The sequence below is a fragment of the Lactuca serriola genome, chromosome 1, assembly GCF_051521515.1.
Source record: "Lactuca serriola cultivar US96UC23 chromosome 1, Lser_US96UC23_V15, whole genome shotgun sequence".
Lineage (NCBI taxonomy): Eukaryota > Viridiplantae > Streptophyta > Magnoliopsida > Asterales > Asteraceae > Lactuca > Lactuca serriola.
In genome coordinates this window covers 47,626,577-47,698,665 of record NC_136408.1, presented here as the reverse complement: position 1 = coordinate 47,698,665, position 72,089 = coordinate 47,626,577, and the positions used below count along the sequence as shown (strand labels likewise).

At 37.2% G+C, this 72,089-nt stretch overlaps 5 protein-coding genes across 5 annotated transcripts; 1 reads left to right on the top strand and 4 right to left on the bottom strand.

Moving 5' to 3' along the window:
• Positions 1 to 4,717: 4,717 nt before the first annotated feature.
• LOC145087148 (uncharacterized) lies at positions 4,718 to 7,163 on the bottom strand. The gene is made up of 5 exons (XM_079025056.1): positions 6,891 to 7,163; positions 6,294 to 6,798; positions 5,653 to 6,106; positions 5,471 to 5,552; positions 4,718 to 5,076 (listed from the first exon to the last, which is right to left on the bottom strand). The coding sequence occupies exons 1-5, from the start codon at positions 6,936 to 6,938 to the stop codon at positions 4,840 to 4,842; spliced, it is 1,326 nt and encodes a 441-aa protein (XP_078881182.1). The 5' UTR covers positions 6,939 to 7,163; the 3' UTR covers positions 4,718 to 4,839.
• A 135-nt stretch (positions 7,164 to 7,298) lies between these two features.
• Positions 7,299 to 14,543, bottom strand: LOC145087137 (1-phosphatidylinositol-3-phosphate 5-kinase FAB1B-like). The gene is made up of 11 exons (XM_079025046.1): positions 14,113 to 14,543; positions 12,448 to 13,982; positions 12,224 to 12,377; positions 11,805 to 12,149; positions 11,014 to 11,718; positions 10,571 to 10,902; positions 10,366 to 10,489; positions 10,118 to 10,279; positions 8,672 to 10,027; positions 7,972 to 8,235; positions 7,299 to 7,891 (listed from the first exon to the last, which is right to left on the bottom strand). The coding sequence occupies exons 2-11, from the start codon at positions 13,659 to 13,661 to the stop codon at positions 7,586 to 7,588; spliced, it is 4,962 nt and encodes a 1,653-aa protein (XP_078881172.1). The 5' UTR covers positions 13,662 to 13,982; positions 14,113 to 14,543; the 3' UTR covers positions 7,299 to 7,585.
• Positions 14,544 to 34,162: 19,619 nt separating this feature from the next.
• On the bottom strand, positions 34,163 to 34,642 carry LOC145054598 (uncharacterized). The gene has a single exon (XM_079002832.1). It carries the CDS (start codon positions 34,640 to 34,642, stop codon positions 34,163 to 34,165), a length of 480 nt encoding a protein of 159 aa, XP_078858958.1.
• Positions 34,643 to 39,191: 4,549 nt separating this feature from the next.
• LOC145054580 (uncharacterized) lies at positions 39,192 to 51,988 on the bottom strand. Its single transcript, XM_079002812.1, has 4 exons — positions 51,923 to 51,988; positions 41,742 to 41,809; positions 40,880 to 41,685; positions 39,192 to 40,732 (listed from the first exon to the last, which is right to left on the bottom strand). The coding sequence occupies exons 1-4, from the start codon at positions 51,986 to 51,988 to the stop codon at positions 39,192 to 39,194; spliced, it is 2,481 nt and encodes an 826-aa protein (XP_078858938.1).
• Positions 51,989 to 61,850: 9,862 nt separating this feature from the next.
• LOC145087128 (uncharacterized) lies at positions 61,851 to 63,845 on the top strand. Its single transcript, XM_079025034.1, has 5 exons — positions 61,851 to 62,510; positions 62,736 to 62,888; positions 62,965 to 63,106; positions 63,184 to 63,425; positions 63,504 to 63,845. Exons 1-5 carry the CDS (start codon positions 62,049 to 62,051, stop codon positions 63,708 to 63,710), a joined length of 1,206 nt encoding a protein of 401 aa, XP_078881160.1. The 5' UTR covers positions 61,851 to 62,048; the 3' UTR covers positions 63,711 to 63,845.
• The last annotated feature ends 8,244 nt before the right edge of the window (positions 63,846 to 72,089 follow it).

Sequence of the window (72,089 nt, the reverse complement as noted above, 5' to 3'; positions counted from 1 at the left end):
CAACAAATAACAGCATACTATGGGCCCAATCAACCATCGAGTTGGAATACCCCAGACCCCTCAACCATAAGGTTGGAATGTCAACATACTATAGGTCCAATCAACCATCGGGTTGGAATACCCTCGACCCTCAACCATCGGGTTAGAATGCCAACATACTATGGGTCCAATCAACTATCGCGTTGGAATACCCTTGTCCCTCAACCATCGGACACGTCGTTTTCTCCGATCATCCAGATAATTAGGAAAACCCTAGCCAACACGTCGTGTTAGGCTTTGCAAACACGTCGTGTTTGCCCAAGTTTCAGCAGCTTAATACATTCAGTTGTTTTCTGCGATTCCAGGGACTCCAAGGCTCAAATCTAGACCCAAATGCTATCAAGAAGGATAAACTTTCCAACTTTATCCTTTGGAACCACTCCAAGGGTCTAAAAACCCAACCACAAGGCTTGAAGATCCAAGGGCTTAACCCAATAAGCACTAAATCCTTGAAGTCTAAAACTCATCCTTTCCAAAATAGGTTCTAGCACCAAAACCATCCCAAAGGTCGGTGCTTTATAGACATGCATGTCTTGAACCCAAAATAGGTCAAAAATAGGGATTTATGACTAACTCTCCATGCATGGCATCAAAACTCGACTATAGGCCAGATCCAAGACTCTACAAGGTCACTTAGACCTGGAGATTCATAAAGTTGCTAACTTCATGAGATCCAACCATTCCCCACTTAAGAACAACAAGAAAAAGGGACAAAAATCAAGATCTAGCAACATAGAGGAATAAAAATCGGATCTTGGACACTTACAAAGGTCCAGAGGAGTGCCAAACTGAAAGATAAGGGCTTGTTTGATGGATCCTACTTCCTTCTTCCAACTTCTTTCTTCTTTGGCTCCAAAAACACCAAACTAGCTCACAAATGAGAGGGAAAGATGATTAGGGTTTCTCTTAGGGTTTTAGGGACTGATGAGGGCTAAGGGTAAACAAACCTTAGCCTCCACTTTCCTTTAAATAGGGGGAAAACCTCGAAAAATTAGGATTTCATTCCCAGCCATCAACACGACGTGTTCCAAGAGGAACACGTCGTGTTGCATAAATGAAACACACACCTTTTTCATATCTAGAAACGTCGTGTTGGTGCCTCCAACACGCCGTGTCAAATTCTCTAAAGGGAATTATACTCAAAGTTGCTTCTCAAATTTTCGGGTGTTACAGAAACTATTATAATGGCTTAGGAATAATATTATTCAAGAGATTTGGCTAGAGTAGCTACCAGGCATATATTACCCTAAAATTTTGTGTAGTATGACAACTAGGCATAATATTATAGCAATTGGGCAAAGTAACTACCTGGTTTATTATTATCCTAATAATTCAAGGCATAATATTATTTAAAAGATTTGGACAGAGTATCTACCACGCATATATTATCCTATAATTTTGTGTAGTATGACAACTAGGCATAATATTATAGCAATTTGGTAGAGTACTATCGGGTATAATATTATCCTAACACTTCAAGTATATCAACGTTGTATAAATTTTGATATAATAGATAACTATAAAATCAATAATTTATTAACTAGCATGTATCCCCCCCCCCCCCCTTTCCCGGGAAAACTTTTAAAAACGTAAAAGTAAAGTCGTGAACTCACCCTTTAAGCGTGCTTTATACACATGATACCTTCCCTCTAAATGCCCAGGAATTTCTTGGCTAAAAATGGGGAAAATTTTCACAAAATCAAGAGGAAAGTGAGGGGTTTTGGTGTGAAAATGGCTAAAGGTGCGCAGCTTGTTTACAGGTTAAAAAAGTGAAAGGCGCTTCGCGTCTTTGTGAGGTCGCTCCTGTCTTGGCCTGCCACGTGTTCATAATGTGGCGGTCTGCGCCCCCCCCCCCTCTAGAAGTCGTGCACGCTGCAAAATGATGATTGTGTAAAATTCGTAACTTCCTCATACGAGCTTCGTTTTTTATGTTTTTTATATCCACGAGTAACTATCGACGAGTAAAGTTACATTGGCTAACTTTGAGTTTATTTTTACCCCATATTTTTATACCTAAATGATTTTGCAAAAAACATGTACAGACTCTGTTTTTGACATTCATTATCTCATCGGTTTTACAATGAGGAGTACTTTGATTCTCTTTTATATAGTTTTTTTTTAAATCAACCGATTTTTCTTTAACTTTTTACGACACACATCCCTGGTGTGTGGTTGATTTTAAAAATTTAGAAAAATCATAATTTCTCCATACGAAGTCAGATTCTTACGAAATTTATAATTCTGAGATCGGGGTGACGTGTACTTTCGGGATAAGTTATTTGTATACAAAATTACACAATTTTTCGTATTTTTATATTTTTCGGACGTTTTGACTAATTATTCTTATTTTTTGGAATGTGAAATCTTGTATTTTTATCATAGATTGATAAATATTTCATATTAAGTCTTTTATATTAGAGGTTCTTTATGTTTAGTGGTTAGCGATTGGCGATAATTTTCGAAATTATTACAATTTGGGCCCTATAATCCTATATTAATGCACTAACTTCTAGGTGTGCAGATTCTCTCAGCCTCTATCTCCAAGACTGAAACCCTAGCCTCCACTTGTTCATCCTTCTTGTTTTTGGTGTTCTTGAGTGATTTTGGAAGAAGAAGAAGAAGAAGAAGGTTTGTGGGCCAAGGTGCAAGATCCATTCAAGTGTCTTCCTTCTTTCCTTTCTTTGAACTTTTGTAAGTTTCCAAGTCCCAAGCTTTATGCTTATTACCTTCTAGATCTAGGTATGTATGCTGACTTGGTCCCTTTTGTGGAGTTATGTTGGAGTTTGGGTAATTCCTAGTTCATAAGTAATGTTTTGGGATCTTCTGGACCCATTGTAGTTGTAAAGTTGGAACTTTACCTTCTTATTAACATGCATGGTGTTGGTTGCTTATTTGATCCCTTAGAGAAGTTAGGGTTTGAGATCTTCATTGTTTATACATAGGAAATAGATAAAGTTGGAATCATTACTTGAATCTGGTCTAAGCTTTGGAGCTATATGCTTAAGGATTAAGAGCTTAATATATTAAGATGTCTTGGACGTTCTTCGCGATGTTGGCCGCGTTAAGCAACCACGACTGTTTTGGTTTTAAGTAAGCGCAGTGCGACCAAGGAGCTAGTTGTGACGTGGTGATGGTTGACTGTTGACTTTTACCCTTGACTATTGACTTTTGACCAATTTGACTTTTGGGCAATTTGGAGCTTTTGAGTTATAGACCGAGTTTTAGCTTAGCTGACTTGTTGGACTTTGAGTAGTTGGTTTCAGAGTTCTTTTATTCAGGTGAGTGTACTCATTATATTATGTAGGACATTGGTTTCAACGTATGGTTGTTGCTTGTATACTTACATGCTTTGTTGGGTGAGACCCATTAGGTTAGACCTGTTGGGCAAGGCTTGCATGGTTGAAACAGACCCATTAAGCAAGGCTCGCATGGTTGAAACAGACATGTTGGGCGAGGTCTGTTATTTTGTTTGGTATGTGGTATGTTTGGGAACCTACTAAGCTTCATGCTTACGGTATTAAGTTTAAATGATTCAGGTTGTTCTGGTAGCAGGGGAAAAAGCCCAACGTGATTGCATGGCATACTTTGATATGTTTTGAAACTTCCGCACTTTTTATTTACGGCGTTGATACTCTGATTATTGTTTTGAAACAAATGACTTTTATTAAATCCTTAAGAATGGAACCAAAACAAATGTTTTTGTTATTAAATGAAAATTTTATTGTGAAATTTGAGATGTTATAATATCTTGACAAACAAATATATTTAGTTATCTTCCAAATGAAAAAAAGAATGTATATTAAATTATCCCAATATATTAGGTGTATGAAATGTCATAGAATGTTTATTATTTTTCAAGTTGTAAGTCAAAGATAAGATAAAGTGTAGTACTTATAACCTTCTAAGACTCTTCTAGTGTCCGGTTTTATCTAATATGCTTCAAATTTATACTTCCAACCACCCATTGTTTTATCATTTTTTTTTGTTAGATGTGACTTGAGAATTAACGAATTGAATGTATAACACCCTGTCTGAGCAAATTAAAAACATTGACACCCGATATCAACATTATAAGTGTTTGGAGTAGGTTGAGGGCCATTACGTGCGACATTGTTCTAGTTAGGGTTACATTTTATATTTCCTTATAGAATACGGCTGATAGCTATGATTTTATTTGTACTATTGATTTTCGACCTCCTGAATAAGAATATTCTTTTATTCCTTATGGATTATTTCTGAAAATTGATAATGGAGAATATGATTTTGGGCATTAGAGTGGATCCTAAAATGGTTTTGATTAGTTAGTTTTCTCATTTACCAATGAGTTTGTTGGCTATATCACATCCAAGATTCGGCTTTGGGCAAATTTATTATTGCCAATGCGAATTTACTATCACATCAAAAGTAAATCAGTGACCATATAGGATCCGGGTTTGGTCATTAACTAGATTCTAAATTAGTTTTATGATTTTCCAACAGGATCCTGGTTTGGGCAATCCATATGTTAATACTCACCGGCCAATTATCATTCAAAGCTTAATTGGCAATCCATTAAACTACAAAAATTCAATGCATTGTGATTTGTCAAGTCCTTCTTCGTAATTACAAAGGTGCCCTATTCAGGTCACCTACAGTTAAAGCTAAAAATGTTGCAACTTGCAAGTATTAATTGTTACCATTTGTTCATCAGAGTCACTGGGCAATTGCATTAATTCAGTCATCTTTTACTATCTGTGAAAGATTTAAAAAAAAAAATACATGTATAATGTCGCAAACAAAAAACATCAATGGTTCATCTAATTAAGGATGAAGATTATTACAAGGGAAGCAACCACAAGAGCCGCTGTGCCCAGAAAAATGCATGTTTTGATGCTGGTTTATCGTCTTCTTCTTGGCTTGCTCTGTTGTTGCTTTTTCAATTTGCTCAGTGTGCTCAATCTGAGCTGCTGCTCTTAGCTCCTCAGCTTTTCTATGAACCAATGCCATTTTTCTCATCATCTTCTCCTCAAATTTTGATCTCATCTTTTGAATCTTTACCTACAAATACAATATATTAATATGATTATCCCAAGCCCTTAATTATCACATTACAGATTTACAGTCAAAAGCTAAAGATATGAAATCAAAATATATATCCTTTCCATGTAACTTTTGTTTGCATGCCAACTTTTTTAAATGATATTCAAACTCCAAGCTCAAATCCCAAGTAACACCACTGTGAATACTGAATAGTAGCTTCACATGGCTTGGTGAGTAGCATTGAATATTTGAATAAGAGATTTTGGACCTTTCTGATGCTGTATTTTTTACTATATATTTTAAACTTTTGCTTTGGAACAAAGCAACAACAAGTTGAACAGCAAAATAGAATAGTTTAAAACATAAATACGTAACAAATTTTGAAAAAAGAAAAACAAGATTTTTTTTTTACCTCAAGCTTTCTTGATTGAGCTTCTGCTTTAGCATTTTGGAGATCCACCCAAGCTTGAATTTTTGCTTCTTCTCTTTGGTACCTACATTACATAAAATCACAAAAGTCAAGTTAGTCAACATCGATCTTTAATTACACCCAAAACCATTTATGCACATAAACACAAACGATGATTTATTCACCTTAAACAGCACTTAGTCTTCTCTTCTTCTTCCCAAACAGAAGGTCGAGGCTCTGAAATGCTTGTTCGACATTCATAGTTCATCTCAAAGTGTCTCAAGCTCTTGGAAATTTCCTCTTCTTCCTCCTCCCTGGAGCTCCAGTTTGAAACAACCAAATCAAAAGGTGTTCCTAGCTTGAATTTAGCTAAATTCAAATCTTGTAATCCTCCAATATTGTCAAAGGAGCTTTTGATGTTTGGATCCAATGGGCCTGACCTACTTGCAGGTGTGTTGTGTCGCGGTGGTGACAAGCTTTTGAACGGCGTCGGGCATCGTGAAGTGGTGGAGCTCCCAAGAGGAGTCATCTCCGTTCCGATGTCTCTGCTAGAAGGATCTTTGAATAGGAAGCTTTCGTTCAATGGCTCCGAACATTCCAGTTTCGGGAAATTGCGTACTACTTCGTTTGTGAATTTATCTGTGTGTAATAAATAATAAAAACTTAAAAAGGTAAACATGCAACATTTCCAACATAAAAAGATGGGAATTCCATGCATGTACAAAAGAAGTAAAGCAAGGATTATGCATGTGATGATAATAATTAATGTTTAGCTAATAAAGACAAAAATAGATGAAAAGGTATAGAAGAGAAATTAATGGTTTACCTTTTAGAACATCAAAAGATTCTGAAGGTGAGGTCCCATTCCCATTATGATGGCGGTGTTCTTGACAGATTGAAGCCTTTTCCGCTGGTTTCTCCGATACAACTTTTATCTGTTGTTTGGTTACATGACTTCCATTACTGCTACTACTAGATTTTCTGGATACAAAATCTGCAGACTTTACAAAACCATTTAGATGGTGATGATGAGTGGTGGATTCATGGTCCGAAACAAGCCATTTTTCAGCGTCATTCCATTTTGAGGGGACGAAGTTCTTTCTGGACGTATTATTCCCAACACTGAAGCTGAATACGGGTCGACCCGGTGTCGATGGAGCTTCGACCACATTTCTCTTGTTGTTACCTGCAGCTCCTCCACCGCCGCCGCCGCCTTTGTTAGCCGGAAATGACTTAACGAAGTCGGAGGTTTCCTTGAGATTGAGCTTAGAAAGAGGATCAAGAGATGTGCCATCCACAAATGGGTTCCCTTTCCTGACTCCTACTACTCCCTGTAGAATAAAAGAATCCATTTAGTAACTTTTTATTCATTAATTTAACAAAACCCAGGAAAAGATTTTTCAAGATAAAGTTAACAAAGTACCCCATGAGAAGGTTGAAGGTAGTTGGAGTTGGAGGTTTTGAGATCCATAAGCTAGCAATGTGGATCGAGAGAGAATTGGGTTGAACTGGAGATTGATTACTGTTAAGCTTTATTGGTTATGTCATATGTGGATGGATGACAGTAACGCCATGAAAAGGAGAGTTTTCTTGGGAGCTTTGGGAGGTGAGAAAAGCAATGTATTATGTATGGAAACCGATAAACGTGACTGATGGGGCTTGTCAAACTTTTTGTTTGTTTCTTTACACAATTTCTATAAAATTTCAAATCAAATCTTGCTGTTTCAAAACCGACAACATTTTCCCTGTTTGGGTATAAGTTTTAACCTCATGCATTTTAAAGATTCTCTTCTCCTGCTTTTGGAATATATATGTTTAACATGATCAAAACTTCAATACAAAGAAACAATTAAAGCTTTGAATATAAGAAAAACATTTAGCAAAGTGACCATCAATGTACACATACAACAACGACAAAACACTCATGTACAAAAACTGTTTGGGCTTTCTAACATCCTTTTTTTTTCTCTTTCACCTTGCAACAAATAACAAACCAATTCTCTAAAATCTTTTTCCCCAGAATATTCATGGATGATGATGATGCTCAAAAATGAATATTAAAAACATTATATATATATATGTAAAAAGTAAATCATGAAAATATACATCATTCATATATCATTCCACCACATCTTCAGTTTGTGTGTGTGACTTGCTTGGTACAACAGCTGGAGGAGACCATTGATCTGGTACCATAAGGAAGTAGGTTGTCATTGCTTTCCTAAATCTCTTTTTGTACTGTTTGGGTGAGATAACAGTGGGAGACGCGTTTTTGGGTCCACCAAGGAACCCAGAAGCCTTCACCCATGTCTCCAAATGTTTGTCCCATGTATACTGTCTCATGAAGTCGATAATCCCTAATACCAGTTCGTGTTTCTCTTCATCTACCCCAACTAGCAACGAATAATCCATCACATCAATCGACTGCATAAAACAAAAACAATTTAATTCAACCAACTTAATAACAAAATAAAATTATTTAATAATTAATACAACCAACTTACAGCAAGAAAAGCAGTATCATTCCAGACAGCTCTTTCCAACAAGCGTTTGGCTCTGTTTCCGACGAATATCGGAGAAGTTGGCATCGCTTCAATCAGATTCTGATCAAGTAATACTTTGTTACTCCCACTGGAATCAGGATTATACCGTGATCTTGAAGATCCTTTTAGATCATAAAGCCGTGTTAGATTCCTTCCGAATAAGAGATTCTCCATAACCAGCACATCCATCTTCGATTCTTTCCCGCCTTTCATTTGCTTAGTCACCTTGACATCATCAAACAAACAATCTTCACATTAATCAAAAGGTGTTGACCATTTTTCCAAAAACCCGTCTTTCTTTCTCTTTTGTCAAAAAAAAAATCAAAGATGCATAAAGAAACCTTTTTAAATTAGAGGTTTTTTGTCGGTTTCAGGAGCTTTTTTGAAAGCAAAATATGAATGCTTTTTCTAAAAGTGATTGTTTTATAAAACTTTTATTTATTATTTATTATTTTTCTTACAGAACATTTTTGAAAAATAATCTTACTATAAGATTATTTTGCTAAGCAACTAATAATCCATATTATAACACAGATTATTTTGCTTTGCTCGACAACCAATGTCACATATCCCTCTCTGGATCAGAAAGAATACAGGAAAAAATAATATCACAAAAGTTACAAAAATACCACAAGAAAACTAACCAAAATAATAAAGATACCTGATAAATGCCCAAAATCTTTGCAAGGCAAGTAGGGCTTCCAGTACCAATAGACTCGGATAGATACTTGAAGTACGCAGGAGCAAATTTGATAAACGACTCAAGCTCAGTTTTTGTAACTTGTTTGATTATGAACCTTTCATCCAAAGTTTTCGCAAAGAAAACATTACTTTTACCACCTTGAGCACCCCATTTTTTACATCGACTAAGAGACCGTATATAATCAAGTTCACAAGGGCAACATATTCTCCTTAACGCTTCGAATCGTTTCGCATAGTAACAAGTCACTGTGTACTTCACTTTCCCAAGTGGTCCATCATCTGTAAACTCAACTCTCGCGTGTAAAGCTGTTGTATATGACACAGGGTCAAGTATCAGGGAGCTTCGAGATGCTGACATGGACATAAGACTTTCATCTCCCATACTTCTAAGAGATTCAAGTGTTGTTTCATCAAAATTGGAAAACGACTGAAACATGACTGGATCAGCAGATTGTGATGTAAAGATAGAAGATGATGATGATGATGCTTCACCATCTCTTAGTCTCTCAAAATCACCGGACATTTGGGAGATGTAATCAGCTGAGAGCAGCGTGTATGATATGATACTTGTGGGTTCGTCATCATATACAGGGACAACAGTGTCATTTACACCCACTGCCATGAGCAACCTAGCGCCACCCTGGAGTTCTGATTCGCGATATGATGAGATGTAAACAGGTTTGTAATCATTGAGTGTGTCCAGCTTTTGAGAACTTGGTAAAAAGTTTTTATTCAACGCGCGGTAGAAGTTTAAAAATGGCATGCTGAACCAGCTTGTTGCTTCATCTATACTTTCAGAATTTCGTGTGGACAATGAAGGAGATGAAAGTGATGACTTGGATTCTTCCACGCGATCCGCCACTGAAGAATCTGCCACGTCAGCATCAGAAATGACGGATAGAGTATTATCCTTTTGTACCCCTGTGTGATTATTACCTGTCCAGGCAGCATCTAGGGTGTCTGACAAACTTGCCATAACAGAAAGCTGCCCTTCGGAGAATGACCTATTTACCCCTACATCGTGTGATGTTGATGGATCAGAATTTTCATGGTCAGAATCTTCGGTATCTTTACTCATCACTTGAGGCTGAGTCTCAGTAACATCTGAATCTTTGTATGAATCATTATTTTCGGATCTTGATTCGTTCAGATCGTCACGTGGACTGTTGCTATGAACACTGGCTGCATACACGAGTCGGTGGTCCCACACGTACGATTGGAATAACAGCTGTCTTCGCAATCGGTTGATCTCAAGTATATCAATCATGTTTTGGCCTTTTCTTCCCTCCTGGTTTAAAATCTTCTCAAGTGACTCCTGCAAATATATGTATATTGTATCACCAGATATGTAAAAGTCCATAAGATATGTAGAACATTTTCATATACTTATAAAAATAGGTCACACCTCAAATTCTGCTTTCTCCTTTTGTAACATATCTTCCAAATCTGCTATCTGACGTCTTGATGGTGAGCTACTATTAACTGAACTTTTCCCAAAATTCTTCTCTGCTATCTGGCTCAGGGCATTAAGGATTTCAGAAAATAACAGCTCGGCCCGGCTAACAACCTGTTCATGCAATCATGCATAAAACTAAATACATATTCCACTTGATCCAATAAAAAAATTAACATATTTGTAATAAATAGTCAAACCTCATTCAATTCATTTTGTATCCACTCCTGATTCTCAAATTTGAAAACAAGTTTCGCAGGTGGAAGGTAAACAGAGTGGACATCAATTCGTGCATAGCGGAAGCAAGCAACCATTTTGCCAAACCTGCATATATGAAATATGAATCAAGCACATTCTTCTTAAGCCTTATAATAACTAATATCCCATTAAAAAATTAATTAATACCCATAAAAGCGAAGACAGTCCCGATGTAGTGAATGGCCACAGTTTGCAACCCTGCTAGCAGCAGCATGGTTAGAAAAACTGAGTTCTAGAAACTTCCCAAATGATAAACCCCAGGCAGCATCTGACATCACAATTCTTCGAGTTGCAGGTGGGAAACCACTAACCCGTGGACACTTCAAGCACCTGTGCCACATCCAAATCTTACCTTCTTTTTCTCCTGGCAACAGAATTTCAGGCAACTTCTTCACGGATATGGTTAGTGTTCCTTGCCTATGTGTGTAACACTGTACATGTGCCTCTGAAGGCATCTCACATGAAGGACATCTATAACCCTGACAAATATGAGCAACACATAAAAAGTGATTGAGAGAGAGAGAGAGAGAGAGAGAGAGAGAGAAAGAAAGAGATCTAGAGAGAGAGAGAGAGAGAGAGATTTGACTTACTTGATCAAAGAGATTATCTCGAAGAAAACGACCCAATGGTTTATCAAAGTTTCCATAATATTTTATGCGAAAAAGATGAGACCTTTCACAGACAGTCCCTTTCCAGACACATCGTGATGACAAAGATACCAAAATGCTCTGATGATCTGATGGTGTAGGAGGGAACTCTTCCTTTGATGAAACAGATTCCTCTTTCCCATTTTTTCCATCCATTTGCAGATACAATCCATCATCAATATTATGTGAACTCTTAACCAAACTATGTTGGGGGTGAGGATGCCCGAACCCATTGGCAGTGACATCAGCAGAATCCTTTGTTTCAATTGGTAAATCTAAAGAAACTTGATGGTTATGAGTATTGGACCCAAGTGGCATCAGCATTACTTGTGCCTTCTGGCTCATTATAGAAGAAAATACATCTGCCATAGGAGCATTGTTTGACCTTTCTGTTTCAGTGTATTTATCGGATCTCTCGTTTGGTGGGAGAGTAAAACCAGGTATTGTTGAAATTGACCGATCAATACTTGATGCCTTATCAGGAAGTGCCACAGTTAGTGGAGAATTCAAGGGCAGTTCGGGCAGTGAAGCTCCTTCATCAGCAAGAAAAGATGTCTCCAATGCCAAATGATAAGCAGCAAAAACTCCATACTGAACCACATGCTTCACTTTCTTCAATTCATCACCACTTGCACCTCTGAGTAATATCTACATAAATCAACAAGCAGACATTACAGATTGAAAATTTGAAACACGTAGATAAAGAAATTTTTAACTTTTCATTTCTAACTTACAGTGCAACCAAAGGGTTTTGGACACCCTTCAAAGTACATCAATGTCTTCAAAGATTTCTTGCCAGCCTGGCCTGCAGTTCCATGTTCTTCAACAAACTTTTCCACATGGAACAAATCACAGTATCCCAATTTTTGAGAGGAAAGATGGTCAATTGAAGGAACTATCTGAGCACCAGTGCATCGGGCTATTCTTTCCAAAAGTGGCCTTTTGATATTCAAAACAAGTGATATGTCTTTCGCCAGAAGATATTCTTGTGCATATCTTGAAACTGATTTCTCTACCAAAAGTACATCAGGCTGGTGGGCATCTATCTTTGCTACAGCCATCTTTAGATGATCCATTTCCTAGACAGAGGGGTAAAATGGTAAATTTGAATGAACCAACATTAGCATAAAAAACAAAAGGGAAAAATAGAAACCTGTTGTAGTAAAGTATCAAAACTTGATAGGAGGTTAGAAACTCGTTGATACTCAAGAGCACCTCCAAGAATCATGAATCTTGGTTTCTCTATTCTTGATGTCATCCGCCTATGTGCCACATTTTTCTTACAAACAACTCCTTTGACCACCATACTGAAAAACCAAGAAAATTATATTTAGATATCTGAAAATAATTATTTACATAAGATACTCAAATTCTTACCTGTCAGAACGACGTCCAGTAGCTAAACATTTTATCTTCACATAACCTCCTGGATCCATCCCACCACCTTTACTTGTGTCTGGTTTTAGCAATGATGCAGCCTCCCATGACAATGATGTGATTATCTCTAACCAATCATCTTTATCATCTTCTTCACCTACAGAAAGGTTCTCAACCTGCAACAACTGAGATACTAAAGCCCTAAAGTGTCCATCGACTACAGTCTTCATTGCCTGCTTGTGCTCTTCATTTGATTTATCCCTATTGCGAAACTCTCCACTCCCAACAGTGTCTGAACTACGGGTATATCCCCACTCTCCTGCACCATCCCCATCATCATCATCATCAAATAGAAGTGGTTCTCTTTCGTCTTCTTCGTCTTCAGGTTCAGGAGGTAGCCATAGGACACCATTGTTCTCAAAATCAACAGGCTCGGATTCAATCTCTTGTGCAGCATATAAAGATGAAGAAGAAGCTTCACATTCATCATTAACATCAGGTTCATCTTCTTTTTTCTCGAAATACCTGGAATCAAAACTGTTTTGTAATGAAGAACTGCTTTCACTTTTTGCAACAGTGGCTTCTTCTCCATCTGGATGCACTTTACGAGATCCGTAATCATTGCTAACATCATCTAATTGTAGTTCATCATAATAGGAGTTATCAACAGTGAATTCATCGTTTAAATTTGATTCCATCACTGAAGATTGACGAGGACTAATTCCAGAATGATTTGGATTCTGTTGGTAAGAGTCGACTGAATGTGGGAAAGATGTACAAGTTACAAAACTACTGTCGGCAGTGCCACTAGATTTGGTACTGACGAGACTGGCAGTGGAAGGAGAGGTGATGAGATCCAGGCTGGTGACCTGGATCCCATGATTAACAGAGGTGTCTAAGCCACCCTGCTGCCATTGTTTGAAACAGTAATTACAAACCCTAATCTTCCCTGAATCTTCCCTGATGGTATCTGAATCAGTAGACTGTGGAGTCACCCAATTGTCAGTGCACTTGGCACAGAATACGCGGCCACAAAATCTACAGTGATGTTTGCGATTGTAAAAGGTAAACTGGGAATCACACTCGTAGCAAACCCTGCAACTCTGATCGGGCATCCAAAAGTCCCTCGACACATTAGCTGGCTCGGACCGCCGAGGGACCCATGATTTCAATGCGCCTACCAGATCAGATAATCGGTTGTCCGATGCTTCCATGGACAAGCAATCCCCTTATCGCACTCATTGCAAAATACTCATCTGTCTACAACCACATCTGATTTTCAATACAAGGTTAGCGATTCACAAAACCTAATCGACTTACTAGATCCTCGCCACAAACTCCAACTCGAAACCACAGATCAGATTGATGGAGTTAAACCCCAAGGATCGTCGAAGAATCCAAAACTTGGAATCAAACGTTTTAAAACCAGAAACAAGAAGTCTTACTCGAAACGCCAACGCGAATCTGGCTGTCGTCAACTTTAAACGCGGAATTAGTAGTTGCAAACCGATATTCCAGTCAATTCAATCAGAAGCCTACATCAGATAGATTTATGTCAAATAGACATGAAATAGCGAAGTATAGTTGAATCTATTAAAAACAAATTAAATATACAGGTAATCAAATTAGGAAAGTAGGCATCATCTGTGATGCAAGCTGTGTTACCTTTTGGATAACAATCAAGAATCCCAATCAGGTAGATCCCCAAGGGTTTAGATTATAAAACAACAGAAAAGAAAAGACAGAGATTAGAAAGGGAAAATGGACAGTCGCCCAACAGGTTTTGGACACGAAGTCATGGAAACCGTGAACCGCATACCGGAAAGGTAAAATTAGGTTTTCGTGAAGAGAAAGATGTTTGAAAGTTTGACACGGCGGTGTTGTTTTTAATCGCTTTGATAAAATGAAATGGATTTTCTTCTGGTTGTGATTCGTCGGTTGAATGAGAATCTACAATGGAGATCGAGAGTGTGAGGAGGGGCCGTAAAAGAAGACTTTTATTTCACCGCTTTTTCCATTTGCTTTGCTCGGAAGTACATACATACATCAAATTATCAATCACGGACACACCGGAAGCGGACGCCACGGGACCATCGCTTACTCTTTGGGTTTTTCTTCTTTACTTTTGACATCGCTTAACCGTTTTATTTTCGGATAACACTGTAATTATCGGCTGTTAGAACTCTTACGCAACAAGTTTTTGATGTATATTGTTAATTAAATATTCTCTTATGTTTATTACTCCTACCCAATTAAATGATAACATGCGTCATATTAGAGTATTAAAATATTATTAAATAAGCATTAAATGTTATACATACATGTTACTATTTTTTCTCTTATTTTTATTACTAAAAATCTTCCTACTCAATTAAATGATAACATGCGTCATATTAGAGTATTAAAATATTATTAAATAAGCATGAGAATATTTCATTTCTCATATTGTTATTCAAACACATTAATTTTTGACTAAACTGCACAATAATCCCTGTGGTTTGCTCAAAATTGTCACTTTGGTCCAAAAAAGTTTGGACTAGCACCAGAGGTCCAAAACTTTCACTTTGTTGCGTTTTTTGTCCAATCTATTATGTCTTTTTTCAAAATGACGGATTTACCCCTATTAATATGATTTTCTTTTTTTCTTATTTGCTTTTCTGATATTCAGATTATAAATAAATAAATAAATATACAACTAATAACCCTCCAAACCCCACCCCACCTCTCTCTCTCTCTCTCTCTCTCTCTCTCTCTCTCTCTCTCTCTCTCTCGTCAAACCCGTCGGAACAGGAAAGCAAAAGCAGCAAGGGTGTCATTGCCACCCTCTGTCGCCACTGTTGTGGAATCCCATCGGACACCACCAACCTCTTGACACCACATGAAGATCCCACCTCGATGCATGTTCACAACTCAGCTCGTCGGAACCCTAGTTGTAGGGATGATGAATCTCGCAGGGCTTCATCCTGAAATTCCATGGACATCCCCCAAATTCAAAGTTACATGTGATACTTTTGTGATTTGGGGAGTCATCGGACCTGAGCGAATCTTTGGTTCTGGAGGTTTGTTTAGAAATTTGATATGGATTTTTCTAATCGGTGGTGTTGGATGCAGGGACGACATTCATGGGTGTGCTGTTGTTCTTCGCCTTGCAAAACGAATGGGTTAATTTGAAGTCCCCTACGCCCTTTGGTATTTGGTTGGAATCGGCGATGAGCAGCAAGGTGGCGGCGGCGATCTATTGTGGTGGTCAGAGTCCGTTCCAGCGACTCCGGTTACTATGTATCGGGTCGAAATCGGCGGAGAAAGTGAATGGGTTTGGAAAGGGCTCGGTGGCGGCCGAAATTTGTGGCTGCAGGTTGTCTTCCTTGCTGGAAAGTCTCCACCTTCATTGGTGGTTTTATTAATTCAAAAAAAAAAAAAAAAAAAAAAAAAAAAAAAAAAAAAAAACCGAAGAATGAGGAGGAAATAGATTAGAGGTCAGGGGATATTAGATGGTGGTGGGTCACGGTGGCAGTGGGTGGTCAAGGGTGGTAGCCCTTGACTGCCCTTGATTCTCTCTTCGATCCTTAACAATAATTCAGTGAGAGGGAGGGAAAAGGAGGCAAGATGGTGAGTGTTTTTTTTTTCAACAATGGTAAGAGAGAGAGAGAGAGAGAGAGAGAGAGATTTATTTTCTTATTTTAGAAAGAGATTTATTTTTATTTTTGTTTTTTGTTTTTTTTTTAAATTAGTAAATCAGAAAACCAAATAAGAAAAAAGAGAAAATCATATTGAAAGGGGTAGATCCGTCATTTTGAAAATAATCTGAACAGATTGGACCAAAGATGCAACAAAATGAAAGTTTTGGACCACTTACGCTAGTCCAAACCTTTTTGGACCAAAGTGGCATTTTTCGACATACCACAGGGACCATTTGTGCAGTTTTGACTTAATTTTTAATAACATAGCAAATATCAACTTCCCTTTGTATGTAGAATTGGTCACCGACTTAATTTCCCTTAAGTTGTTGTTAACCCTCTTATATGCCTCCCACATGGGGGTATATTTGTCTTTTTACTTCTAAGGGACCATTTTTGCACATAAAAAAATATATCATCTTTTTTTTAAAGAAAATTAATACCTATTTATTTATTATAATAATTAAAAAATAAAAGATCTCTCTCTCTCTCTCTCTCTCTCTCTCGTTTTGTGGTAAACCTGAAGAATTACACACCATTTCCCTGCCACAAACCTTCAAGTCCATTTTCATCATCTTCAACGTCTTCATCTTTCAAGCATATCATACAAGCCACCGCCATACACCACCTTTCAACCACCATCTCCAACCCTGGTATTCATCTCGTCATCACAGACCCGCCATCATGGAATTTGTCTTGTTCAGGTTCGTGTGGTTTCTTGTTAAGTTTAAATCTTGGACCCAGTCAAACTCTCTATGAAACCGTTACGATGAACACAGTCACGGGGATAGATGTTTGTTGGAATCCTTCCATTAGAAAATCAATTGAGATTTGGCTGATCCTTCATTTGAAAAATCAGTCGGTATACATGTGCATGTGTCGCAATGGTCGTGTCATCATATTGTTCTTGGTTTTGGGGTATGTCTACCACTAAAGACCCTACACTAGTGAAGTTTACTCGTATTACCAAAGGGAATCCCATAACTAAAACTCGCGTTCCCTAGGTAGTTGAGGTTTATATTAAGTGCAACTTGTTGGAGAATACCATCTAGCAAACTGTCAAATGGAACGCTTACGAGAAGTTAGAATGATCAGTCATTTCATGGTCCAAACACATATCTAGTTGCAAAACAATTAATTGTCGAACACAAATTGGGTATTGTTATTTGATACTAATTAAGTTGGAGGAAGATACAAAAAAGTTGAACTTATTAAGGATAGTTCGGTAGTCTATATATATGTTGTTTAGATTATTCAAGAAGATTAATAAACCTATATAACTAGCTAGCTGTACCAGATCGGATTGAAGTTTATCCAAAGAGAGCAATAAGTAGTTCTAAATATATACTTGGTCGTATGATCAGATAGTGATCATGAACTTACAGAAAAAATATTGATGCAGTGATTTAAGTTGTACAGTACTACTTGTTCATATCCATCCAATTACATCATGCGGAGAGAAAGAGAGAGAGAGAGAGAGAGAGAGAGAGAGAGAGAGAGCTCTTTTATTTTTTAATTATTAAAATAAATAGGTATTAATTTTTTAAAAAAAAAAGGATATATTTTTTAGGTGCATAAATGGTCCCTTTGAAGTGAAAAGATAAATATACCCTCATGTGGGAGGCACATGAGAGGGTTAACAGGAACAACTTAATGAAAGTTAAGTCGGGGGACCAATTCTACATACAAACTAGGCCAAAATGACCATGAATCCAAAAAAAAGTCAATGTTTTGACTGAAACCCCGAAAAAATGCATACCATAGGGACCATTTTTGCAATTTTGTCTTTATTTAATACTATAAGCGAAAATTACAATATCATCATATCATAAAAATAGCAAAAAAAAAAGTAACTATAACTACAAAATTGCACCACACCATCTGAAACTCCTTGTAATGGTGGCACAAGCAGCATTCAACTCTAAGATGTTCCTTGTTTTTTAGAAGCAAAAATCCATCAAATCTGTGAACCACCTCTGCCACCTTTTACAGCAGAAGAGATTAACCAAACGGTTGCAGACTATAATAAGAAGCATGTTTGTTTTTTAACCTCTGCATACTGTTGCAATAAACTGAAATTTAAATAAATTGGTTTTATAAACCGAAAATAGTTTTTCAACATCAAAGTTTTAATAATTCTAGTCTTAAAACATTGAAATAAATTATACAATCAAATTAGTCTTACAAAAACAATTTGAAATAAAATTCAATCATTCATACAACCAAACTTTAATAATTTTCATTCCATATTTTGTATCAACTGTTCGGCAATTTCACCTCGTAATTGGGTCATATATTCACGGTCTGTTGCGGTACCATGTGTTGGAATCTTATCTTCATCATCATAAACGGGAGCATTGTTATTTCGACGATCAAGATAAACAAGTTGTTAAACATACGCCTCAACTTATAAACTTGTGGCTTGCGAATATATCTCAACAATCAATAGAAACATGTTGACCAACTCCTCACAATAACATAAACAAACAACAAAATTCTCAACATATCAAAAGGTAATAACAACAAACAAAGAAAAAATATCAAGATAAACAAGTATCATTTCTTCCATGAATATGGTTTTTTCACATACGGACACTCTACAAATTTTAGTTCCTAATGCACTAAAATATAATCTACTAACCTAATTGTACAAAAATTTCATTCATATGGATGATTGATTAGCAGCTTGTTTTGATCCTGTTATGGTGGCAGCAACAACAGTTGTGAATGCAATCGCATCTCCACCAAACTTTACATCACCTACAACTTTACCATCCTATTTTGATCTTTGCATGCTCATCTTTGTCAGCCTTAATTTCTTCATGTTTCAACATACAATCCATATCATCCCACCAAGATAAATCAGCATAACAACAACATTTGGAGAGCAATCCAGATAGGTTGAAGGCCTATGAGGCGGTCCAATCATGCTAAAGGCTCTATATGCATGCTGTTTGTTACTGTTATATGTTAGTGTGTGTTGGTATTTTGGGGGAAAGCTTACTAAGCAATTGGCTTACAATTTTGGGTTATGTTTCAGGTAACTCAAATGATCGCAAGAAATACGAAAGAGTGATCGTGCACCTCCTCGTGTTTTAATTCATGATTTTGGGAAAAATCCAATATTAAATATGTTTTGAAAACTAAATTGTAAACAATGATGTTTTGTGGGTTGTGTTTAAAAGTTTAAACTTTTTATGAATTTTATGGATGTTACAATAAGGTGGGTTGCACCAGATCCCACATCAGCTTGGAAGGAGAACGAAACATTTCCTTATAAGGGGTGTGGATACCTTCCTTGTCACAACGCGTTTTAAAGTCGTGAGGACAACAGATCCCATAAGAACTCTTTAGTTAAGCGTGCCCGGGCGATAGCAATCTAGGGATGGGTGACTCCCTAAGAATTTTTTATGCCAGGAGCCCAAAGCGGACAATATTTAGATACGTGCCAGAGGGGGATGCTACAAATGGTATCAGAGTTAGGGCATGGTTCATGTGTTCAACGGGGACGTCGAACCCTATAATGGGAAGTGAAGGTGGGTTGCACCGGATCCCACATCGGCTTGAAATGAGAACGAAACATTTCTTTATAAGGGGTGTGGATACCTTCCTTTTCACAACGCATTTTAAAGTCATGAAGGTATCAGATCCCATAAGAACTCTGGAGTTATGTAACGCTCACAGATTCAGGTTAGTCAATTTAGAGACAATAAGTATGAAAATATGACTTTTTTATGGAAGATTATTTAGAATGAATAATCTTAACTAAGTTTTTGTATATGTCACAAGGTTTCCGTACATATAAAGAACGCCAAAATTCAAATTATAACGAAGAAGTTATGACCTGTCGAAGTTTCGTGACAAAACCGGCACGACACCGGGAATCATAAAAAGTGAGTTTACGATAAATGACTTTTTAGCCTTAGGGGTCTAAATGAAAGTTGTAGAGTATGTCTCCACCTACGTGCGGATATAAAGAACGTCAAAAACGGAGCTTGTATGCAAAAGTTATGACTTTCCGAAGATGCAACTGTCTAAGAGCATGACACATGTCAACCCTAATCTGACTGAACTCACAAAGTGAGCATGATTTCTCACGACGTGAGGAGTCAAAACGCCACTTTTCAAGGCTAGAATGCATATTGTAACGCCCGTAGATCAAGGCTAGTCAATTTAGAGACGTTAAGCGTCAAAAATGACTTTTTGATAGAAGATTATTTAGAAGGAGTAATCTTAACTAAGTTGTAGTATATGTTACAAGGATTTCGTACATATAAAGAATGCCGAAATCCGAGTTATAACGAAGAAGTTATGACCTGTCGAAGTTTCGCGACAGAACCGGCACGACACAGAGCGACGTAAATAGTGAATTTATGTTAGAGCGATATTTGGCCTTAGTGATCTAAATGAAAGTCGTAGAATACGTTAAACTGAGAGCATGCATAAAAAGAACGCCCAAATCTGACTTCGTATGAGGAAGTTATAATTTTTCGAAGTTTCGACTTAGCAGTAGACAGCCCGAATACTCAATTTGAGATCGAGCGGTTTTTAGCAAAAACAATCTAAATGAGAATCGAAGATCTCGTCAATGGTAATGCAACGATAAAAAGACAGACGAAAACGGAGTTCAGATGAAGGAGTTATGAATTTTGAACGGAGTTCCTGTCCCGGCCTACTATTAATAATATATTAAAATGAAAGTCAAAATTAGCCGACGGAATCTAAATGAAAGTTGTAGATCTTGTTTTTACCTACGTGTGGATATAAAGAACGTCGAAAACGGAGTTCGTATGCGAAAGTTATGAATTTCTGAAGTTCAGGGCACGAACTTCCACCCCTGTCAGAGCTCACGAGGTGAGCATTAAGTGGCTCACGAGGTGAGCAGATGATGGACGTCTTCCAGGGCAAGTGGCTATGACGAACGCAATGACGTATCGAGCTCACGAGGTGAATATTAGAAACTCACGAGGTGAGTTTAGCATTTTTTTCCCAATAAATAAAATTCAAGGGGCAGCCGAGTTTGGTTGCTCGTCTCTTACTCTCCCACTCCCGATACTCTCTCTAAGCCTTATTTTAACCCCCCGAAGCCCCGATATCATCCCGAGACCCGAAGCGATTCCCGAAGCCCAAAGATCCCGATAAGTGAAATTCTTGAGCCGAAGCTCTGCCCGCGAGAAGCCAATTTTTGTGAAGATCTTCCAGATCTACCGAAGAATACTACTTCTACAAGCTATAGTGTTGTCCGATCATCTTCTGATCAAGTGAGTGTATAGTCCCTTTCACAAACACGATTTTAATACAGGTATTGTTTGAATGTATTAAGTATATGTTTTGTGTGAGTGTGTAGTTACTTTCTTCTAACACACACACACATACACACACACACACACACATATATATATATATATATATATATATATATATATATATGAAGTGTTTGCCATGAAATACGTGCTATGTGTTATATATTGTTTGTCTATTGGAGATGGGCGTGGAATTGATGTTTTATACAGGTGTTAAATGATTTAAATTGTGTAAGTATTTATCTCTACGAAAATGTTGGGTAGAACATGGGTAGATGGGATAGTTGGTGATTATGGAGTTAACGCCTATTGTATAAACCTTGGTGACTATGGAGTTAGCGCCTATTGTATAAACCTTGGTGACTATGGAGTTAGCGCCTATTGTATAAACCTTGGTGACTATGGAGTTAGCGCCTATTGTATAAACATTGGTGACTATGGAGTTTGCGCCTATTGTATAAACCTTGGTGACTATGGAGTTAGCGCCTATTGTATAAACCTTGGTGATTATGGAGCTAGCACCTATTGTATAAACCTTGGTGACTATGGAGTTAGCGCCTATTGAGTAAACCCTGGCGACGATGTGACTTCGTGCCTATACCTCAGGTAAATCCTTAAGAATGAGGGATAGATGATTCTTAGGGTAGATCCTTAAGATAAATGGAGATAATGGGGGATGGGTAATTGGGTTGATTGTTTGATGATTAAATATAATAATTATATTATTGTGGGTTGAAAACCCTATATGCTCACCAGGCTCTCAAGCCTGACCCACTCAGTTTTCTTTGCATTACAGGTAATGGCACAAGAGTATAAGTTGGTGGACTTGACGAGAGATTTTGGATTATAAGATTGGTAGTTATAAATGACTATTGTAAGATCTATTTTATATTGTTTATGCTTTTGGTATGTATCGGAACATGAAATCTCGAGATTTTGTTATATAATGAAAATACATTCTCTCTGAGAAACGTTTTGATAAATTCTTATCATATTTTGTTTTGGGAACAAATTCCGCAACTCTTTTAATCAAAAGATTACTCTGATTATATAAAACAAAGCATAAACAAATCGGTCTTTTCTGACCGTGAAATCGGGGATGTCACACATATGGCAAGTGTACGTTTAAGGCTCACAACATGAGTATGATTTCTCACGACGTGAGGAGTCAAACGGACACTAATCGAGGCTAGAAAACACCTGGGAAGGCTACGGGATGACTCATGGAAGCTCACGACGTGAGCATGTGAGGCTCACGACGTGAGAGGCCAAAAATGAGCCAATAAATATCCATTTCGATCCTAAAGCTTTCTTACACCTAGATTCTTCTTTCTCTTTCTCTCTCTCTCTCTCTCTCTCTCGTTTGCTAAAGGCATTCCGTGTCCTGAGCCCAACGATCACGAACCGCTGACCGTTTCTAGTTAGATTCTATCAAATCACGTTACTAAGGTGAGTTCATAGTCTCTTTCATGAACATGATTTTAATACAAGTATTGATTGAAGTATTAAATATAGGTTTATGTGCGAATTGTTTGATGTTACCTGAAAATACGTGTTAAAGAACATACCTGATAATATATGATGATTTAGGATAAAGAGTAAACCTAAATTAATTATGAGGAATATTGGGTAGTATCTTCTTATGAGTACGAGTGAGATATAAACAGAGAATAGAACTTTAAAAATATGTCATTGATCAGGGAGCATGGATTAGACATGGTTATTTGTCCTTAGTCTGAGAGTATGGATAGAACATAGTTATTTGTCACTAATCCAGGAGTATAGATTTAGACATAGACAAATGTCCCCAGTCCGAGAGTATGGAATGAGCACAATTATTGATCTGAGAGCATGTATTAGATCCGGGAGTATGGATTAAGTAAAGAGCAATGTTGTAAAACTCGCAGAGTTGGCCGATTACTCCTCCGAGTACTCACTACTCGGCCCCTTACCGGGACGAGTTACAGAATCCCGAGTACTCCCCGATCGGTCTCTTGCTGACTCAGCAGTGTTGTAAAACCCGGTCAACTCGGTGATTAATATATATATATCTTAAATTTTCAGTAATTATTCACAAAATGAACCATTATGTGTTTTTTTAGTTTCTGTGTATTCATATGTATCTAATTTTGTTATATATTTCAATCAAATTATGATTTTAACTTATGATTGTGACATATATAATTCCCCTAAAAATATTTCTACATGAATTACCAAATTACGAGTACTCCCCAAGTACTCACTACTCGGTAGTCGGTCGAACAGTACCGAGTAATGAGCTCTACAACCTTGGTAAAGAGGTAAATTTTAAGGTCCGAGTATGGATAGTGTCGTTGTGAGGATTGACGGGGTAGGGTAAGAGTTGATTATATATGGTGAAATTGTATATTTCGTGAGATCAAAATTATGTATATGATATAACATTGTGGGATTGAAATCCCTATGTACTCACCAGGTTTCCCAACCTGACCCACTCAGTTTATTTGTATCACAGGTGTTGATACGAAGCTACATTACACTGAGAGACTAAGGAGATGTAGATCACTAGTGTAAATGAATGTAAGGTCTGTTTATGTTTATGTTTGTGTATTGACGATGACATCCCAAATGTTTTAAAAATGAATAAAATACATTTATTCGGAAATGCTTTGATAATATATTTATCATGTTTTTGTGGGAAAAAATTCTGCAACCTATTTCTTTAAGAGATACTCTGATTTTTAAAATAAAGCATAAACAAATCGGTCTTTTCTGGTCGTGAATTTGGGGATGTCACACTCACAGTTGGTATCAGAGCATTAGTTTAAGCGAACTATGAATAAGGATTTATTTATAGACTTAAACTTAGAATGCTAAGTGATGATTGTGATGAGTGTGTCTAATATATTTTAGGAAGTACACTTGAATAGACACGAGCACTAGCTCATTTAGGGAAGATGCATGAATTGCTTTTATGTGCTAAATGATATGCGATGCTTTATGATGCTATCGTTTGATCGGATCTATGGTCTATTGTTGACCGGATCTGGAAGTTTTATGTGTTCAGATTTCTAAACATTAATTACATTATTAGAACTGGCATGTAACTTTTCGGAGTGATTGGGAGATTTACACGTCCATGTAAATAAAACCTTTCATATCTTAATTCTCAACATTACACACCGAATGTCTGATTGGTGTATAGATCAAAAGGGAAAGGACCCGAAGCGGAGTTGGAAACGCAAATGGAAACAGGAATCAACAACCTCAACCCCAAGTGATTAAGCAAATACCTGTAGTAGCAGCTACACCAGAGCCAATCACGATGGTCGGAGTGCTAACGGTGATCCAAATGATGTTGGATCGTCAAGTGGAAGAAACAAGGCGTTTGCTTCAACAGAATTGGGATGAACCTACGTTGCCTGTTGAACTGTGACATCCCCTAATTTCTCGGCCAGAAAAGACCAATTTAATTTATGCTTTTTAAAATAAAATTAGAGAAATCTTTTCAAAAGATGTTGCGGAATTGGTCCCTAAACAAAATATGATAAAAGTTTATCAAAACCCTTCATTAAGAAGGTATAATATATATATATATATATATATATATATATATATATATCCAAACCTCGGGATGTCATGTTCCGATACAGATCAAAAGCATAAACAGGACATTATAAGCCTTTCAACAGTTATTTACAACTACTGACCTATAATCCAAAAAATCTCTCGTCGTCCTCCGACTATGCTCGGGGTCCACTACCTGTAACATAAAAAGCTGAGTGGGTCAGGCTTGGGAGCCTGGTGAGCATATAGGGTTTTCAACCCACAATAATAATAAACTTATTAAGTTCACTAATCAATAATAACCCTGATTACCCGTTCCCGTTATCTTCACTTTACGTCCCTAAACACTTTTCACAAGGGACCTAGCCTAAAGAATATCATCGGGATGGACACTACTGCTAAGGGGTTTCCTCAGCCATACATGTCCTAAAGGCAACTATGAGGGGGATGGAGTACAACGACTGAACACTCCTAGTTCATTAACACCTACAGGTTGCGGACCTGCTAATGTTTCCCACCGGACTGTCTAGAAAGTCCGTGGTCGTCATCCAAACTCCGCTAGATGACTTGATCTCAAAACACATCGAGGCCTCTCATCAATTTTATTTTATCACACATCACTATCTACCCATGTTCCACCCAACATATTTGTAGATAAAAATACTTATACAGTTTAAAACTTGTATAAAACATCAACACAATAATCACCTCAAATAAACAATTAATATATTTACACATAGCACGTATTATAAGGTAAATACTTCATATCTATGTGTAAAATGAAAGTGACTATACACTCACATAATTTGATGATAATCGGCCAGCAATTCGTTTCTTAAAACGATCATTTCTAATAAACCCAGGAGTTTTATTGAGAAACCAGGATTTGCAAAAGTCGGGCTTCGAAACCGAAAAAATAAATTTTCCGGGCTTCTCGGGCACTTCGTGGAGTATTTTGGGCTTTACAATCGATATCGGGGCTTTGCGGGATGTTAAGATGAAGAAAATATAGGTTTAGGGGTTAAAATTGACAAATTTTCAAAGTTACCCGGGAGGTCTCGCACCCTTGTATTTATAGGGGAGAGCTTCTGATCGGACGGCTGAGAAAGAGCCACGCTTCGCAGATCCGAGGGTTCGCAGGGAAGGCTCGCACGAGGGCTGCGCATGTGAAGGGCTCGGTGGCAGCTTCTGATTGGACCGCGGTCTACTGGTGCACATGCGAGGTTCGGAGCTAGGCTATGCGAGGCTCGGAGCTAGGCTATGCGAGGCTCGGAACACGCGGCAGCAGGGCGAAGCTTCGGCTGGAGAGCTGGCTGCTTCGGATTGGGCCTCCCTTCGATCGAATCAGAAGAGGACACGGGGCGACACGAGGCAGTCTCGCATGCGAGGGAAGGCAACACGTCTTGCCAGGTGGCTTCGGTGACTCAGCTGGTTCCGGATACGTGGCACATGCGAAGCGAGGACACGTGGCACTTCCGGGTGAAGCTTATCTATGCGAAATTTCTCGAATTTTGTGCCAAAATCTTCTAAAATTCATAACTTTCGCATACGAGCTCTGTTTTTGACGTTCTTTATATGCACGCGTAGCTAAAATTACGCTCTACAACTTCCGTTTAGACTTTGTCGGCTAATTTTGAGTTTAAATTTTATATTATTATTTTTAACAAACTGGGACAGGAAATCCGTTAAAAATTCATAACTTCTTCATCCGATGTCCGTTTTCGTCAGACTTTTTACCGTTGTGCTCCTAATGACGAGAACTTCGATTCCCATTTAGGTTGTGTCAGCTAAAAATCGCTCGATCTAAAATTCGAGTTTTTAGCTGTCTAATGCTAAGCTGAAATTTCGAAAAATCATAACTTCCTCATACGAAGTCAGATTTGGGCGTTCTTTTTATCGAACTTCTCGGTTTAACGAATACTACGACTTTCGTTTAGATCACTAAGGCTAAAAAGTAGTTTATCGAAAACTCACTTTTTACGACATTCAGCACCGTGTCGGTTTTGTCGCGAAACTTCGACAGGTCAAAACCTCTTCGTTATAACTCGGATTTTGGTATTCTTTATATCCCCGAAATCCTTGTTTCGACCACTATAACTTTATGTAAAGATATCGGGCTTATATTACACTTTAATTTTGACGCTTATTTTTATTCTTAATTAATTAAGCCCTAATAATTAAGCATAAAACACATAATTCATATAATATTCACATAATTCCTTTTCATTTCTTCAAAATGAGTTACAAAGGTTAACCTAGACTATCAACTTAATATAAATGACTAGGCTAGAAACACGAGTGTTACATGAACAACCCGAACTGAATGAAGAATTGACATATAAGGGAAATTACAGCCATACGGTGAGTCAAGTTGGACCCTGAGTGGTCAAGAGAAACGACTCGGACAAAAGGATTGACAAGGATGGGCGCATGTATAAGATTTTCTTGGGTGCCAAGCCACCGAGTCTTTCTGGAAGCCCGAAACCTGTAGAGATAATGGACTGGATCTCCGAGATGGAGATGGTGTTTGAAAGTTGCAATTGCAGCAACAAGCAGAAAACCGTCTTTGCAGTCAGACAACTAAAGACTGAGTTTTAAGCTGGTGGAAGTTGTTGGCAGATACAATGCCACGGGGAGAAGCCCTGAGGATGTCTTGGGAAGCATTCATGGAGCAGTTGAAAATGCAAAACTGCTCAGAAATAGATCTGATAGACCTAAACAATGAGTTTTAGAACCTGAGGAAAGGGAATATGAGTGTAGATGAGTATGTCACATCATTCACTGAGAAGATGAAACTATTTCCCTACTTGGTGCCGACTGAACTCTCCAAGATAGATAGGTTTGCTAACGGATTGCTAGCAGACTTTCGTGCAACAGTGAAAATGGCAACTACCTTGAAGACAGTCGTCAGAGCAGCCAAGAATATGGAGATCCAACTTAAGGAAAAGTGTTTGGGAAGAGCTGAGGTAGGCGAGAAAAGGAAGTTTGAGGGATCCTCAAGATCCGAAAATAAAAATAGGTTCCTGAAGTCTGACCCCAACAACAAGAGGTATGGGTATAGTAATGAAGAAAGGTGGTGTTAGGTGTGTCAAACCCAACAAATAAAGGGGTACAAAATAACTCCAACAACACTGTTACTTTGCACTAAAAATGTAATACAATGTAAGCAGGGTCGATCCACAGAGACACGGGACGAATGATTATACCTTTTTTTGCGTAAGGTACAAATGTGATCACGAAAGAGGGGGATTTAAATGCAATGATTCAAACAAAAGAACTGAAATAATAATAATAAAGCAATTGATTAAGTGAAGTGAATTCAAGGTTTGTAAATACTCCAACTCTATGCAAAACTAAATATAAATGTGATTCAAAATATGAAATGATATTTGTTTAATTCCATCTAAGTTGGCACTTGGAAATGCTAACAAGCTCTAGCAATTCTCATTCACCATTTTAATCAATCAAAATAAGCTCTTTGATTAATTTTAATCTAACCAATCTAATCTAAATAAGCTCTTAGAGTTAGGTGGAAAGATTGCATTATGCTTTGTGTGAACTTTACCAACAACATTCAATACTCCTCACAAGCTCGGGAGTGTAAGAATGTGTAAATTTGATTTACACTAGAATCTCTGCAAATAGTTCGATTTAGTGCTTGTTACTTGTTCCATTTTACAAAACAATTATGGATTTTGCATAATAGATAACTTGAATGATTCAATCCTAACTCCGTTGGCCAAAAAGAACTAGAATTTAAATCAAAATTTCAATTAAAACAAAATCAAATCCACTAAATAGCATTTAAAAACAAACATCAAGTCACATGCTTGAAGTCACATTGTCAATACATGAAGTTGGAGAGTCTAGGGTTCTAGCCACACATGACTAGAACAGTACACACATCTAGAAATTAAAGTTAAAGTCTTACAAATTGAAATCCAAATGAAACCCAAGTGTTTCTAAGTGTTAATTGTCCTCCCAATCCTCCAGAAAATCGCCTTCAGAACTCCTAAAATCAACTTAACTTCTAATGGAACCGGTTACACCTTTTTAGAAAGAAGAAAATTGCTTTAAACCCGTGACTACGTTTACACGACCCGTGTAAATTAACACTATCATTTACACGGCCCGTGTAAATACAAAAGTACAATACGCAATTTGGTCAGGCATTCAAAGTACAATGCTCAGAAATCTACGTTTACACGGCTCGTGTAGATACAAGGCTTCCATTTACACAGCCGTGTAAATCTCTGAAAAAGCCAAAATCTTCATTTCTTTGATATTTTTCTCCTCGGTGCTCTGCAAGTCCCGAAACTTCATCTACATCTCTTATTCATCTCCTCAAGTAAGATCCTACCTCCAAAAGTCCTTGAAATATCAAAAAATGTGTGAATGAAATTGCTTCATGAAAAATCCCGAAAAACATGCAAAATGCATGAGTTTAAGCCTATATGCAATGCATTTTTATGAAATAAAACTACAAAATAGGTGCATGAAATGCACCTAACAAATCTCCCCAAGCTTGAACCTTTCTTGTCCCCAAGAAAGAACAAGAAAAATTTAGACCGGGGAAAATAAAATAAAAGAAAAGAAAATTTTGGTCAGGCCTTCAAAGTACAATGCTCAAAAATCCACGTTTACACAACTTGTGTAAACACAAGGCTTCCATTTACACGGCCGTGTAAATCTCTAAAAAAGCCAAAATCTTCATTTATTTGATATTTTTCTCCTCAGTCCTCCGCAAGTCCCGAAACTTCATCTACATCTCTTATTCATCTTCTCAAGTAAGATCCTACCACTAAAAGTCCCTGAAATATCAAAAAATGTGTGAATGAAATTGCTTCATGAAAAATCCCGAAAAACATGCAAAATGCATGAGTTTAAGCCTATATGCAATGCACTTTTATGAAATAAAACTACAAAATGGGTGCATGAAATGCACCTAACAAATCTTCCCAAGCTTGAAACTTTCTTGTCCCCAATAAAGAACAAGAAAAATTTAGACCGGAGAAAATAAAATAAAATAAAAGAAACAACAAAAAAAATCAAAATCAAAACTTTTGAAACTTAATGCAAAAAAATCAAAACAAACATGAAAAAGATCCAATCCCATTAACCTCGTTTTTGTAGCATAGTTGATAATGTACCTGTCGTGCCTTGAATCAACTTGGAATTTGTCTTAAAATACTATATAACAATAGAAATAAGACTTTGGTCACTCCTAACGCAACTCAACAGAATCAAAGATCACAACACTTGTTCCCTTTCAATAGTATCAAATCAATTCATGGAAAAAATTATGGTCTCACTCTCATGAAAATGTATGTGACAAAAATATGCTCAATCATCTTTGTTTTACAAAATGTAACAATGACCGACTCCAACTATTTGTTGATTAACAACAATATTTTTTTTAAAAAAAATATTTTCTAAGAATTCCCTAAAATTTACCCAGATTGGTTACAAATTTCAAACCACTTACAATAGTCAAAGTAATTAACAGTCAGTCTCAATGTCATAAGTTCAAGTCCAAGTCTAAAGGAATCTTTTGGCAGCCAAGCTTTTTTTCTAAATATATTATTCAATTAAACTATAAACATTAATATATACAAACTATCTAATTATATCTTCTTATAAATAAAGTTCATGGTTTTCTTGAAATCCATGTAACGGGCTTCCAACCAAACACATCCAGACCAAATGATCTTAGTGTGCTAGATTTAAAAAGATCCATCGAGTTTACTTGCCCGAACCTCAAAGGCCACATATTAGCTTATATATATATATATATATATATATATATATATATATATATATATATATATATATATATATACATTGTTATTATTAAGTTCATGACTTTCTATGGAACCCGTGTAGCAAACTTTCAACCCAACCAATCCCAAGCAATTAAGCTTTAGGAGATTAGGTGTAGAACACCCCTTGGAGTTTACTCGTTCGAATCCCAAAGGTCACAGATTAACTTAATAATTTCTTTTTCAAAAAAACAAGATAACACATAATACATTTATCAATTTATTTGCTAGGCTTATTCTTTATATTTTTGTCCTTGACTTTTCTATTGTGGGACATCTCACGGTCTATTACCGTGAGAGGCTTCTAGACATTTTTCGGGGGACTGAAATCAACATGCAAAGAACTGTAAGTATAGTTGGAAACTATGTCCCCAAGCAAGGTATATAAAAAATAATGAGTATAACGGACTTTTTAGAGCGCTGGAAGGCTCGGACACTGAAATTTTATATTCTTTTTATGCTTTCTTGAATTTGGAATTTTAGGACCAATTGAGCATTTACTACTCATAAGACCAGTCATGTATCCCAAAGATTGACTCATACCTGTCGTTATGCTCTGGTGTTGACAACCTTTTCATTTTCTGTTTTGCACAAGTAGTTTCAGGAGGTGTATCTATGTGTGATTAGCTTGCTTTGAGATTTTCAATAAAAAGAGCAAGTTTAATCTCAAGACATACGAGTCACTTACCAACTCAATTGTTTTGAGAAGATTCGGCTGCTTGGGATTGGATCAAAATAAACATAGAATAAAATATTTTTGAATTTTTTTAATGCAATGAAAAAATTGTGCAAAATGCAAAAAATATTAAAAATAGAATAGAAAAAAAAATCTTTTTGGTTTTAAAAAAAATTATATGCAGATAACGAGTGCAAAATAAAAATAAAAAGAAAACAGAATTATGCAAAAATAAAAATAAAAATTTTACATGCAACGGGATCTATGCATGGATGGATGCCCCTCCCCAAGCTTATGATATAGCATTGTCCTCGATGCTTGGAGAGAGGCATAGCCGGCCTATTGAGATCCGAGTGGTAGGGGATGTGGTGGGAACTGTGGAGGGTATGAGGGATGATAATCAGTAGGATAATATAGAGGCCATTGGGGGTGGGATGATGATGGTTGTTGTTGCGGTGGAAGGACGAGTATACGTTGGAGATCACTCATCAAGAAATGCATGTTGCAGTTGTGTTGCTCTTGAGCGGCCCATCGCCGATCAAATTTAGCCCACCACAACTCTTGTTGGCCTAACGCTCCTCCTGAAGATTACAGTAGTCCTGAAACTCGGAGGTGTATTCAACAACACCTGTATAAATCTCGCCTACTTCCTGCTGAAGACTCGTGTAATGGTGGTTTAATCGTGCAAAATCGCTCATGTAAAGGTTGTGTTCGGGAAAAGGAATGGGGCGAGACGAGCTGGCGGCACCTGCAGTTGGAGCAGGGGGAGCAGGGGTGGTGGTTGGAGGTCTACGGGCTGCAATAACACCCAAGTTGGATTGGAGGCGCCAATTTGTAGATGAGATGTCATTGGCCAAAGTGGGTATCTTCTTATTTCGGCTGTCAATACGTAGATACTCTTTACCATCTACGGTCCAATGAACATTTCCGTTGGGATGGAGGTGAAAGAGGTGCATAGTCTCTATAACATCAATAGATAAACAAGTGTGGCCCAAAATTATATCAATGGGGTTGTTAGGTAGGTAGAGACCAAGATGTTCAGCTATAAATAAGACCATTCCTCCACAGTGAAGCTGGCCACCATTGCTCATGGAGTTTTATGAGCATTTTTTGGATTACCCAACACCCGAAATGAGGAACTTCCTCGGGCTTATGGATCATGCACCATAGGACTTCCAATTCCTTCTTGTTTGATTTTCTAATCTCTTCTTGAGGGAACAAGAGAGAAGCAATGATCCGGTGGGTGACCTTAAGGACCGGATGTATGATACTAGAAGCCTTTGTCGTGCCCGATTGAAACTTGCCTTCACAAGAGATGCTTGTCCAAAATCTTTCACAACTTTGCTCAAATATGACATTTTTCTACCCTTTTTTGTATACACATCCCTTATTGCTTTTAGAGCACCAAAATATCACAAAGGATGTCAGCATGAATCTGGTGTAATTGGTTGAGAAGACGAAAGGTGATGATGTGTGTTTGGTAATCAAAGGTGATGGAGGACAAGAGTTCCAACATGGGCGTTTGGTAGCTTACTGCGTGGAGATTTAAGAGACCTTCCCAACCTATGTTCTTCAAGAGTGTGTGGACTCTTGTGTAAATGTGAAGGTCCTTAAGGGATTAGATATACACAAACTTTTGGGCCCCTTTTACCTTTCAAATAAGGCTTGAGTACAAAATTTCTTGTGGATTGGTCTAAAAAATAAAGCCAAATTCACAGGGGTTTTCCATTAGACATCGGTCTTGTTCATCATGAGTCTCTTGACCACCCATATTTGAGGTCCCATCTCTAGCCCTTTTGCTATGGGAAGCCATTGTCCAATGAATTCAACAAAGTTTTCCACACAATATAGGACAATTTCGGACTCTAGAGTATGCACAAAAACTAGCAATCCCACAAAAAATCACCCAAAAAACGTGGTTCTAACTATATGCATAAAGAAAATAGTTTGGAACAATTATACCAAATTTGTGCTTGCAAATGGTGTTAGGGTGATGTCTAATGCTTCCCCAAGCTTATCCTACAAGAAATTACAAAGATTAGCATGAAATTTGGAGATCCAAAAATTCTAGGGTTTGCTCAAAACCCCCAAATTTTGCCATTAGATGGTGAAATTGAGATGTAAGACAAAGAAGATGAAGAAAAGAGAAAATTTTCATACCTTAGAGCTTGATTTTTGGAGTAAAATTAAGGAAGATGGAGTATTTTGTGATTTTTTTCGAAGGGGGTAGTAGGGAAAAGAAGAATTGCAGGTTGTGTGAAGATAATGAACAAAAAATCGAGTTTTAAGCTTAAAAATGTCCAACTCTGTTTTTACGTTTATACGGGCCGTGTAAACGATAGGTATAGATTTACACGGCCGTGTACATGACACCTCTGAAATATACTGGTCTGAACGATTACACGAGCCATGTAAATGATAGGTCAAAATTTACACGCCCGTGTATATTTCTGAGAAGGCAAAAGAATTTGATTTTTTTTTCATTTTTTCAAATTGCAACCCGCTAATTCGCTACTGCTTGTAAATTAATTTTTTAACCACTTTTAACATGAAAAACAACTTGAAATCTTAAAAACAAAGAAAATATGATGAGAACATGAGAAATAAAGGAAATGACAAAATACCCCCGGGTTGCCTCCCGGTTAGCCGCCCATTTTTTTATGCCGTCGGCTCGACTTGGCCCCTGAATATGTTTCATTCTTGATATGTGGGGCTCTTAACCACTTCCATCTCTTCGTTCTTCACTTGGAACCCTTCATAATACAATTTCAATCTATGGCCATTTACTTTGAAAATCTTCCCGGTTTGTTGGCTTGTGATTTCCACTGCACCATGGTCAAAGACATTTGTGACCACAAAGGGACCAACCCATCTTGATCTTAGTTTCCCCGGTATCAAATTGAGTCTTGAGTGGTAAAACAACACTTTTTGACCTTTTGTGAAGGTTTTTGGGGAGATCATCTTGTCATGATATGCTTTGGTCTTCTCTTTGTAGATCATTGCACTTTCATAAGCATCATTTATGATCTCTTCCAATTCTTGAATGTCCAACTTCCTTTTGTTGCCCACTTCATCTTCATTCAAATTGAACTTCTTCACATCCCAAAAGGCTTTGTGTTCAAGTTCAACTGGAAGGTGAGATGGTTTCCCAAACACTAGCCGGTATGGGGACATACCAATGAGGGTTTTAAAAGCAGTGTGATATGCCCATAAGGCATCATCCAACCCTATACTCCAATCCTTATGGTTTGGATTGACTGTTTTATCCAAAATTCCTTTGATTTGCCTATTGGAAACCTCTGATTTCCCATTGGTTTGGGGATGATATGTTGTTGAGAATTTATGAGTCACCCCATACTTTTTCAAAACGACTTAAGACATTCGGTTGCAAAAATGAGTCCCACGATCAATTATCAAAGCTTTTGGAGTGCCAAACCGAGAGAAAATCTGTGGTTTTAGAAAATCCACAACTTTGGAATCATTAGTACGGGTGGTTTTGGCCTCCACCCATTTGGACACATAGTCCACCTCAAACAGAATATATGTACAGCCAAAAGAGGGCGGAAATGGTCTCATAAAGTCAATACCCCACACATAAAATATCTCACAAACCAAGATGGGGGTGAGGGGCATTTGATTCCTATAACTTAAGGACCCGAATTTTTGGTACCTATCATAATGTGCACATAGTACATAAAAATCATGAAAAATGGTGGGCCAATAAAATCCGCTTTCTAGATATTTTCTAGCAGTCCTTTAGGGTCTAAAATGACCTCCACAAGCATAAGTATGACAAAAGTTAAGGATGGATTGTACCTCTTTTTTCTCAACATATCTTCAGATCATTTGGTATGCGTAATATTTCCAAATATATGGCTTGTCCCATACATACCTTTTGGCCCCCTTCTTGATTTTTTTTTCTTTTGCCAACGTGTAGATTTCGGGGGAAACTGATTTATGACCAAACAATTGACAATGTTCGCATACCATGAAGCTTCCTTAATAACGACAAATGCTCATCTAGGAATTTGTCATAGATTGGTGTGGTGTCTTCGGGTGGCACAATATTATTTAGATGATCCGCGACCAAATTCTCATTCCCACTTTTATCTTTGATTTCTATATCGAACTCTTGCAGAAGCAACATCCACCGTATTAACCTCGGCTTCGAATCTTTCTTGAGTAGTAAATGCTTTATAGCTGCATGGTCCGAATAGATAATCACATTGGTCTCGAGGAGGTACTGTCGGAATTTCTCCAGTGCAAAGACAATTGCTAACAACTCCTTCTCTGTTCTGGTGTAATTGGTTTGAGCACTATCCAAAGTCTTGGATGCATAGTAAATGACATGGTGAGCTCGGTCCACCTTTTGTCCAAACATCGCCCCAACCGTGGTGTTGCTCGCGTCGCACATGATCTCGAATGGGAGATCCCAATTGGGTGGTTGGATGATTGGTGCGAAAGTGAGTAAAACCTTCAAACGATCAAAAACATATTTGCATGGTTGAGTAAACTCAAATTCAACATCTTTTTGGAGTAGTTGACACATCGACACTGTAATCTTTGAGAAATCTTTTATGAACCGCCGATAGAAACCTGCATGACCAAGAAACGAACGGACTTCCCGAATATATGTCGGGTAAGGGAGGCTTTTGATAATGTCAATCTTGGTACACTATATGACCTAAAATCAATCCCTTGTCTACCATGAAATGACATTTTTCATAGTTAAGCACAAGATCTGTGTCAATGCACCTTTGCAGAATTTTTGTTAAATTGCTCAAACATTCATCAAAAGAGTTTCCATAAACTGTGAAATCATCCATGAAAACTTCGATGATGTTTTCAACATATTCAGAAAAAATGCTCACCATGCATCTCTGAAATGTCGCGGGTGCATTGTATAGACCAAAAGGCATACGCCTATAAGCAAATGTGCCAAAGGGACAAGTGAAGGTGGTTTTCTCTTGATCTTCCGGGGCTACCAGAATTTGATGAAAGCCTGAGAAACCATCTAAACATCAATAGTAGGATTTACCCGATAATCCCTCTAACATTTGGTTAATAAATGGTAAGGGAAATGATTATTTCTTGTTGAAGCATTCAACTTCCTATAGTCAATACAAACTCGCCACCTGTTTTGCACACGGGTTAGCACCAATTCTCCCTCAACATTTTTGACAACTGTGACCCCAGCCTTTTTCGGGACTACCTGAATGGGGGATATCCATTTGCTATCATAGATATGGTAGATCATACCTGCATCCAAGAGCTTCATGATTTCTTTCTTTACTACTTCCATCATTAGGGGATTCAATCTTCTTTGTGCCTGTATGGTTGGTTTGAAGTCTTCCTCCATAAGAATCTTATGCATACATAAGGAAGGACTCAACCCCTTTATGTCAGCAATCGTCCACCCAATAGCTCTCTTATATTCTTTCAACAAATTCACTAACTTATTTTCTTCTTTTTTGGACAACTTATTGGAGATAATTACAGGCAATGTATCTTCTTCTCCAAGATATGCATACTTCAAATGCTCGGGAAGAGCCTTTAATTCTAACTTTGGTGCCTGCACAATATAAGGAAGAAGTTTTGTGTTAGAAATGGGCAATTTCAACTTGGTATTATCATACCTCATTTTCTTCCTCTCTTCCATGAACTCCATAATCTCTAGTAATTCCTCATCAAGCTTGAAATTTGTTGCAATTTCTTTGACTAAATTGTTATCAAAATTTTTGCTCAAAACTAACTCCAAAGAATCATAGTTAGTCTGTAGCACCCGGTTCCTGGTACGTAAATGTTATTTGAGTATTCCTTTCTTTTAGCCTTGGACTCGGCGAGTCATAGGTCCGACTCGCCGAGTGGATGCGGGACCCGGGACACGTTTAAGTTGGTGACTCGGCGAGTCCATATCCCGGACTCGGCGAGTCACAACTGTTGGAGGAAACCCTAAGTTTCAGGGGTTTGCACCCTATTTAAAGGACTTATCAGCCCCAAGCCGGCCCCCATTGACCCTTAAAGCCCTGTATCTCTCGTTCTAAGCTATTCTTTGAGAGTTTGAGGTTAGTGTGTGTGTTTTTGAAGGCTTTGAAAGAGGAAGGAAGTAGATCCAGAAGAAGGGAAGCCATCCAAGCATTATTTGTGTTCTTCCAGCAGTTCCTTTGAGGTATAACCCGTTTTCCCCTTGATTCTATGCTTAAAACTTCATTTGGGTCCCTCTTGGTCAAATCCCCAAGCTTGTATGTGCATTGTATGTTGTAATAAGGCGTTTGGCCTTTGGATCTAGGCAAGATTGAGCTCCAGGGGCTCAGATCTGTTAGTTTTTTGGCCCCATGTTGCTTGTTAGTCCTAGATCTACCCTTTTGAGACATTTTGAGCCCTAAAATCCATATTGGTGAATATCCACACGTAAAGTTGGAAACTTTACGTGTGATTCGTGTCCTAGAGGTCCAGATCTCTGAATGGCATGGACTGGAATCGAGCAAATCCGTGTATTCAGTAGGTGCATGGCAACGACTCGGCGAGTCGTTCATATGACTCGGCGAGTCTATTCGCGAGTCTCCGAGTTTGTCCCCTTTTCGTAGTGTCGAGTGACCAGTGAGTCACGGGGTGTGGCTCAGTGATTCGGAAGCTTAACTCATCTATGGAGGTACTCGGCGAGTCAATGCCATGACTCAGCGAGTTCAAGGCAATCTCCTTAGATCAAGATCAGACTCGACGAGTTGTTCATACAACTCGGCGGGTCGCTGCATGAGTGTTCTTCGGATGAAGATGGACTCGACGAGTTGTTCATACAACTCGGCGAGTCTTCGCATAAGTGTTCATCGGATGAAGATGAACTCGGCGAGTTGTTCATACAACTCGGCGAGTAGGATGAAGGACTTAAATATTGGTTAAGAAGGTGAACCCGTCGAGTCGTCGCCTAACTCGATGAGTAGGACCAGGATTCAGGGCAGTCGTTTGCGTAGGGACTCGGTGAGTTGGAAAGCCAACTCGGCGAGTCGAGGTCAACTGAAAGTTGACTCTGACTTTGACTTAGGGCAAGGTCAGGGGTAAAATGGTCATTTTACCCAAAGGTCAGTGAGCAGTGTTTGATTGAGTATATTGTGGGAATTGCAGCCGGAGGGTTTCCGGAGCAGCAGCAGCAGTAGTAGGTGATCAATTCCCACACAGACCAGCAGCTATTTCGAGGTGAGTTTCCTTTTCAGTAGGAACGGGTCCAAGGCACCAAGGCCGACCCGTGTAGATGAGATGCTAGTACTAGAGTGTGGGCCGAGCCCGTATCTCTGGGTTTAGTCAAGTATGATATATGTGTTAATATGATAGAATTGCTTATACTTGTTGTCAGCGTGATACTTGTATGTTATGGGTTAGCGGTTGAGTGTGGGCAGGGCCCGTATCTCTCCGAGGTTGGAGTGTGGGCTAGGCCCGTATCTCCCAGATAGCGAAGTGTGGGCAGGGCCCGTATCTTCACAAGTGTGGGCGAGGCCCGTATCTCCCGGCTAGCGAAGTGTGGGCAGGGCCCGTATCTTCCCGAGTGTGGGCAAGGCCCGTAACTCCTAGCTGAACAATGGTTATTATCAGGGCCGGTCCATTGATTTTTAATGTCCGGGGCGAGATTCTAAACTAATGCCTTTATTTATTTAAAAAATAGTAAAAATGAAATAATTTTTACAATCAAACCAAAACAAGGTTATACAAACAAAAGTATACATAAAATTCATCTAAAACGATGCATCCTTGCATTTTTTGAAGCAAAAACATCTATTATTTTATCATAATCAACACTTCGTAGGAATTGACTTTCAATACTCAAAATTGCTAATCCATTTAATCTTTCTTGAGTCATGGTACTTCGAAGATATGACTTCAATAACTTCAATTTCGAAAAACTTCTTTCCGCGGAAGCAACTGTGACTGGTACCGTCAACAAAAATTTATATGCCACCAACACATTGGGAAACATGTCCATCTCCTTTGCAAACTCCATAATTTGAATAGCTGTCCAAGGAAATTCACCTTTATATGCTTCATCCGGCAACATTTCCTGCAAAACTTGTAACTCAATAAATAAATCTTTTCCATCAATATCAAGTTCCTCACCATTTGTCAAACTAGTTTCAAGTTTCTTACAACATTTTTTTAATTCATCATCAAGTAAAGATTTTAACTTTGAATCATCAAACAAAAATCCAAAAATAGATTCAAAATGTTGCATTTGCTCAAATCTACTTCTCAATTGAGTTAGAGCCATATCTACTATAACAATAAAATAATCAGTTCTAAATTTTTCTTGAGATGATTGTTGTTCTCTTTCGGTATTTGGAACTTCATCAAATTGTTTTTTTCTACTATAAACACGTTTGATAGGAAATTTTGGTTCAACTCCAATATTTTCTGCTATGTTTTTAGCCTCATTAATAGCAGTGTCAAACCCATTTTCCCTATATTTTTCAAAATAATTAACTAATCCTTCTAAATTTTTTATTGCAACATCAAGAATCATATCTTTGGATTGTAATTTTTTACTTACCAAATTAATTCTAAATAAAATTTCATGCCATATCACTAAACTTAAAATAAATTCAAAATTAGAAAATTCACCATCTACTAATGATTCCGCATCTCTACAAACCTTACCATCATCACTCACTTGAGCTAATTTTGTTAATGCTTCTTTTATTTGAAAAGGTTGAGTTTTTATTGCTTTAACACTTTCAATGTGACTTTCCCAACGAGTAGTAGACAATGATTTTAGGGTTAACTCATCTACATGGTCAAGTAAAACACTCCATCTATGTGTGGAGCTAGAAAAAACATTATATATTGTTTGACAAGTACCAAAAAATGTTTTAGCTTTATGACAAGAGTTTGCCATATCACACAAAACTAAATTTAAACTATGACATCCACAAGGCATATAAAAAGCTCTTGAGTTTATATCAAGCAATCTTTTTTGTACACCTTGATGTTTGCCTTTCATATTTGCTCCATTATCATATCCTTGTCCTCGAATACAATTAATATTCAAGTCAAGAGATTTTAAAGCATTTTGTAAAACATTAAAAAGTCCTAAACCGGATGTATCTTCTACCATTAAAAACTCTAAAAAAAACGCTTCTACTTTTATTGGAACATTTGCAACATCAACACATCTAATAATCAAAGTCATTTGCTCTTTACGACTTGCATCCGGAGTGCAATCAAGAATTACCGAAAAATATTTTGCTTTTTTTATTTTTCTAATAATTGCACTTTTAACTTCGGATGCCAACAATTCAATTAATTCATTTTGAATTTTATGACTAAGGTAATGAAAGTGACTTTTTTTATCTTGAATAAGTTGAAAATGGTGTTTCATTATTGGATCAAACTCAGCAATCATTTGAAGTACACCTAAAAAGTTACCATTAGATTTCTCATATATTTTTTCATTAGTTCCACGAAAAGCCAAATTATATTCAGCTAAACATTTTACAACAGCAATAATTCTTACCAAAACTTCTTTCCAATGTTGAGTATCTTTTTTTATTCTTTCTTGTAACTCTTTATCAATTGTTTCATTTTTCCTTAACCTAAGTCGTGTTTGTGTCCAAGTTTTTAAATTAATCATGTGTTCAGAACTATGTTCATGTTCATTTAATTTTTCACTAAGATGTTTCCAATCATTAATTCCTTCGGTTGCTAAATTACTTCTAGATCTAGCTGTTTTAAATAACTTACAACAAAAACAAAACACTTTATCAAGTTCTTTTGAATACACCAACCACTTTCTATCATAAGAATCACCATTCTTTAATTTACGAATATAAAATTCACAAGAAAAATGTCTACCTAGTGCATCTTTTGGAAAAATTATGTTATTTTCAATTTCCCTAATAGGCCATTTTTCTACAAGCAAATCTTTCATTTTAAAATCTAACTTATCCCATACCCTTGGATCAAAAATATTAATATCACTAGATTTATCAACAAAATCATTATTTTCATGATCATTAGAATTTTCAATAGGTTCATTAGAAGTTTCAATTGGACCTTTAGAATTATCAACAAAATCATTAGTTTCAACATCATTAGTATTTTCATCATTATTTTCATTTCTAACAAAATACTTATTTAAAGATCCTTGTAATTTATTAGTAAGATCCTGTTCTTTTCGTTTTCGTTTCCTATTTTGAGCACCAGATGGTTGTTTTCTAGGAAACATATTTAAACTTCACAACAAAAATTGTAATAAAAAAGATGTATTAATAACAAAGAAGGATACAACCTGAGATTAGTAATCCGTGAGATTAGCAATCCGTATCCACAACCTGAAGTTAACAATGTATCCACAACCTAAACAAAAAAATAGTATCTTTTAGATTTTCAGAAATTAAATTAACATACTATTCATAAATCAAAAACACAATCAGATTATTCAAAAATCAGAATTTTAAAAAATCAACAGATTATATTCATCCAATTATTCAGAATTCTGAATTAACATCTTAGCAAAATCAAAATCAGAATTCATATCGCATCTCAGAAAAATCAAAAACAGAATTCATATACAGATAACAGATTCAACAATAGACATACTATATCAGATTCAACAATAGACATATACATAACTTATCAGCTTTACAGATTATATAAAAACAATCAAAATCAAAAACATAACTTGATTATAATTTCATAAAGCAAGGGCAGTAGACGAAAAAGAAAGAAAAAAATTACCTGTAAAATTAATGAGGCTTAGTGTAATCCAGTTTCCTTAACACTGTAAGTCTGCAATCTTGGATCGGATGAGTTGAATGGAAAGTTTACTTCTCACTATATAAAAAAACTGAAATTTCAAAAACTTACTGGATTAGGAGTTATGCAAGAAACTTTCAATTAGGTTATGTAAGAAATTTGAAAGATTAGAAAAAACTTACAGTATTGATTAGGCGTTAGGACCTTAGAGCTTATGAGGACGAATTCATCAATCATCACAGTGTCGGTTCATCAATACTGTATACACCTTTGAATAGAGGTCCTTAGAGGACGATTCAGGAAATTAGAAAGAAAGAATCAAAGAAAGAACTCAAAGAAGTAGACGATCGTCGGATGGCCCGGATTGCGATTGGCGAGAGAGAGAGACAGGGCACGAAGGCAATGGCCGATAGACTAAAAGGCATGTCCATCTCCATTCTCAAGAAAAGACGCCTCGTGTTCTTCATCTTCAGAGGTTTAGATCGAAGAGTCGGATGTACAGTGCACTAGGTCTCCAATAATCTGCTCCAAGAATCCGCTGCCCTCTTTACCCTTGAACCGGTTGGATTTTGCTGGACTAAACTTCATGGCCCAAATATACCTATAAGACACTTTGAAAAATTGTTGCCCCATTATCAATTGATGCCCTGGGCCATGGCCCAGCTTGCCCTGGGCTTGGGCCGGCTCTGGTTATTATATGTTGCATGGTATGTGGTATTATGGGGGAACTCACTAAGCTTTGTGCTTACAGTTTTCAGTTTTGGTTTCAGGTACCTCCTCAGCTAGGGGAAAGGAGCCGGCGCGGTAGCAACACGTCACACACACACTCTCCGGTTTCCGCATTTACGAGCTTCACTGGGATTTGTACTCTGATATTTTGATCGATGTATGAATTGGCTTTTAGACATGGTTCACTTGTGTGATAACTTGATCAGACAATGTTTTAGCTTTTAATATTTTCTAAAAGTAATGTTTTTAAAACGAAATTTTTGGTCATGAAAATTGGGTCGTTACAAGTTGGTATCAGAGCCCTGGTTTGAGGGATTCGGACACACCTTTGGGAGTGTCTGAACTCAAATCGAGGGATTAAAAGATTTTCTAAAAGAAAATGTTTTCAAAAATTTAGAAAAGAGTTTTGAGAAAGAACGAAGTGTGTGATGTGCGCGACCGGCCGAGCTCAAGTAAGTATCCCCAAAGTACCCATACAAGTTTATGTTATGTTTATAAGCTTTTGTAGAACAGCATGCTAGAATAGGACTAAGGATCGAGGAGTGATGCCTTATGTGCCTGCTTTATGTGTTCCAGTTGTATGAGAACTTGCATGCTAATTGTTGAATAAACAGTAAGTAGGATAGCCCGCTTAGGTTATGCCTGGTAGTATGAGTTAGTACTTTATGCTAGCTCAGTTCCTGAAAGTAGATAGAGTTAATTGAGATTGTTACCCTTATCTGAATGCTGCTTGCTTCGTGCTTTGTGGGACTCTGAATAATGGGAGTTAGCCATTAGGCGAATGCGTCACGTCACGTGTGACTAGGGTTGAATAATCTTAGAGTGCCGGATTTGATCCTACTGCGCAGCTCTTGTTTGAGTCCAACCGTTGTAGGGACGAGTCGGGTACTCGAAGGATTATTTGAGCCTCGTCACATGTGATGGTATTCGGGTAATGGCTAACTGACATTACAAGGAGGCCTGTAGCAGCTGAGGACTGGTTAGAGTAAAACTAGAGATTTCCCTAGGGCAAGCCTAGGATGAGTATAGCAGTGATCAGCAGTAGTGAAAGGGATCTGGTGGAGTCGAGGCAATCCTTGAAGAAGTTACGGATAGATGTGGAAGGTAGTATGGGCCCGTACTACTGAAAGCAGAGGATCCGTACCCGAACCAAGGATGGCCAAGATAAGACCAGGGGACTTGTAAGTAGATGTGATCCCTGAGGGAGTATCAGTATCACTAATGATTGTTGTGATGTATTGCAGAATGGTGGTGCTTCGATCGAGGCCGGTAGATGGCGGTTCAGGAGAGGGGTCAGGTTCGGGATCAGGTTCCGAGCCAATTGATGAGGGGCTACGCGAGTTCATCGCGTCAGAGATCACCAGGGGTATCCTTGAGTCGACTCCCATTATCTTTGGGTCGATCAAGGAAGGGATCATGGAGTTGATGGAGGATCGCCTTCGGGCATTCAGGAGTGATATGGCATCTAGCCAGTCAGGATCTCGCACGCTGTCCTTCAAGGACTTCAGGGGCAGCGGTGCACCGGATTTCCATGGGGTGAAAGACCCCATTGTTACCAGGCGATGGATTGCAGACATCGAGTCTGCCCAGTTGACTAGCTTCTGCCCCGAGGGGTCGAAGGTGAGGTATGCAACAGGATGTTTACGGGACCGAGCCCGAGATTGGTGGGAGTCAGTGGGTGACTCGTTGGGAGCCTCAGCTATCGAGGCTATGACCTGGTCGGACTTTGTGACCAGGTTCAGGGCAGAGTTCGCGCCGACGGTCGAGCTTCAGCAGCTGGCCAGGGAGTTTCTTGACATGAGGCAGACGACGGAGACTGTGGCGGAGATCACCGCCAAGTTCCGGGAGAGGGCTTTGTTGGTGCCCCAGTCTGCCGGTGACGAGGACATAAGGAGGACTCGTTACCATGATATGCTACGAGCTGACATCCGGAAGCATGTTAGCTTTTCGGCTTGCCCTACCCTGGACTCCATGATTGCCAGGGCGAGGGAGAGAGAGATAGATTTGGAGCACATCCAGAAACGGAAGCTAGAGGAGGGTCAGGCAGGAGGGGCTTCGGGGAAGAAGCCCAAGGGATCAGATGGTAGGCCGAAAGGCCAGTCAGGACCGAGCCGCTGCGGGAAATGCGGCAGGACGCATGTGGGGGCATGTAGGATGGGTTCAGTAGGCTGCTACAAGTGCGGCAAGGCAGGGCACTTTAGCAGGGATTGTACTGCTCCAGTTTCAGCTATTCAGACATCGGAGTTGCTGTGTTTTCACTGCAACCAGAGGGGCCACAAGAAGGCCAATTGCCCCCAGTTGACAGTTTCAGCGCCAGTGAAGGCGCCAGCTCCAGCGACCCTGCGGATCACGGATGGTCGGCAGGGCAAGGCAGAGGCTCCAGTGGTAAGGAGCCGGGCATTTCAGCTGACTACCGAGGAGGCACGCGCCGCACCCGATGTGGTGACGGGTATGATTCTTTCCCTCTATCTTATTTTTATGATGTTATGTTATTGATATGTGCTCTGTATGTATTAGGATCGTTCCATGTGAACGACCTCCCAGTCCAGGTGTTATTCGATTCGGGTGCATCCCGATCATTCGTTTCCCTTGCGCTTAGCAGGAAGTTTCATGAGTCATCGGGCGAGTTAGATTGCCCTTTGGAGGTGGAGATTGTTGACGATCGATTGGTGCGAGCATCGATGGTATTTCAAGATTGCGTGCTGCGTTTGTTTGAGGAGCGCTATTTGGTAGATTTGGTTCCCATTCCGTTGCGTGGGAACAAGGTGATTATAGGCATGGATTAGTTGAGCCCTAATGGGGCGGTGATAGATTGCGCGCAGCAGCTAGTGCGGGTTAGGACCCCAAGCGGGGGAGAGTTAGTAATTCATGGTGAGAGACCCCAGTATGGACCCGCTGTATGTTCAGCAGCGAGGGCTAGGCGCTACCTTCAGCAGGGATGCGCAGGTTACGTCGCGTATGTGATGGATACCTGGGAGACGGGTAAGGCGACAGTGAGCGAGGTTCCGGTGGTCCGAGACTTTGCAGACGTCTTCCCAGAGGAGCTTCCTGGGATACCTCCGGAGCGACAGGTGGAGTTCAGGATCGACCTTGTTCCTGGTGCGGCTCCGATAGCCAAGGCACCGTATCGGTTGGCTCCTCCCGAGATGCAGGAGTTGTCTACGCAGCTGCAGGAGCTGCTAGACAAGGGGTTCATTCGTCCGAGTAGTTCCCCATGGGGAGCCTCGATTCTGTTTGTGAAGAAGAAGGACGGGTCGCATCGGATGTGTATAGATTATCGGGAGCTGAACAAGGTAACGGTGAAGAACCGTTACCCGCTTCCGAGGATTGATGACCTCTTTGACCAGCTTCAGGGCGCATCTTGGTTCTCCAAGATTGATTTGCGTTCGGGTTATCATCAGATGAGGGCCAGGGAGGAGGATATGCAGAAGACCGCGTTTCGGACGCGCTATGGCCATTATGAGTCCGTGGTGATGCCGTTTGGGCTCACCAATGCTCCTGCCGCGTTCATGGATCTCATGAACCGCGTATGCAGACCGATGCTGGACCGGTCTGTGATAGTCTTTATCGATGATATCTTGGTTTATTCCAAGACCCGGGAGGAAAATGAGGAGCATCTGAGAGAGGTGTTAGAGACCCTGAGGAGGGAGAGCTTGTATGCCAAGTTCTCCAAGTGTGTTTTGGTTGCGCGAGGTGCAATTTCTGGGACACCTCGTCAACCAGAACGGGATTCTGGTCGATCCGGCCAAGGTCGAGGCCATGATGAGATGGGAGGTTCCGAAGTCTCCATCTGAGATTCGGAGTTTCCTGGGATTGGCAGGCTACTATCGGAGATTTATCCAGGATTTCTCCAAGATAGCCGTGCCCCTGACGCGGCTGACGAAGAAAGTCGTGGTCTTTCGGTGGGGACCCGAGCAGCAGGCTGCATTTGAGGCGCTGAGACAGAGATTGTGTGAGGCGCCGATCTTAGCCCTGCCAGAGGGCATAGAGGATTTTGTGGTTTATTGTGATGCGTCCATTTCTGGGTTGGGCGCGGTGCTGATGCAAAGGGGGCATGTCATTGCCTATGCTTCGAGGCAGCTCAAGCCTCACGAGGCGAACTACCCGACGCACGATTTGGAGTTGGGGGCGGTGGTCTTTGCCCTCAAGATTTGGCGGCATTACCTCTACGGGGTTCGATATACCATCTACACGGACCACAAGAGTTTGAGGTACCTCATGGATCAGCCGAATCTGAACATGAGGCAGCGTCGGTGGTTGGATGTGGTAAAGGATTATGATTGCGAGATCCTTTACCACCCGGGGAAGGCCAATGTGGTGGCCGATGCGCTTAGTCGCAAGGCGGCGCCGATCAGGGACGTTTGCATGAGGATGACCGTGGTGACTCCCCTGTTGGAGCAGATTCGGGAGGCTCAACAGGAGGCTATCAAGGAGGAGCATCGGAAGAGCGAGCGTGTGGTGGGTCAGGTTTCCTCCTTTGATTATGATAGCCGAGGACTTTTGACACTACACCGTAGGGTGTGGGTGCCGTATCATGGAGGCGTGCGCCAGATTTTGATGGAGGAGGCACACAAATCCCGATTCTCTATTCATCCCGGGGCGACGAAGATGTATAGGGATCTTCGTCTAGACTATTGGTGGCCATGCATGAAGCGGGATGTGGCATGGTATGTCGAGCGATGTTTGACCTGCAGGAAGGTCAAGGCCGAACATCAGAGACCGCATGGCAAGATGCAGCCGTTGGATGTCCCACTGTGGAAATGGGAAGATATCACGATGGATTTTATCACGAAGCTTCCCAGGACCGCATGTGGAGTGGATTCGATTTGGGTCATCGTGGATAGATTGACCAAGAGTGCTCACTTTATCCCGATTTAGGAGAGCATATCGGCCAAGAAATTGGCCGACATCTACATCAGGGAGATTGTGGCACGGCATGGGGTGCCAGTATCGGTGATCTCGGACAGGGATGTGCGTTTTACTTCCAGGTTTTGGAAGAGATTCCATGACGAGTTGGGCACTCGTCTGCATTTTAGCACTGCCTTTCACCCGCAGACGGATGGGCAGAGCGAGCGGACCATCCAGACTCTGGAGGATATGCTGCGGGCGTGCGTGCTAGATTTCGGTGGTAGCTGGGATACCTATCTTCCCCTGGCCGAGTTCTCCTACAACAACAACTATCACGCGAGTATCGACCGCCCTCCCTTCGAGATGTTGTACGGACGGAGGTGTAGGACCCCGATATGCTGGGGTGAGGTTGTCCAGAGAGTCATGGGGAGCACCGAAGTGGTTCTCAAGACGACTGAGAGGATCCAGCAGGTCTGGAGCAGGCTTCAGACTGCTCAGAGTCGGCAGAAAAGTTATGCCGACAAGCGTCGATCCGACTTGGAGTTTCAAGTCGGGGATATGGTTCTCCTGAAGGTGTCGCCTTGGAAAGGCGTCATCCGATTCAGGAAGCGGGGCAAGTTGGGCCCGCGATTCATTGGACCGTTCAGGGTCGTAGCCCGGGTGGGCAGGGTAGCGTATAGGTTGGATCTGCCAACCGAGCTCAGCCAGATCCACAGCACTTTCCATGTCTCTCAGTTGTGAAAGTGCCTAGTGGACGATTCTGCGGTAATACCCTTGGAGGATATTCAGGTTGATGACAGCCTGAATTACATTGAGCGTCCAGTCGCAATCCTCGACAGGAAGTCGAAGGATTTGAGGAACAAGAAGGTGGAGCTAGTGAAGGTGCAATGGCAGCACCGCAAGGGTTCGGAATGGACTTGGGAGCCGGTGGACGAGATGATGGAGCATTATCCCGAGCTGTTTCAGGATCGAGCAGAAGACTTCGAGGACGAAGTCTAAAATAAGTGGGGGAGATTTGTAGCACCTGGTTCCTGGTACGTAAATGTTATTTGAGTATTCCTTTCTTTTAGCCTTGGACTCGGCGAGTCATAGGTCCGACTCGCCGAGTGGATGCGGGACCCGGGACACGTTTAAGTTGGTGACTCGGCGAGTCCATATCCCGGACTCGGCGAGTCACAGCTGTTGGAGGAAACCCTAAGTTTCAGGGGTTTGCACCCTATTTAAAGGACTTATCAGCCCCAAGCCGGCCCCCATTGACCCTTAAAGCCCTGTATCTCTCGTTCTAAGCTATTCTTTGAGAGTTTGAGGTTAGTGTGTGTGTTTTTGAATGCTTTGAAAGAGGAAGGAAGTAGATCCAGAAGAAGGGAAGCCATCCAAGCATTATTTGTGTTCTTCCAGCAGTTCCTTTGAGGTATAACCCGTTTTCCCCTTGATTCTATGCTTAAAACTTCATTTGGGTCCCTCTTGGTCAAATCCCCAAGCTTGTATGTGCATTGTATGTTGTAATAAGGCGTTTGGCCTTTGGATCTAGGCAAGATTGAGCTCCAGGGGCTCATATCTGTTAGTTTTTTGGCCCCATGTTGCTTGTTAGTCCTAGATCTACCCTTTTGAGACATTTTGAGCCCTAAAATCCATATTGGTGAATATCCACACGTAAAGTTGGAAACTTTACGTGTGATTCGTGTCCTAGAGGTCCAGATCTCTGAATGGCATGGACTGGAATCGAGCAAATCCGTGTATTCAGTAGGTTCATGGCAACGACTCGGCGAGTCGTTCATATGACTCGGCGAGTCTATTCGCGAGTCTCCGAGTTTGTCCCCTTTTCGTAGTGTCGAGTGACCAGCGAGTCACGGGGTGTGGCTCAGTGATTCGGAAGCTTAACTCATCTATGGAGGTACTCGGCGAGTCAATGCCCTGACTCGGCGAGTTCAAGGCAATCTCCTTAGATCAAGATCAGACTCGACGAGTTGTTCATACAACTCGGCGGGTCGCTGCATGAGTGTTCTTCGGATGAAGATAGACTCGACGAGTTGTTCATACAACTCGGCGAGTCTTCGCATAAGTGTTCATCGGATGAAGATGAACTCGGCGAGTTGTTCATACAACTCGGCGAGTAGGATGAAGGACTTAAATATTGGTTAAGAAGGTGAACCCGTCGAGTCGTCGCCTAACTCGACGAGTAGGACCAGGATTCAGGGCAGTCGTTTGCGTAGGGACTCGGCGAGTTGGAAAGCCAACTCGGCGAGTCGAGGTCAACTGAAAGTTGACTCTGACTTTGACTTAGGGCAAGGTCAGGGGTAAAATGGTCATTTTACCCAAAGGTCAGTGAGCAGTGTTTGATTGAGTATATTGTGGGAATTGCAGCCGGAGGGTTTCCGGAGCAGCAGCAGTAGTAGTAGGTGATCAATTCCCACACAGACCAGCAGCTATTTCGAGGTGAGTTTCCTTTTCAGTAGGAACGGGTCCAAGGCACCAAGGCCGACCCGTGTAGATGAGATGCTAGTACTAGAGTGTGGGCCGAGCCCGTATCTCTGGGTTTAGTCAAGTATGATATATGTGTTAATATGATAGAATTGCTTATACTTGTTGTCAGCGTGATACTTGTATGTTATGGGTTAGCGGTTGAGTGTGGGCAGGGCCCGTATCTCTCCGAGGTTGGAGTGTGGGCTAGGCCCGTATCTCCCAGATAGCGAAGTGTGGGCAGGGCCCGTATCTTCACAAGTGTGGGCGAGGCCCGTATCTCCCGACTAGCGAAGTGTGGGCAGGGCCCGTATCTTCCCGAGTGTGGGCAAGGCCCGTAACTCCTAGCTGAACAATGGTTATTATATGTTGCATGGTATGTGGTATTATGGGGGAACTCACTAAGCTTTGTGCTTACAGTTTTTAGTTTTGGTTTCAGGTACCTCCTCAGCTAGGGGAAAGGAGCCAGCGCGGTAGCGACACGTCACACACACACTCTCCAGTTTCCGCATTTACGAGCTTCACTGGGATTTGTACTCTGATATTTTGATCGATGTATGAATTGGCTTTTAGACATGGTTCACTTGTGTGATAACTTGATCAGACAATGTTTTAGCTTTTAATATTTTCTAAAAGTAATGTTTTTAAAACGAAATTTTTGGTCATGAAAATTGGGTCGTTACATAGTCAACTCAAAACACTTTTCAATCAAAGGTTGGATCGCATCAACAAAATTTATACAATGAACATCACTTGGATACCTCATTGCTTCATAGATATTGAAGTTAATGACTTCCATCAGATTCCATAGACAATGTACCATTGTAGACATCAATTTTTGTTCTTGCTGTTTTTAAAAATGGTCTACCTAAAAGTATGGAACTTGAGGTTTGGTCATCATCTCCCATATCAAGCACATAAAAATCTACAAGAAACACAAGTTCATTGACATGCACTAATACGCCCTCCAATACACCTTTTGGGTGTACCAAAGATCGATCGACAAGTTGAATTATGACTCCGGTTTCGGTTATAGGTCAAATTCCCATTGTTTTATAGCTTGAATAAGGTAAAACATTAATTGATGCTCCAAGATCAAGCATGACACGTGGCATAAAAGGTTACCCATTTTACAAGGAACCGTGAATACACATGGATCCTTACATTTTTTGTAGCCGTTTTTGTAACACGGCTGAAACATTTTCCCCAAATTTCACAGTTTGATTTTCTTTAAGCATTTTCTTAGATGTGCAAAGTTCTTTAAGGAACTTAGCATATCTAGAATATGTGTAATACCATCTAAAAGGGATTGTTGATTTCAACCTTCCGGAATAAGGCCATGATCTCATCATCTTCGCGTTCTCTCTTTGTGCTTGTTAATCTTGAAGGAAATGGTGTTGGAGTTACTTTCACTTCGGTATCTATTGGCTTCTTTGATGTTGAAGTATTTTTTCTTTCCTCTTCCTTGACAGTTTCTTCTACCTTAATCTCATTCTCTTCCTCTTCTTCATCCAGAATCCTTGGGCCTTTATAGCTTTTTCCCCCTCTCAAAGTAATGGCACATGCATTATGTTTACGGTTCTTCTCGGTTTAGGAAGGTAGTTTGCCTTGTGATTCCATTCTACTCACGGATTGAGCAAGTTGTGATACCTGTTGCTGCAAGCTTTTTATGCTAACCTTGGTTTCTTGTTGGAAATTTTGAGTGCTAGTGGCAAGGCTTTTTACAATATCTTCCAATGACATACTTGATGAACCCGCTTATGGAGGTTGTGGTGGTGGTGGCCTAGGCTAGAAATTTTGAGGTTGAAATGGTGGCCTTTGTTGATTTTGAGGAAATGGTGGTTTTTGTGGGTATTGATGTGGTTGACTTGGTTGATAACTTCCATGTTGATTTCCTCCTCAACCTTGATTGCTTCCATCTTTGGTCAACCCGTGGTTGCTCAAATCCCCTTTGTTTTGACCCGGAATACCCTCCTAAAGCATTTGCTTCTGCATAATCCTCATCTTGAAGTTGAGGGTACATGTCAGTTGGATGACCTACTTGAGTGCAAATACCACAGGGGCGTGGGTGTGGGTTGCACACATTTATCTTTAGCTAGCATCATAACCACTTTTGTAAGCTCAGACAATTGGGCTTCAATCTTTGGAGTTTGGACTTCCTTAACACCTCAGGGTACATCCGTGTACCACTCTTCATCATGGCTTGAATGCTTAGAATCATAACCACTTTTGTAAGCTCAGACAATTGGGCTTCAATCTTTGGAGTTTGGACTTCCTTAACACCTCGGGGTACATCCGTGTACCACTCTTCATCATGGCTTGAATGCTTAGAATCTTCAGCCATGTTCTTGATTAGATTGCGGATTTCGGTTGGAGTCTTGTTGGGTAAAGATCCGCCATTGTAGGCATTAAGAAGTCTTCTATCCATTGTAGTCATGCCTTCAATGAAGTATTGGAGAAGCTGATACTCAGTAATTCCATGTTTAGGACAACAGGCACAAAGTGTCTTTAATTTTTCCCAATATGTATGGAAAGCTTCTCTCTTATGCTGCATGATTCCAATTATTTCCCTCCATAGGGCTGAAGCTTTCATCTCTGGGAAATATTTGTCAAAAAAGAGGCGTGCAAGATCTACCCAAGTAGTAACCATCCTCGGTGGGAGGTCATAGAGCCAGTCTTTTACTGCATCTTGCACCGCGAAGGGGAATACCCTAAGCTTGATTTGATCCTCCATGATATTGTGTGGCTTCATGCCCACACACACAACATGAAATTATGTCAAAAACTTGTGGGGATCTTCATTCTCCAAGCCTCTAAAGGTAGGGAGTATTTGGATGAGTCCGGATTTAAGTTCAAGATGTGTGGTTGTCGGATATGTGATACAAAGAGGTCGATGTGTAACTTCTTGTCTCGACCATTAAAGAAGGGTTTGCTCGGGTGGTGGATTTGGAGGTGGATTCCTTTCATGATTGTCTCTCATGGTATGAGTAGTGGTTGAAGTCTCAGTGGATGTAGTGTTTGGGATATTATAAGTAGGTGAAGATGGTGGAGTGGTATTTTTGGGCGAGGATGGTTGTAGTGAGAGTGATAGACTTTCTGTTTTGGTTGTGGATACACTTGAGAAGGGTATGTCCTCCCAAATGTTGATGACAGGAGGGTTAGATGATGAAGAAGTCCCGGAGCCCGGTTGCTTCTTACGAAGCTTGGCTTGCTTCCTTAACTTCTTTGCAGTTTTTTCTATCTCTAAATCAATTGGCAGTGGTGTAACTATATGGAAAGATCTAGGCATAAACAATTAGTAACACCGTGTCCCCGACAACGGCGCCAATTTGTTAGGTGTGTCAAACCTAACAAATAAAGGGGTACAAAATGACTCCAAGAACACTGTTACTTTGCACTAAAAATGTAATACCTTGTAAGCAGGGTCGATCCACAGAGACACGGGATGAATGATTATACCTTTTTTGCATAAGGTACAAATGTGATCACGAAAGAGGGGGATTTAAATGCAATAAATCAAACAAAGAACTGAAATAATAATAAAGCAATTGATTAAGTGAAGTGAATTCAAGGTTTGTAAATACTCCAACTCTATGTAAAACTAATTAGCAATGTGATTCAAAATATGAAAATGATATTTGTTTATTTCCATCTAAGTTGGCACTTGGAAATGCTAACAAGCTCTTGCAATTCTCATTCACCAATTTAATCAATCAAAATAAGCTCTTTGATTAATTTTAATCTAACCAATCTAATCTAAATAAGCTCTTAGAGTTAGGTGGAAAGATTGCATTATGCTTTGTGTGAACTTTACCAACAACATTCGATACTCCTCACAAGCTCGGGAGTGTAAGAATGTATAAATTTGATTTACACTAGAATCCAGACCATATGACCTTAGTGTGCTAGATTTAAAAAGATTCATCGCATTTACTTGCCCGAACCTCAAAGGCCACATATTAGCTTTATTTGAATATATATATATATATATATATATATATATATATATATATATATATATATATATTGTTATTATTAAGTTCATGACTTTCTATGGAACCCGTGTAGCGAACTTTCAACCCAACAAATCTCAAACAATTCAGCTTTAGGTGATTATGTGTAGAACACCCTCAGAGTTTACTCGTTCGAATCTCAAAGGTCACAGATTAACTTAATATATTTTTTTAAACAAGATAACACATAATACATTTATCAATTTATTTGCTAGGCTTATTCTTTATATTTTTGTCATTGACTTTTCTATTGTGGGACATCTCACGGTCTATTACCGTGAGAGGCTTCTAGACATTTTTCGGGGGACTGAAGTTAACATGCAAAGACCCGTGAGTATAGTTAGAAACTATGTCCCCAAGCAAGGTATATAAAAAAAAATGAGTAAAACGGAATTTTTAGAGCGCTGGAAGGCTCGTAACACTGAAATTTTATATTCTTTTTTATGCTTTCTTGAATTTGGAGTTTTAGGATCAATTGAACATTTACTACTCATAACACCGGTCAGGTGTCCCAAAGATTGACTCATACCTGTCGTTATGCTCCGGTGTTGACAACTTTTCATTTTTTGTTTTGCACAAGTAGCTTCGGGAGGTGTGTTCGTGTGTGATTAGTTTGTTTTGAGATTTTCAATAAAAAGAGCAAGTCAAATCTTAATGCATATGACTCACTTACCATCTCAACTGTTTTGAGAAGATTCAGAAGGAGATGCTACAGTCTTGCGTTACAAAATCTAAAAGTTTTATGTTTTAAACTTGATCTTGAGCACCATATACCTTTTTTTTTTAATTTATCAAAATTATCTTATAGTTAATGACAATAACTTAACTATTTTAAAAATATCCTTTTATGTATATTAAAAAACAAAAATACTATTAATAAGAAATGGCATGCATTCATTTAGCATTTATAATGCAAGAGATGTTTAGTAGGTTAGTGATAATTTGCACCGTCCTAAAGTCTTTCACAAATGATACTTTTTGGTTAACCGTATAGTAATCTTTCCAAAAGTCAAAGAACACAAGAACTATATTGCTTTAAAAAACAAATTTATGTTTATATTAAATAAACCTATTTGAGATAACTTGGTGCTATAATGAACACCATTTTTGTAAAGGCAAATAATTAAAGAACATGTCACATGCAAAAAAAATAATAATTATATTTACAGCAAAAAAGATATCATATGCAAAACACATTCCATGACTTTTATTAACAAAATAAAACTTGAGATTGTCGACTTCTTTGTATGTTAATAAAATTTAAAGATAAAGTCATAAAATCGACATCCAAGAACAACTAATTCAGTCAGCAAACAAAATGAGAAACATGGTTTTACTATCATATATCTTTCAAGCATTAATTCGAATTTCATATAACTTTAATTTGAAACAAACGATTGCAATATCTAAGAGAAAACGAACTAAATGTGAAAACAAAATAAAAGACCTAACCTATTCAAACCATAAAAATATCAACCGGATTTCATCGAAAATATGTGGATTTAAAGATAAAAAACAAAAAACAAAAAAATATAAATTCAATTAAGAAATCATATACTTATTGTTGTATAAAAAATAGGGAAAACCTTAGAAAAACCCAACGTATTTTCATCAAATGTTTAAAAAAACCACTATATTATTTTTTAGAGCACTAAAACCCTTACATTTTCATAAATTCTTATTTAAGGTTTTCTTATCTTAGAAAAACCTAATATATTTTCATGAAAGGATTAAAAAAACCATTATATTATTTTTTTAGTGAATTTAAACCTTTATATATATATATATTTTTAATTTTTTTTAATCTAATGATTTGTAACAATCAAAACGTTGAGAATCGATTACCTATCATTTTCGGCTATTTAGGATATACCGAGTTCGATGTCTTAAATGATACATTTTAAAAAATATAAGGGTTTTAACGTACAAATAAATAATATAGTGGTTTTTTTTAAGATTTTGATGAAAATATGTTGGGTTTTTATAAAGTTTTCCCTAAAAAATATAAGACATCTTAGTTCTCAAGTTTTATATTGTGCTAGATTATACTCACTCATGACTCATGAGTTTTTATATAGGTCACATGAGTTCATTTTGTACAAATTTATAATTCATTTCATTTTTTTGTTGATAAACTTTTTTACTGTATTGATTGTTGGCTTAAGCATAAATAAGGGGGATTTCTTACACGTATCTATTTATGTATTACTTTTGTGGAAGATCATGTGCAGTTTAATAAAAACTAGGCGAATCCTCGCGCGTTGCGCGAGAATAAAATTATATAGTTAAAATAATAACTTTACCAAATTATTATTTAATATTTCTACTTTGAAACAAAATGTTAGTAGTAAAACAAACATATAATTAACATATTAGTTTTAATAAACATTATAGTTTAATTTTAAGTCATTGTGATATATACAGTTTTTTGATAATTTTATAAACTGTTTAAAATTGTGTAAATTATATATCAAATGAATTATAATATAACGGGTAAGAAAATGTATGAACAAAAATATGAACTGCAACTTTTAGTAACATAAAAATTGAAAAAACATCTATTATAACATTTGTATTAAAAAATATGTATATATACAACGAATAATAAAAAAATATGAAAAATAAACACTATAACTTTTAATAACATAAAAACATTAAAACATCTATTATAACATTTATATTAACTCTTCATATTTAAATCACAAATCTCTTCAAATACATTAATGTTTTTAATGAGCAAAACTTTACAACTTTATAAAATAAAGGAAAATAAAAAGTTATTAGTGATTACTAATTAATAATCATAAGTTAAAAACTCTTGAGTTGTAACTAATAAATATACATAAATTAGAAAACTCTTGAGTTATAGTGTGAGTTTCAAATGAATGGGGTATTTGGAAATGTAAATTTATTATTATTATTATTATTATTATTATTATTATATTCGTCTAAATAATTGGTTTTGATACATCATTTTAATCCCTTCAATTATTAAACATAAAGATATTTAATTATAAATTTATAACATACATAGATGCATATACATGTTAAACAAATCACATATAATATATATATATATATATATTTTCGTAAATGTCATATGTAATTTTTGTCGTAGTAATATGGATAAATTACTTTCATATGAAGAACATGCCATGATAAGTCTATTATAATTATATATCAAATGTTCAAAATTATGTTATCTTTTAAATATGTTGTGTAGGATAACCCAACAAAAAAATAATAGAAAATAAACATAATCAAAATAGAAAAACTACAATCAAATAAATAAGAGCATTGGGTGATTGAATATATAAATAAAGATGTTACATAAACATACATTTAAATCAAAAGAAAAAACTAACATTCATCAACTTTGCTCAAACAAAAAAACCTATATCCATTTTATGAATCTTCTTTCTTCATTTAACACCATTCAACCATAGAAACTTGATGACAATTCTTCACTAACCTGCAATCAAAATATTTTTCTTGAAAAAGAAGAATCAGAAAGATATTCCAAGCAAAACATTGATGTTTGGAGAGTCACATTCAAGATTGAGTAATACACACAAATCACATATAAAGATTAAATGAGAAACTGAATATAAAGAAATAATATAAAAGCTTCATTTGTTTTGGTTGAAAGAAAAAATCATATTACAATTACCATCGATGTGGCATAACCAATTTCTTCAAATCATCATATTTGGATAGACATAACTCATTTCTTCAAATCATCATATTTGGATCGTGAATGCTTCAACTACATGAAAACTTTTGAATCACAATATCTTCAAATCCATTATGAATCTTCTTTCTTCATTTAACACCATTCAACCATAGAAACTTGATGACAATTCTTCACTAACCTACAATCTAAATATTTTTCTTGAAAAAAAAAAGAATCAGAAAGATATTCCAAGCAAAACATTGATGTTTGGAGAGTCACATTCAAGATTGAGTAATACACACAAATCACATATAAAGATTAAATGAGAAACTGAATATAAAGAAAGAATAGAAAAGCTTCATTTGTTTTGTTGAAAGAAAAAATCATATTACAATTACCATCGATGCGATATAACTCATTTATTTAAATAATCATATTTGGATCGTGAATGCTTCAACTACATGAAAACTTTTGAATCACAATATCTTCAAATCCTTCTTACATGTAAGATTTTATATAACACAAAAGACACAAAATATTGACATTTTTATAGTAAACTTTTCACTAAATGCTAATTAAACATAATATAAGTTATAAACTTTTGAGTGTTAAATGATAATTAAGAAAACTTTTGAGTTGCATTAGTTCAAAAAGGGGTTTTCAAATGAATGTGGTTTGAGGAAGTTAAAAAATAGGGTTTCAAATGCATGAGATTCAAAAAAAAATGCTAGCTTTATAAGTATAAAGACTAGAAATTTAAAAGACCATTTGTAATTAATAAAAACTAGATTTTTGATCCTCGTAAAATTTTGGTTGATGCCAGGTAGGGTTGGTAATCGGGTCAACCCGATCGGGTTTCGGGTTAATCGGATCGGGTTAGTCGGGTTTTCACAAAAAATAATTTAACCCGACACCCGACCCTATTAAGGTATGGGTTGGTCAGGTTCGGGTTAATAGGGTCGGGTTAGCCGGGTTAGTCGGGTTAATAGACTAAACACTTAATTTAAACATAATATATATGGTTTTTTCAAGAGTGCAATCTGATATAAACTCAAACCATTTTTTTTACTCTTTTCTTAACATCAAGAATGCATACAAATTGAAATAAATTAAAAATAGAAGATCATGGACCTCATGGTTATTACAACATATGAGAAAGCATGCATGCCACAATACCTAAAAGAGTTTTTCAATTATAAATATTAAATATATGAACTTTTAATCTCTAGTTAACGATCAACATCATGTAGTCTATTCATGTTTATAGTTAGTTTAAAGTAGAAATAACCATCAAATAAAATCTTTACTTTCTCAGCTGCTCCAGTACTTTTGAGATTTTATATCTTTTTGGACTTCAACTTCACCAATGGGAGTTACTTGACCCTCGTATGCTTCTAGAGTCACAAAAATTTACATTTTCAAAGGGTTTGTAGTCTTTTTGTACTGTTAAAGCAGAGAACGGTGGAATATGTAAAGGTTGTGAATTACTAACCGGGTTATTCGGGTTGACCCGAAACCCAATTTTTTTTGTAAAAATCAACCTTAAACCCGACCCTAACTACAAATCGGGTTTGTCGGGTTAACCCGAATAACCCGATTTAAAATTCTAACCCTATTGAACCCGACCCTAATAAACTTATTCGGGTTAGGGTCGGATCGGGTTAATCGGGTTCGGGTTTTTTTGACACCCCTAATGCCAGGTGTAGCTATGCAGACCCAAGGCTTATCATAGAACCCACCTAATTTTTAAAATTTATATAGTATTTAATTATCTATATAATAAAAGATTAAAGACCTATCTTGAATAAAAAATACGACATACCTTATACTATTAGAAAAAAATAAGGAACAAATAAATAAATAAAAATTTGGATAACTTATACTTAAATTTATAAAGCAAATGATTAATATTATTAAAACTCATCCTACGTTAGATTATTAGAGATAAAAAAAAGAAATATAATTGTTTGATATTATAAAAATGAATTGTGAAAAGTTATAAGAAGATTTGAAAAATAATACAACTTCTTCCACATTGTTAGTCGTAGAAAATGGTTGGTGTAAAAAGTAAAAAGATCAGTTTGTGGAAAGTTTTTTTTTTTTTTTTGGTAAAATCCGATTTTAAGGGTCATATATGGTGGCTTATATTGGTTTTTAAGTTGTTCAACTGGTCCGGTTAAACTAGTCTATTTGCAAACCGACCGTTTTTTATTGGTTCGATCCGACACGACATGCTACATGTATTGTTGAATCTTTAATATTTTCAGTCTCACTTAATTATGAACCACATGCATTTTTATTCTAGATTCGTTGTTGATTGATGCTTAATTAGTCATCTTATTTATTTACTTTATGTTCACTTTAAAATTTAATATATTGCTAGCTTTTGAGTTTTTTGAAGACCGAAACATAATTGAACCTTTAATGATTGAAAAAAAAAAAATAACAATTGGTCGGGTAAATATGACAGTCGACATTATATTGGTCTTTATTTCGTATCACGTTAAGGGCAAATTGGTATTTTTATATCATAACATGTTGAGAGCTATAATTGTAGCTGATATGGCAGCAAACGTGTTAAGAAGAAGAGATAACAAGAAAAGAACACAAATGAGAAATGACCTCATATAAGGGCACATGATGGAATGGAAGAGAATGGATAGCATCTTGCATAATAGCCGAATGCAATTTTTTTTGAAATTACAGAGAGATCGTTGGGCTTGATTTTTAATTTTGGACTCAAAAATACAAATTTTAATAAACCACGCCGACAAGGCCTTATTCACAAAACAAAAATATATTACAATTCATCTTTACCCAATTTTGACTTGGACTGGGCCTTATTAAACACTAGGGGTGTTCTAGTTCCAAGTTATTTTCAAATATTAACAATAAAAATAAAACTACAAGAAAAAGTAAAAGAGGCTGTTTTAAACCGATATTTGATAAGTCATGTTAAAAAAACAAATAAGTTTTATACTTTAATATTAATATTAATCATTTAATAAAAATAAATAATTTGATCCTCCGGATTTAAATCGGATACTATGAAAAAATGGAACCAAATTTCTATCCGAAACATTCCTATTCTTTTCCGTACAAAATCTGAAAACCCTTATATGCATATAAATTTGTTTGTATATGAAATCCAATAATTTTCGAACTAGAATTCGAAAAAAAAACCTAATTCAAATTTTGAGAATTCTGATCCAAAAAAAAAATATAAAACTAGTTAAATCCGATCGAATTTAATTGTTTTTTTATTTATCGGAATTCGAAAAATCAAGATTAGGTAGAGAGAATTAGATAAGAATCCTTGAATTAGTAATATGAACGTTATAGTTGTTTAGTTGAATATACAACTTGGGAACACTAATGTTATAGTTATTAATTCAAAATTCTAGGTTTTTCGGGTCTAAAAGTTGGAACTGGTTCTATGTACCAAAATCCTGTTCCAATTTGCTCTATACCTATTTTATCCGGATATGAACCGGTTTATATATACCGGCGGTTCCTGGGTCTACGAATCCTTGAATTCAGGTTTCCGGGTCAGGCTCCATTCAGGTTGAGTTTAGACCCTTTTTCCCTAGTCATGAGTAGTACAAAAATATGGAAAGTGATTCGTATACAATAATTTTTTGCCATACAAAACAATTTATATATTATAGAGTACAATATTTTAAGACATCAATTATTGTGTATGGAGAAAAAAATTATTGTGTACAAATTATCTTTTTAAAAATTGTTGTATACAAATCATCTGTTCAAATTATCTCTTTAAATAAAAATTGTTGTATACAAATCATCTCTTTAAAAATTATTATATACAAATCATCTCTCAAAATCGTTTCTTTAAAAGTAAATTGTTGTATCTAAAAAAAACTAAACACCCGATTAATCCAATTTTGATGAACCTTTGCCTCCGACTCCGAGGGAAGCCACGACGCATTGATTAATAGACAACAACACAGCAATTAGTCGGTCATAATCCCACCGGAATTTGCTGCTAATGCCGTAGTTGGAGTTACGCTTTCCGCCGATTTGATTCTTTGCCTTTTGCAAGACACTGTGAGAGCTTTTAATATACCCACCACAACCCCCAAATCAAACAAAATAAATGTGGTGGAGATCTGCTTCCTTCATTCTCGACAGGAACGACAATCTTCTTCAAGACGATTCCGTTCCCAAGGCCGAAAGCCGTATTATCTCTCCGCCTTCATCCTCCATGGCCGACACCCTCAACAACCCTAACCCTATCCCTGTCAACAACATATCCGCTTACTACCAGACAAGAGCGGCTCACCACGCAGTCGTTACAAGCGATTGGCTCGCTCAGGCTCAAGCCGCCGTTGGCCATGACCAAGATACACTGCCATCTGATCCTGATACTGCACTTAACTCCAGCAGCCCCGAAAAGCCGTTCAGCGTCATCGATGAGTTTAATAACTGGAGGAAACAGCCTGATTTGGCGGAAGCGGTGGCGGCTATTAGGGCTTTGGCTTCTGTTATTAGGTCTAGTGAGGCCACCACCATGATGGAACTCCAAAGAGAACTCAAGACAGCGTCGGATTCTCTCAAGGCATGTGTTTCTTTTTCACTCTCTTTCAGAAACGTTCAATTATATTACAGAGCTTTGCTGTGTAGTTGAATTCGTTTGATAGAAATCAATACAATCAGTTGCCATGTTGTCAATTGAACTGTAAATTTCAATAACAATGTGCTTCAAAATTTCACTCGTGATTCAAGATCACCCGTGTCTTCTTTATTTTTGACAAAAACTTAAAAACATGTTCTACATTTTCAGTCATGGGACACAACTTCCATCTCATTAACAGCAGGTTGTGATCTTTTTATGCGCTACGTAACTAGAACTTCAGCTGTTGAATATGAAGACTTCAATGCAGCCAAGTCTCGATTTCTTGAACGCGCATTGAAATTTGGGGAGATTTCTTACAAGGTATGTAATCTTTTGTTATAAATCAATGACACCCAGAAAAGCTTTTAAGCTTTAACCAAGATTCACATTCACACAGGCTCGAAAAATCATTGCAATGCTAGGTCAAGATTTTATCTTTAATGGCTGTACAATCCTGGTACATGGTTTCTCTAGAGTTGTTCTTGAAATCTTGAAAACCGCAGCACAAAGCAAGAAAGTCTTTCGGGTTCTCTGCACAGGTATGTATTCAAACTTTGAATTCTTCAAATTATAAACTCCCATTCAGGAAATATAAACTTATATGATCTGAAAACAGAGGGGCGACCAGATAGAACAGGGTTAAGATTTTCAAATGAGCTGGCAAAGCTTGATGTTCCTGTGAAGCTCTTAATTGATTCAGCTGTAGCATACAGTATGGATGAAGTTGACATGGTGATTGTGGGAGCAGATGGAGTTGTTGAAAGTGGAGGTATAATTAACATGATGGGGACGTATCAGATTGCATTGGTGGCTAAAAGCATGGATAAGCCTGTGTATGTTGCTGCTGAAAGTTACAAGGTTTGTTTAAAGTTGAAAAGAAATGATATAAATTATGAAATTAGTAATCTATTTATTGATTTGTTGAAAACTTTGCAGTTTGCTCGTTTGTATCCGTTGGATCAGAAGGACATGGTACCTGCATTAAGGGCAGTTGATTTTGGGGTACCAATTCCATCAAAAGTTGAGGTTGAAACATCTGCTAGGGATTACACACCACCTCAATATTTGACACTGCTTTTTACAGATTTGGGTGTTTTGACACCTTCTGTTGTCAGTGATGAGCTTATCCAGCTTTACTTGTAAGGTTGGGGATTTGAATTATTTTTGGTAGATGATAGTGATGAGGCTTCGACAATTGGAGATGAGGATTGTTTTTACTTTTTTATCTATAAATTTTGATGATCTGGATTTGCAATGTGAATCTTTTTTACTGTTTTAGTTCGATTAAATGATGACATGTGTCATATTAGTATATTAAAATATCATTAAATGAGCATTAAATATTACATATGTAACTATTTAATTGGGTAAGAGAATTTGTAGGAATAAAAAATACAATGATATTTAATTTCTCTTAAATGAAAAGGTGTTAACAAACTAAGAAAAATTTGTTCCTGGAAGCCCTATAAACATGTTGTTTGTTTAGTGGGGATGAGTTTGAAACCTAAGTCGTAAGGTAGTTCTGAATTTATATGCATATATCGTGTTACTAGACATCCCAAGTCTCAACCAATATGAAGTAAGCAATCTCTCGTACGGTCCTAGACAATTTGGGGCCCAGGGCAAAAAAAAAAAATCGGGGCCTTTTTTTTTATTAGAGGGCGGCACCTTCGGAAATTTTTATTATCTATAAAAATAATACAATTGAAGGCTGGGGAAATTTTTATTATCTATAAAAATAATACAATTGAAGGCTGGGGACTCCCCACCTATAGAAAGAAAAGACTTCGGGACAGGCCCCGAAAGCCAAACAACCTAGCATCTATTAATACAAAACAACAAAATAAAAAGGCCTGAACCCTAATACATAAACATAACAAAGAAAAACTATTGAAATTTACATTCATGAGCTTTTTTAGATGCAAAGTGATAAAAGACAATCACCAAACAGATAACAAGCAACAAACAAAATAACAAATAAAAAAAAGAGTTCTTTTGTACCTCCTATTGTTGGTTGCCTGGGATGCCGATGCTATGAGCCTGTAAATAACTTCTAAGCATTTGCCAAATGACAACTGAGAAAGCTCAACAGTCACAGCAGAAAATTCTGAAATTAAAAAAAAGAAAATCGAATTAAAATGATGAACATTCTTACATTAAAAAACTGGAATTAAACAAATGAATAACAAATTAACTCTAAATAAATCGAGAGACCACTTACAATAAGAGTTACAAGGATTCACAATCAATTAGTCAGAAGGTCATAAACTTGGATTTGGATAAGTTGGATTCTCGAATTCTACACAACATAAAATTCTAAAGATAAAAAAAGATTCATAAAAGAGTAGAATATCAGTATATCACAAATTCACAGAAAATAAGAAATTTCAATTCAAGGCTAGAAAGTATAACTTACAGAAACATAAGAAATTTCACAAATTACAAATTCACAATCAGCGATTTCGGTGGGAGTACTCAGAGTCTCAGATGCTAATGTGACTTCGTCTGTGACTAGCAATTCTCAGAATCTCAGTGGTTTGGTGCTATTCCAATCTTTCCAGAAAAAATGAAACTTGGAAATTGAAAGAAGGGTAATAATCAGGAATCACGAAAACTAAAACCAAGAAGCAATAATCAAATGTTGAATGGCGATTTGACAATCAGATACCCTAAATCAGAAATCAGAAAATATGGAGAATGGGAGAAGAAATCAGAGATCGAGATCGATTCATCTGAAATTGAATAAGAAATAGAAAAATTTGAGTTCTCACCATTGCTTACCTTATCGAATTTGAAGAAAACGTTTGGATTTTCCATGGAAATTTGCCTTGGAAGTCGGACATCACTCCTCTCTCGCACGCCATTCGCGATTGCTCATTCCTCCGCTTCCTTTTTGGGTTGGCACCTGATAAGAGGATTGAGCTTCAATAACCGATCGTATAAGCTTAAAACTAATGGGCTACTGCTATATACTTAATATAAAATATATAAAATTGGGACCCTTTCATATTTGGGGGCCCGGGGCGGTCGTCCAGCTTGCCCAGGCCCATGGGCCGACCCTGCGTGTAATTTTGATCATTGTTGGTACATGCAATAGTTAGATATGACTAGTAAGACCCATAACTTTTTTGTAATTTTTGAATTTGTATACAATTTTGTATGTATATTGGAATAACTAATTTTTTTTTTCTAACAACTTGTGTGGAAGTGTGTTAGAATTAATATTTATGTAAATTGTTGTCCACTAAGAAATAATATATATATATATATATATATATATATATATATATATATATATATATAGGGTCAATAGAGAACCATAATTAATCAAGAAACCAATCTTTTTTTCAATTTTTAAAACTTATTTTTTATCAAAAAAAAAAAAAAAAAAAAAACTAAAAATACAGAAATTCATAACTTTTTATCCTTTTTCCAATGATATAAAATTCGATCTTTTTTTACGTCAAAATCACAATGTGAATCTTCGAAAATTCACAACGTGAATATATATATATATATATATATATATATATATATATATATATATATATATATATATATATATATATATATGTAAAGGTTCAAATGAGAACCAAAAAAGGTTAAGAACCGTAAAAACCTCTAATTTTAGATGTTTATAAAGGGTTTAGGGTTTAGGGTTTATGGTGTTTATAAAGGGTTTAGGGTTTAGGGGGTTAGGGGTTAGGGTTTAGGGTTTAGGGTTTAGGGTGTTTATAAAGGGTTTAGGGTTTAGAGGTTAGGGGTTAGGGTTTAGGGTTTAGGGTTTTAGGGTTTAGGGTTATCCTAAACCTTTTATAAACATCTAAAGTTAGAGGTTCTTACGGTTTTTAACCTTTTTTGGTTCTCATTTGAACCACTCCCTATATATATATATATATATATATATATATATATATATATATATATATATATATATATATATATATATATATATATATGTATATGTATTATTCGATGACGACTGTTTTTACCAATCGTTTTATTAAGGATAAATTTGACAAAAGCATTAACCAAATATGGACAATGGACCATCCCAACCAACGTGGGCACTTAAACTGCGCCGCCGAAATGTGGGCTAGCCTTTCGTGCGTCCATGGCTTGGAAGCATTTGGCCCATTTAATATAATATGAGTATTTGACCAATTAAAACTGAACATCCCACCGTAGATATTAAATTCAAGACAAGTAACTTTTAATATTATTATATTATAATATTAGAGATCATATTTATTAATCAAGTTATATATATATATATATATATATATATATATATATATATATATATATATATATATATATATATATATATGGGAGGTTCATACGAAAATACAAATAATTTATGAAAACAAGACAACAAGAAAAACCTATGAGATTGTGTCATCTCAACATTATATTTTAGGACAATAATTCATCCAAACTTTGAAATACATGATGATAATCGATAATAGATGAGAAATTGTGTCATATTAGCGAAGTATGATTTTTGACATTTTTATTATGAAAACGTGAATTTAAAAATGGTTAAGGACTTGAAAAAAAAATAATTATTGAAAACGTTTTAAAATCTATATTATCATAACACAATTCAATATAAACTTATTATCTTTAATTTATTGGTAATAAATTTATTTTTTATAGTACATGTGTTTAATTTTTATAAGATAAAATTTGTTTTCGCGTTTTCGTAAGAAAAATATTTGACAACTTTAAATTTATAAGAAAAATAATGAATTATTATCATAAAAATCTTTTTTCTTTTTTAAATTTAAATAAATAAAAGAAATTAATAAACTTTAATTTTGAAAAATTTTAAAATTAAAAAGGTAAGTTCGTTAATGAAATTGATATCTATTTATTACAATTATTATATCAAAATATTATGTGAAATTTAATAAAATAGAAAAACTCATAAAATAACATGTGGAAAAAAATTCAAAATAACCATAAAATGACATTTAACAATTATAATGACAATATGACAAGTGACAAAAAGAACCTTCATTTATTAGAGATTATATATATATATATATATATATATATATATATATATATATATATATATATATATATTCTTATTTATTGAACTTCGAGTTATACAAATATATAAATCAAGTTATAAAAAGTTTACTAATATTTTTATCATCTTTATTAATTTTTTTACAAATTATCACATATAATGATCGTATAATGATCATGTTTTTGTGTTATTCTTGTTTTTTTTAATATTATTATCATTTGTATACAACTTTTTATTTATTTTTTAATATTTTTAGTAAATCTTTAATAGGTTCTTACGTTCTTTTTGTCTTTCTGATTTTTTTAACAAATTTTTAAATATTTTTTAAAAGTAGATGTATGTATTCGGTTTTCACTTTTTTGTTATTTTTTTTATATTTTTATTTTTTTAATGTTTTTTTACTATATATTTGATATTAATAGTGTTTTTTATTTTTTTATTTTTTTGAACTAAATATTGGTTCGAGTTTTTAATGTTTAACAATTATAAAAGTTTTGAATAATAAAAATATTAAACATCATATTATTTTCAGGTTATTTTATTTTTAGATAATAAAATTTTGGATCAAATCAATTTGAACAGTAGTATTTTAGATCATTTCATTTTTTTTAACTATATATCGATTCAAGTTTTTAATGTTTAGTAATTATGTAATGTCTGGTTCCTGGTATGTATTTAACTTATTTATTTATTCATTTTAAGAGAGAGACTCGACGAGTTGGTGACCCTAACTCGTCGAGTAGAAGGCAAATTATGCGCGGGGTTTAAGCTATCTACTCGACGAGTCAAGAGCCATCGACTCAGCGAGTAGATCGACCAGAATGAAACCCTAATTTCAGGGTTTTGCACCCTATTTAAGCTCCTTAACCCCCACCCCTTAGCCTCATTTACAGCCTCCTTGTCCCAAACCCTAATCCACGAAACCTTAGAGCATCTTGTGAGTGTGTGAACCATTTATAAGAAATCTTTTGTCTTCTTGAAGCTTGAAGAAGAAGAAAAAGTTAGAAGGCTCAAAAGGAAGAGATTAGATCCAGAAACTACACTTCTTTGGCTACATTTTCTAGTAATCAAGTTTCTATCTTGACCTCTAGTTCATTAGATCTCTTCCTTCCCCTTTTTATGAAGGATTTGGCCCAAGAAAGATAACCTTTGGAGAATAGACGACCCAAGTGGATAATCTTCTAGATCTAGGACCTAGAGGGGTTATTATGACATAAAGGTGCAAACTTTATGCCATTGTAGCCACCATGCAAGCCATAGAGTATCGTATTGGCCTTTTTAGCCCAAAAGGCCATGTATGTGGGGAAAAAGGTGGGAAGTTTACATGCCCAAGTAGTATTAGGGGTTTAGATCTGAGGTTGTAAGCTTTAGTTTGGTGTATGGAGGGCTTAAGGACCAAGTTCTGAGTCCCAAGGAATTAGGGTTTGAGCTAAACCCTTTAAGAAGTGGTATTAAGGGGTAAAGTCAAAAAATTTACCCTTAAAAGGACATTTCCAGGGTTTATGTGAAGTATGAAGCTTGAATCTGAAGTGTAGGGGCTTAATCCGTTAAGATAGCCAAACATACAGGAGAACTCGGCGAGTCCAGTAAGGGACTCGATGAGTTGAAGTTGGGTTCTCCCGATTATATGCCAGGTAGAACTCGATGAGTCTGTGAAGGGACTCGACGAGTTGACTCGGTTGACCACGAGTCTGAGTAGTATAGTAACTCGTCGAGTTGGGAAATAACTCGACGAGTTGGGTTGACTGGGAGTTGAACTTAACTTTGACTTTGACCATGATGTTGACTTTGACCAGGGGTAAAATGGTCATTTTACCATAAGAAGGATTATCAGATTTTGACTAAGTATCATTGTGAAATTGATAGTCGGGGAGTCGTTGGAGCAGCCGTCAGAGATTCCTCACACGAGATTTCACAGCTAGCATTCGAGGTGAGTTTCCTCTAATAGGATCGGGTCTAAGGCACCAAGGTCGACCCGTTTAGCTAGTAGTAATTTCGGACTATGATCCGATGTCAAGGGGGGGGGGGGGGCGATGTAGGTTTATATGTTTTCCGGATTTCGATCTGATGCCGGGGCGGTCCCGAGGAATGTTAGTATGTTATTGGATTACGGTCCGATGTTGGGCGGGGCCCAAGGTATGTTTAAGTGTTAATGTTATGTTCTTAGGTTTATGTGTATTACTGATTATGCTCCTATGTATTCTGAGATTTGCTCGATGTCGGGTGGGACCCGATGCTGAATAGGGTTCGATGTCGGGCGGGGCCTGATGCCAGGAAAGCTGATGCCGAGCTTGACTCGATGTAGCAAGGGCGGGGCTCAAGATATGTTTATGTGTTATGTGTATGGTATGTGGTAGTTGGGGAGACTCACTAAGCTTTGTGCTTACAGTTTTCAGTTTTGGTTTCAGGTACTTCCGCTAGTAAGGGGAAGAGCTTGGGATGACTGCATGGCATACACATATGTTTTTAGCCTGGGAGGATTCACTCTGACTTATGATACATGATTTTAATACTTTGACATAATTGATGTTGTTTTTAAGATACATGACCTTGATTTTTATGTGATGGATATTATCGATGGTTTTTATTATTGATTTAAAACGAAAAATTTTGGTCTATATTTTTGGGATGTTTCAAGTTGGTATCAGAGCCTTGGTTTGAGGGATTCGGGCACACTCTCGGGTGTGTTTGAACTCAAACCAAGGAATTGGTATGAAAATTTTCAAAAGAAAATCATTTTTACAATTTTTTTTTTGAAAAGACAAAAGAACTTTGAAAAGAGAAAAAAGGTGTGGTGCATGCAATCAGCCGAGCTCAAGTAAGTACTCCCAAATTACCCATACAAGTTTATGTTATGATATGTTTATGAGAACTACATGCTAGATTAGGACTAAGGATCTAGGAAGGATGCCTTATGTGCCTATTATATGTGTATCAACTTTATGAGAATTGCTTGCTAGTTTAGGACTAAGGATCTTGGGAGGATGCCTTATGTGCCTCCTATGTGTATCGCATCTTTATGAAACGCATGCTAGTACAGATTAGTCAGTGATGGCCTGAATGTGATATGCTTGATTTGTTGGATTAGGTGTCTAAGCCCATAACTATAATTGATATGTACTTGAACTGATAGCAGCACACTTTTGGGTTGCCCTCAAACCTAGCAATCAGACAAGGAAATTATGAAAGGAGAGATATTGATTTATTATAAGATTAATAAATTAATATAAATGATTTATTAATATGTTAATATATATTGATTAGAAATCATAATGTTTAATTAATAGTTAGTCAGAAATTAATCAGAATTAATTTTGGGGTTAAAAGTATTAATTATAAAGTGCAGGGACTAGTTTGCAATTATCAGATAGTTGAGTGGAAGGCTCCAGAACCTCCTTGGAGGGAGGTGGACAAAATATATAGGGGAAACCCTAAGGATTTCGTCCAAGGGGCTTTAGATAAGGCCTTTGGATTAGCTTAGGCCCCAAGCAAAGGAGTATTAGGGTTTTCCCAAAACCCTAGATCACTCAGCTATATAAGGAGCCTCCCAGCTCCTAAATTCGGCCACTCCTACCTTGGAAGAAACCCTAGGCCGGTTTTCGCATACCCTACCCTCTCTCCTTCAAGTTTCCTTCTTGCTAGTTCTTGGGTGTGATTCCATTAGAGGCATTACGTTTGTGGTGCTAGGCTTCCAAGAAGATCAAGTTCAAGAGGATTATCAATTGTTTACTATAACAATTGAAAGGTATGTAACTCTTAAACCCTAGTTAGTTATTTTCAAAAATAGCCTCTCTCCTCTAGGGTTCTTGTTTGCAATTCAAAGTTATATGTTCAATAGTTAAAACATAGATCCAAAGTAGGTTGCATGTGAACTTAGGAATTGTTTTCTAGTTTATTTGTTTTACCTAAAACCCAACAGTGGTATCAAAGTGATTGGTTTTGTTTAAATTGAATAGCTATAATAGTTGAATTGCAAACTAGGGTTTATAGCTATTAAACCCTAAAGGCCAAGATTTTAAATTTTAGGGTTTTGGTTCATAGGGTTTTCGAAAAACCCTAGCCTCCGTGAACCCTAATCACAATTAGGGTTATGGTTTTGGAAACCCTAGCCTCCTCCCTTAAAATTTCGAAATTTGCTAGTCCCTTTTAGGGGTTCTTTGTTTTGGATAATAGTTGCCTTATTGGATAATTGAGAAAAATAAGGAAATTATCCTATTCCCTAATTTTCGAAATCTAGAAGGATTTGGATTAGGATTAAATTAATTGTTTAATTTAATTAGATAATCATTACAAGATTTAATTAATTAATTAAAAGTTAATTAATAGATAAATATTAAATCTAGTTATTTGGTTTATTTTAAATTTAAAATTAATGTCTTAATTTTCAAAATTTATATATAAACCCTAAAGTTTTTAAAAGTTTAAAATACACCTTATATATTATAATTAAAAGTTAAATATTATATATGTATAAGACTATGGTC

Excerpts from the sequence above, each read along its gene's own strand:
- LOC145054598 (XM_079002832.1), bottom strand. The coding sequence starts at position 34,642 with ATGTCCCCATACCGGCTAGTGTTTGGGAAACCATCTCACCTTCCAGTT.
- LOC145087148 (XM_079025056.1), bottom strand. The coding sequence starts at position 6,938 with ATGGATCTCAAAACCTCCAACTCCAACTACCTTCAACCTTCTCATGGG. Across the intron at positions 6,799-6,890 it reads ACCTTCAACCTTCTCATGGG|GGAGTAGTAGGAGTCAGGAA; the intron begins GTACTTTGTTAA and ends TTTATTCTACAG. Across the intron at positions 5,077-5,470 it reads CTCAATCAAGAAAGCTTGAG|GTAAAGATTCAAAAGATGAG; the intron begins GTAAAAAAAAAA and ends TTGTATTTGTAG.
- LOC145087128 (XM_079025034.1), top strand. The coding sequence starts at position 62,049 with ATGTGGTGGAGATCTGCTTCCTTCATTCTCGACAGGAACGACAATCTT. Across the intron at positions 62,889-62,964 it reads TTGGGGAGATTTCTTACAAG|GCTCGAAAAATCATTGCAAT; the intron begins GTATGTAATCTT and ends ACATTCACACAG. Across the intron at positions 63,107-63,183 it reads CTTTCGGGTTCTCTGCACAG|AGGGGCGACCAGATAGAACA; the intron begins GTATGTATTCAA and ends ATCTGAAAACAG.
- LOC145087137 (XM_079025046.1), bottom strand. The coding sequence starts at position 13,661 with ATGGAAGCATCGGACAACCGATTATCTGATCTGGTAGGCGCATTGAAA. Across the intron at positions 12,378-12,447 it reads ACTGGACGTCGTTCTGACAG|TATGGTGGTCAAAGGAGTTG; the intron begins GTAAGAATTTGA and ends TTGGTTTTTCAG. Across the intron at positions 10,280-10,365 it reads TACAAAATGAATTGAATGAG|GTTGTTAGCCGGGCCGAGCT; the intron begins GTTTGACTATTT and ends TTGCATGAACAG.
- LOC145054580 (XM_079002812.1), bottom strand. The coding sequence starts at position 51,988 with ATGTCATTGGAAGATATTGTAAAAAGCCTTGCCACTAGCACTCAAAAT. Across the intron at positions 41,810-51,922 it reads ATTTCCAACAAGAAACCAAG|GTTGTGGATACATTGTTAAC; the intron begins GTTAGCATAAAA and ends TTTTTTGTTTAG. Across the intron at positions 41,686-41,741 it reads TCACGGATTACTAATCTCAG|TTTAAATATGTTTCCTAGAA; the intron begins GTTGTATCCTTC and ends TTTGTTGTGAAG.